Consider the following 72,089-nt stretch of genomic DNA (forward strand, 5'->3'; position numbering starts at 1 on the left):
GGACAATTCCTAAGCCAATGTCCCATGCCATAGCAATAATGGCACTCATCATTAACTTGCTTGAAGTTTTTTACTTTCTTTCCCTTCTTCTTGAACTTTTTGCCTTTTGAAGCAAGAACTTGATTGCTTGAGCTCCCACTAGTTTTGGCATCTTTATCTTCCAGAGACAAAGACCCTATAGATTGTATGAGGTAGTCTTTCTGAGACGGGCTCACACGAAATCTAGTAGTAGTAGGTGGTCTAGTAGAAGTGATGAAGTTAAGGTTTCCATCCGAACCTATCCCAAAATGAAGTTCTCTAGTAGTGTCGAAATCATTGTTGGAGCAAACGTCGTCAAAAACATTGTGGTATGACTCAATAGTTATTGGTGCGGTAGCGTTTGATGGATTCATTGTAATGAACTACAAATATGGAGGAAAAGGAAATATTAACATTTTGTCTTTTTAAATCATACTTGTAAATAAATTAACAAGATATGAACATTTATATAGTGACCTCTACCCAACTATTATAAATGATTCCAGATCCAAATTCATATTAATTTAGGGCACGGTGTGCCGAAATACCCTTTATTAACATAACTCGGTGGATTAACCTCTTAATCGATTCTACTTTTAGAACTCTTGGTCGATAAAATTTACATTAATATTTATCTCTAGCCCGAAACACATCCGGAAATCATCGTGAATACTTTCGTTGAGTACAACCCAAATTTCGAATAAATGTGTCCATAATCCAAACCCATATTAACTTAGGGCACGGTGTGCCGAAATACCCCTCATTAACATGAATTCGGTGGATAGAAATTTATCACCCACTTCCCCTACGTAACAAGGTTTGTACCCCGGTAGGGCCGAGTGCACTCCCTCGCGAAATAGGTTTTCATGGTTTCTATTATTTGGTAAGGCTATGTCTCAATTGATTGTTTTAGCGAGAGGTCATGTCAATTTATTATCTATCACGTTTTAAGTGAACTAAAGCGGTGAACTACGATAATTGTAATTGACACGGTCGATAAACTCGATGAAAGATGATGCATGTTTTAGTTTTGGCGATTTAGCGATGCATGCAACATATAAATAAAATGCAAAGCATAAAAATAAATCCTAGTATGGCCTTCCTAAAATAGAAAAATTATTTAACTATTACATATTCGGAAACCAACTCCATTGGTCCCTTGAACTTCTATTATGGCACGCATCTCGAGGTAACACCGTCTTTATGTATCGCCTTCTTGAAGAAATTCGTCTTTATGGAACTCCGGTAAAATAAAATTACATAATAAATTACATAATTTCCTATTATACATATGTAATTAAAATAAAAATAAATCTATTAAATTACAAAACGGTGATACGAGATCACAACCGAATCGATATTCCCATACATTTCGGGTAATATCAATTAAAAAACTAAGGCCATACTAAGTAAAATTACATAATTCAAAAATTACATAAAATAAAATTATGACAATCATAAATAAAATGCAGCATTATAATATGTATGAACATGCCCAATTTTATGCTAAATCGCCTTTAAGGAGCCAATATCGTATATTTTACGGTTTTTACGGATTTGCGTGATTCAACGTTTTTTATAATCACAAAAATTACATAAATTCATATTTATGCACAAGTTAATTACCCTAACCTCTTAGGACTCAAAATTAGTCTTCACTAATTACTTGACCATAATTAACTTATATTCTAAAATTGTTCATTAATGGACTTAAAATTATAATAAAATGCTATAAACTTCAAATAAATCACAAAAATTCCAAATAAATTCAAAATTCAAAATTTAAACTTATGAACATTCTGGAAAAATACCATGACACTCATAATTTTCAAAAACCTTAGGTTAAAATTTCGTAAAATTATCGGAAAAACTATGTTGCGGTTTATCGGATTTAACAATAAAAATCATCAAAACATGAGGAAAAATATATTCATCAACTTTTCAATTTTAGATCTGAAAAAGATAATAAAATGCAACATGTGACATTTTTCCTTAGTCATGGAGTATGTTTTAGCTATTATTCACAAATTAAGTCACTATTTATGCTATTTTTCATCAAAAATCCATAAATCATGCATAAAGATTTCAATATAGCCCATTATTTTACACACATCTTGTAAAATTATATGTGACAACATACTAAATTTCTATGACCAGATTCGAAATTTATCTTATATTAACCTATTTTTCATCTAAATCCGATTTTAAACATGAAAAATCCATTTTTCGAGCATAAAAACTCCAAAAATTATGAAAATTTACAGGTCATCTCAAAACAAGACATGTGATAACATATCCAAAAATCACTGGAAAATTCGAAGTTTAGCTAATTTTAGTCCGAAAATGACATTTTAATTATAAAATCACATTTTTAATGCCATTATATTTTAAGATGAACAATAAAAACCCATAAAATAACCAAAATATCCTAAAAATATTTTAGGACCAGAAACTTAACATGCATAAATTTATTTCGTGATATTTCATAATAACACAAATTTACAAGTTTTATATGTTAATCGTATAACTCGGAAAAACTATAACCGATTTGCATGCAAACAACCAAGGCTCTGATACCACTTGTTAGAAATATAGATCTCTTTACTAACATATTCATATATGTTTTTGTTAATTTAGTCATAAAATTAAATAGTGATCTTATGCATGCAAACAATAAACAAATTAAAGAAGAAATATTCATCCTTACATTTGGTTTTTCGAATCAAAGGGCACAAGAGAGTTCTCCTACTCTCTTGTTCTTGAGCTTTCCTTAATGGATGAACAAGGATTCAAGATGAGAATCCCTCCCAAGGATTTATACCCAAGATAAACTCTTAATAAAACTAATATTATTATTACTAGAATAATACTAATTTTGTATAAAAATTGACCCAAAATTATTTGGTTTCTCTATCAAAACCGGTTGAGAGAGAGGAAGAATAGAAGAAGATTTCATCTTTCTAAAACTTTTGTTTTAGATGCAAAAATGAGTGAATGAATAATCATTTTCCAAGAGTAGTCTATATGCCAAAAATAAGACAAAAACTCTTTGCATGGAGGGTGGAAAACCGGGTATGGGAGGGAGAGAGTGGCCAATGCATGCACAATGTGGTCTTCACAAGATTGTGTAGGTATGCATGGCTAGTATTAGGCTAACATCATTATGCTTACCACTAACTCAATCAACATAATATATATGTTAATACCACCCAATATTTCGGTCCAAATTGAGATAAAATGGATTCCATTTTATCTTTGTCAATTTGTCAATTTGTCACATGTTACATGTCATGTAAATTTGTTATGTATTTTTAACATATTAAAAATCAACGCATTAATAAAAATACGTCATATACAAAATCGACTTAGTAATTCACAATTACTTATACCAAAATATTTAACCAATTATAAATCACAATAAATTGTATTTATAATAATTCATTCAATTTCAATTGTTTCCTTAAACAATAATTTCATCTGAGTAATGAAACAATTCGATTACTTAGACCGTATCTTATTTAATCAGATTATAATGAGATACGTAAATTTTACTTCCAAAATCGTCCGTCAATTTTCAAGTAATTTAATTAACTCGTAACGTTATACGATCAAATAAATGATCAATTAAGAGTAATATCCTTTAGGTATGACCTAGGGGATCAACTGATCACCACCGTCGCACGACAGTAATGTCAAACTCTAGTCAGCCAATCATTACCGATATGTGTGGACCAGTTGACGTAAAAATACTTCCCAATTGTATTCTTTAAAATGAGACTTAAAAATGTGATCATCATGATCAACAGTTGTGATCGCATTATTGTCGGAGGACACAGATTCCAACAAAGCTAAGGAGATCAGAAAAATATAACCCGATTTGTAGTGACGTGGTAAGACAGCCACTGTCTTGAAAACTATATTCCGGTACGACCGTGCTGGCGATCGGGAATTTACCGATAGTTCCCCAAGGATTTACATTACTGCACTCAGGCATGCCCACTCGAGACTGAGAGCATTGGAACGATTAAATTATCTTTACCCAGAAATTATAGTAGAGAAAGAGAGAAGAGAGGAAGACGAGAGTGTTGTGTATTTTGTTGTGTAGAGGAGTGCTTCTTATATAGGAAGAACGAGATCAGTTAAGTAGCCAAAACCGTCTCCTAAAACTAGGCAGTCAAGGCTGGAAATGGGGAGAAAAAATCTCACCCACTAACAGCCGAATTTGGATAAGCACCTGGACACTTCTGTCCGGATCCGGGCCGGGCCGGGCTCGGGCATGGGGCGTGTGCGTGTGCGAGTTGAATTAAGCACTTCTTAACATTATCAACAAGTGAAATATAACTACTCAGGGCACACATCTAAACATAGTTCATCAACAAGCAAAACATAAGTCCTACAACCAAAATAGAAAGAGCTTGCCGAAACAAGTTCAATATAAAAACCATGTCCCCACCTGGGTTCACGCGTGGTGGTCTTACGCATTGTCTGTGTCGTCCAGATGTGGTGGCGACATGACTGTTCCCAGGTGAGGGCGTGGTAGTTGCACATTCTTATCTGGATCCAGACGTTGTGGCTCCACCTTTCCCCTTTCTTTTCTTTTAAAAAAAGTTGATTCGTTTTATGTCGACTTCGGTGTAAGTCGACTAGTTAAATCTTGTTTCAATTAGTAATTCGTCGTTTTGATTTAAAAAGTAAAAATCTATTCATTTTACGTCGATTAGTTTACCGTTGTTTGAGTTAGTAATTCGTCCGTTTTAATTTAAGAAAATTGTTCCGTTTTACATCCATCAGTTTAACGTTTTTGATTTGTAATTCATCGCTGTGATTAGCTTGTTAGTTATTCGATATTAGTTGTTAGTTTCGATTTGTCGATTGTTTAATTGAAATGTTTGGAGTGGAAGGGGTGGTTGAGTAGTTCATTAATATTGTCAGCGATTTGAATAATTTTTCTACAATAGTTAGTAATTGAGATATATATATAACACATTGGAAATAAACAAAAAAAATATAAAGATTTATTGTTTTCAAAATGGAGATAGTGGGAAAAAGAATGTGTCTTCCGGGAGTCGAACCCGGGTCTATTGCTTGGAAGGTAATTATCCTAACCGTTGGACTACAGACGCTTGGTGACAAACCTTTATTATTTTTAAAATTATCCAAATTCTATGCAGAGAGCCATAGACAAGGAAGTAATATCAAATACTCCGTATGTAGTTTTAAGTTTGTCTAGGATCTTATACGAATAGAAAATTGGTCAATTTTTTTTTTTTAGTTGTGTTTTAAATTATAAGGTTTGCACATTACAAACAAAATGAGATTTATACTCGTATTAAAGTATCCATATAATATCAGTCCCAATGATAATATATAATATATATTGATTAAAATCACGCTAAAATTATACTCCGTACCTTTCTAATTTGGTCATATATCCCAACTCTCAAGTCCTACACGACTACTGTTGGTGCAAAACAAAGCAGTAACAATGTAAAGCTTAGGAGATCAGAAAAATATAACCCGATTTGTAGTGACGTGGTAAGACAGCCACTACCTTGAAAACTATATTCCGGTACGACCGTGGTGGCGATCAGCAATTTACCGATAGTTCCCTAAGGATTTACACTACTGCACTCAGGCATGCCCACTCGAGACTGAGAGCATTGGAACGATTCAATTATCTTTACCCAGAAATTATAAAGGAGAAAGAGAGAAGAGAGGAGGACGAGAGTGTTGTGTATTTTATTGTGTAGAGGAGTGCTGGTTATGTAGGAAGAACATGATCAGTTAAGGAGCCAAAACCGTCTCCTAAAACTAGGCAGTCAAGGCTGGAAATGGGGAGAGAAAATCTTACCCACTAGCAACCGAATTTGGCTAAGCAGCTGGACACTTCAGTCCGGATACGGGCCAGGCCGAGCTCGGGCACGGCGCGCGCGCGTGTGCGAGCTGAATTAAGCACTTCTTAACATTATCAATAAGAGAAATATAACAACTAAGGCACACATCTAAACATAGTTCAACAACAAGCAAAACATAAGTCCAACAACCAAAATAGAAAGTGCTTGCCGAAACAAGTTCAATATAAAAACCATGTCCCCACCTGGGTTCACGCATGGTGGTCTTACGCATTGTCTGTGTCCAGATGTGGTGGCGACATGACTATTCCCAGGTGAGGGCATGGTAGTTGCACATTCTTATCTGGATCCAAACGTTGTGGCTCCACCTTTCCCCTTTCTTTTCTTGTAAAAAAAGTCGATTTGTTTTATGTCGACGTCGGTGTAAGCCGACTAGTTAAATGTGTTGGAATATGTGTCCTCCGACAATAATGCGATCACGACTGTTGATCATGATGATCACATGTTTAAGTCTCATTAAAATGAATACAATTGGGAAGTAATATTGTTATCACAACCGGTCAACATATATCGGTAATGATTGGGTGACTAGAGTTTGACATTACTTTGTCGTGTGACGGTGGTGATCGATTGACCCCTAGGTCATACCTAAAGGGCAACACTCTTAATTGATTATTTAATTAATCGTATAATGTTACGAGTTAATTAAATTACTTGAAAATTGACGGACGATTTTGGAAGTAAAATTTACGTATCATATTGAAATGTGATTAAATAAGATACGGTCTGAGTAATTGAATTGTATCATTACTCGGATGAAATAATTGTTTAATGTAACAATTAAATTGGATGAATTGTTATAAATACAATTAGTTGTAATTTATAAATGGTAAAATATTTTGGCACAAGTAATTATAAAATTACTAAGTCGATTTTTGTATGTGACGTATTTTTGATAATACGTTGATTTTTAATATGTTAAAAATACATAACAAATTTATGTCACATATGACATGTGACATATTGACAATTGACAAAAATAATATGGAATCCATATTATTGAGTGGGCCGAAAATTAGAGGGATTTAAGCTAATTATATGTTGTTTGTAATTAGTGGAAAACACAATGATTAAAAGCAAACCTAGCCATGCAAGCCTATTGTTCCTTGTGAAGAACAATTTCCCCATGCATTGGCTCCCCTAATGCCCTCCTCTTACACGGTTTTGAGAAGGCAAATGCCATCATTGTTTTTCCATAATTTTTCCTAATAATATACTTAGTGAAGTGTATTATTCATTAATCCAATCTATCATCCAAAATAGAGTTCTAGTGAGAAGAAAAATCCTCTCTTCTTCTCTCTTAAATACCGAAAATATTCAAAGTGTTAATAATATTTTTGGTTCAATTTTTCTACCTTGATTAATATTATACTAGTATTTGTAATATTAATTAAATTAAGAGAAGCCTTGGGTATAAAGCTTGGGGAGAGATCTTATACTTAGATCTTGTTCATCCATAAGGGAAAAGCTCAAGAATAAGAGAGAAAGGTGATCTCTCTTGTGCCCAATATAACCGAAATATTGAATGTAAGGACATGATTTCTCCTCTATTATATTATTTGTTTGCATGCATAAAATCCGTTTTAATTTTATGACAATTTATTTAGACATATATGAGTATGTTAAGAATGTATATGAATCTACATTTCCTTCAATTGGTATCAGAGCCACGGTTGTTTGCATGCAAATTGGTTAAAAGTTTTTCCGAGTTATAAGAATAACAAATAAAACTTGTAAAATTTGTGTTATTATGATATATCACGAAATTATTACATGCATGTTAATATTTCTGGTCCTAAAATGTTTTAGGATATTTTGGTTAATTTTTCGGATTTTTATTGTTCATAATTTACAATAATGGCATTTAAATGTGATTTTATGAGTAAAAATGTCATTTTTGGTCTAAAAATAGCTATACTTCGAATTTTAAGTTGATTTTTGGATATGTTGTCACATATATTATTTTGAGATAACCTGTAAATTTTCATAATTTTTGGACTTGTTATGCTCGAAAAATGAATTTTTCATTATTAAATTCGGATTTAAGTGAAAAATAGGTTAATATGAGTTAAATTTCGAATCTGGTCATAGAAAATTAATATGTTGTCACATGCAATTTTACAAGATGTGTGTAAAATAATTGGCTATAAAGAAGTCTTTGTGCATGATTTATGAATTTTTGAAGAAAAATAGCATAAATAGTGACATTATTAGTGGAAAATTAATAAAACATAATCTATGACTTAGGAAAAACGTGTAATGTTGCATTTTATTATCTTTTTCAGATCTAAAATTGAAAAGTTAATGAAAATAATTTTTCCATGTTTTTATGATTATTTTATTAAAAATCGATAAACCGCAACATTGTTTTTCCGGAAAAATTTCGAAATTTTTAACCTAAGATTTTGAACATTATGAGTGTCATGGAAATTTTCCAGGATGTTCATGAGTTTAAATTTTGAATTTTGAATTTATTTGAAATTTTGTGATTTATTTGAAGTTTAATAGCTTATTTTTGTAATTTTTGGTCCATTTATGAACATTTTTATAAAATATGGGTTAATTATGGTCAAATTATTAGTGAAGACTATATTTTGAGTCCTAAGAGGTTAGGGTAATTAACTTATGCATAAATATGAGTTTATGTATTTTTGTGATTATAAAATGTTGAAATCACGCAAATCCGTAAAAACCGAGTAATATACGATATTGGCTAATTAAAGGCGATTTAGCATAAAATTGAGCATGTTCATACATATTATAATGCTGCATTTTCTTTATGATTGTCATAATTTTAATTTATGTAATTTTTGAATTATGTAATTTTACTTAGTATGGCCTTAGATTTTAATTGGTATTTCCCGAAATGTATGGGAATATCGATTCGGTTGTAATTTTATTGTGATCTCGTGTCACCGTTTTGTAATTAATAGATTTATTTCATTTTAGTTACAAATGTATAATAGGGAATTATGTAATTTATTATGTAATTTTATTCATTCCGGAGTTCCAAAAGACGGATTTCTTCAAGAATGGCGATACATAAAGACGGTGTTACCTCGAGATGCGTGCCACAACCGAAGTTCAAGGGACCAATGGAGTTGGTTTCCGAATATGTAATAGTTAAATAGTTTTTCTATTTTAGGAAAGGCCATACTAGGATTTATTTATCTTTATGCTTGCATTTTATTTTATGTCACATGCATCGCTAAATCGCCATAACTAAACATGCATTATCTTTTATCGAGTTTATCGACCGTGTCAATTCAAATTATCGTAGTTCACCGCTTTAGTTCACTTAAAACGTGATAGATAATAAATTGGCATGACCTCTCGCTAAAACAATTAATTGAGACATAGCCTTACCAAATAGTAGAAACCATGAAAACCTATTTCGCGAGGGAGTGCACTCGGCTACCCCGGGGTACAAACCTTGTTACGTAGGGGAAGTGGGTGATGAATGTTTATCCACCGAATTCATGTTGATAAGGGATGTATCGGCTACCCCGTGCCCAAGTTGATGTGGGTTTGGATAATGGACACATTTATTCGAAATTTGGATTGAACTCAACAAAAGTTATTGATAAGGGTTGCATCGGCTACCCCGTGCCCTTGTTGATGTGTTTTGGGCTATAGATAAACATTAGAGTAATTTTATCGACCAAGAGTTCTAAAAGTAGAATCGATTAAAAGGTTAATCCACCGAGTTATATTGATAAAGGTTGCATCGGCTACCCCGTGCCTAAGTCGATATGAATTTGGGTCTTGGAATCATTTATCTAGTTGGGTAGAGGTCACTAGAAAAATGCATAAAACTTGTTTAAATCATACATTTTTACGAGTAACATTAAAACGACAATTGTTTTACTCCTTATATTTTGTTTTGTAGACCACTTCTTTTTCATAACAAATGGCAACATCAACACCAACTCCTAATGCTACACCTCTCGCTAGTTCATCTTGGCTCCGATCCTTTATGGATCGATGTAAACTTGAAAAGAATGGGTCAAATTTCTCCGAATGGGATGCCCAACTCAAATTAGCCGCCGAAGGTGACGACAAGCTTCGTTACCTTACCGAGGCCTCTCCACCCGAACCCTCCACTAGGTCCACCGCGACCACTAGGGAAGCCTATGAGACTTACCAAAAGGAGTCCGCCGGAATGAAAAATGTCTTAATATTTGCGATGGAGGCGGACCTCCAAAGGAGAGCCTTCAAAATGGGCAATGCTAATGAGATTTACTCCAAACTTGTGACCATGTTTTCACAAACTCCGCGGATCGTCCAATATGAGGCGGCCGCGGAATTCTTTGATCTCGACTTCAAAGAGGGCCAAAAGGTTAGCCCTCATGTGCTCAAACTCATGGAGCTTGTCGAGACCTTGAAAGTTCAAAAGGTTGAAATCCCCAAAGAACTCATCGTAGATAGGATTCTACACTCCTTGTCCAAAGTCAAGGCATATGTGCAATTCCGGGTGAATTTCAACATGCAAGACAAGGATGTGTCTCTTGAGGAGTTGCACAAGTTACTTGTGCAAGTCGAGAGGGACATGGGGTTAAATGTGAACCCTCCCAAGGATGTGCTTAACATAAGCACAAAGAGTAAGGGGAAGTTCAAGAAGAGTGGAAGAAAGGGTAAAAAGCAAGCTCCCACATTCACCAAAGCTAAAGTCTTGTGAAGCTAGCACCTCCAAAGTCAAGAAGGGTCCTCTTGATAAGTGCCATTATTGTAATGGCATGGGTCATTGGAAAAGAAATTGTTCCAAATACCTTGGTGATATCAAAGCTGGAAAGATCACTCCAGTAGGTAAATGACTAACCTTCTTTTATGTTTCTAAATTCAACTATGGTATTATGATGCAAAGTTGTGATAATGTATCTCCCTTTTTATTGTAAATAGGGCCTCCACCAAGCAAAGACAAGGGAAAAGAAAAACAAGCATGAGAAACCATGGAGAAGCTAAGGATAGCTTTTATGGAGCTTTGTTTTTCATTGTCTTATTTTAAGTTATGTTTTGAATTTTTAGAACTTTAAGTTTCCGTGTTTGACATGGAAAGGTATTTTGGATAATGGGTTGTATTTTGGATAAGGGTGACTTGGTTTGCAACCCAAGTCACCCGTTTTTATCATTTATCCTTTATGTTCTAAAATTTCATCTTTAAATGCTTGCGTTTTGAAACATAAGATTATTCACTTAAAGTGATCTAATAGACAAATATAATGACGGGTTTCATTATATGTCCACATGCTTAAGGCATGTGTATGATCATTTATAAAGTGATTTCGAGTCTATGAACTCTCTTAAAGGAATGTCAATCACCAAGTACACATATGAATTCAATAACAATTAGTCTACCTATAAGGTAGTTCTCCTTATAATTCAACATCATTAATTTGTGTCTCATATGCTATCTTTGAATGTTTAGTGTATTTATTCTAAAGATAGAGTGGGAGAAAAATGAGGACACAACACACAAGGCAAGATAAAATTGTTTACTTGTGTATATGATACGCAAGAGAGAATGATTTGAATAAAGGTATATCTATTTACATAGTATGCCGAAAAGATGAGATCTATGGTTTCAAGATAGTTCTATATGACTAAAGAGACCAAGTGTAGTAATCATAAAAGAATTTTCTCAAGATAACTACACGAGGAGACCAAAAGAAAGTTTTGGAAGGAAAATGACTAATGTTAAGTCTTAACAAGTTTTTGACTAAGTTTATGAAACATTTGACCAATAGTTTCAAACCTTGAGATTTACTTAAGAGCCTAAATGAATCATAGTAACATACTAGTTATGATCGAGTTGCAAGGATTGATATACCGATATCTTCAATGGCCAAAGTTTTAACCACGCAAATGTCATTGCTTAACCTCACTATGAAATGGTTAAACCTCCTTCCAAAAGGGTATTTGCGAAGGACGTATTCTAAATATTGTTTATATTTGAAAATGACATTACTACACATCATTATGACATGAGTGTGTTGGAGATTTAAAATCTCTTTCCGTAAGGTTAAGATGAGACCACTTCAAAATAGGCATTTTGAAGGGATATGATGGGAACATATATGGTTTTATCCTAATAACTTGGCAATGCAATTTATATTTCAATTCTTGATAAATTTCGATTGAGAAGTCAATTTCGAAATGTGTAGAATTGAGTGGGAGTTAAGAAATTCTCATGTGAAGACATGGAATTTAGTGGGAGCTATCATCCTTAAATGTTTACAACTCATCACTCATTAAAGAATGACGAGCTAATACCTTCTTTCATGAAGAAGCTTTTGAGTTTTCAATTCTGGATGAAAATGGACAATGATGAATCCAATTACATCAAGAGATGTTGGATTAGTATTAAGAGATACACATCATATCAACATTCACATAGGTTATTCATGTAGATGAAAATGGAATTACCATTAGCAGTCATGGTCGTTCATTGAACCTATGAACGGTTGATCTCATGATTATTAGTAACTAATGTTTCCGCCATTAGAATAATCATATACATGTCCAATTATGAATCATATGCATAAGAGCATGGTGATTGATTGGTAAGCCATAATAGAAACGTCATGAATTCTCAAGTAGAATCCGATGAGCGATTTCAGTGATTGATGGAATGTTCTATTGTGTGTCAAGAGGTTGCACATATTGTAGAAAATCCGAGCACATATGAGGATTTATGAGAAACCCAAATCTTTCAAGCCTAAAAGGAGAAATGAGAAGTTTATGGAAAGATGCTTGGTTGAATAAGAGGTTATTCAAGATAATCTTTCCTAGTTAAGCTAGGACTTGTGAAAAGTACTAAGCTAATAATCTTGTCAGCTGTTACAAGATTCTACAAAACAAATACCTAGTGCATTATGTGTGGATGAAATACTTGATCAGTACAAGTTGTATTATTCATCGCAAATTCGTTCGTTATGAGATGATCGATAAGAAAGTTCTTTCAAGTTAAAGAACAGAAACCAAGGTTGGGAACCTTGATGTGTACTTGGTAAGATTCATGCTATGAGAGAGAATATGAATGTGAAGGAAAAGTGTTTACACTTATGATATACATCACAAGGTTGTAATATGATATTGACTACCCGAGTGTGATGTCGACATTTGTCGTTTGAGTTATTATTATTAACTCACTTTGTACTTTGTTATATCCAAACGGGTTGTAGAGACAATTGAACCCCGTTAAAGTGAACATGGATTAACATTGTTTTTGCCCATAGTTACTTATATGAGGTGACGTCTCGAAGTGACTAGAGTGTGATGCGATTGATGGCAAGTTCAAGTGCCATAGAGTCATGTGAGATGACTAGTCGATCACATAGGCGATCATTTAGGAACATTTTGTCGGGCCTAATGACCGCTTATAGAGTTCTGGCAAATTTATATAGCCTGGTCGTGGCGAGAACTACTATAGTATTCAAAATGAGTCGATTCTTTTGACTAAAGGCTATTCACCTAAGATGGCACAGTTTCAGATTAACTTTGATTTGTGTTACTACGACCTTCGTAAATGGGGTCAAATGGGCATATTTTGGGTTATGATGGTGTGGCTAGTCGAAGGGAATGAGTGCGATAGGAATTGTCCACCCCTAGTCGGGGTTATAACAATATCTCGGGGCCACTCGAGGAGTAATGAATCGAAATGCGTGGCCACGCTCGGAAGGTATCCGAGTGGATAAATCCGGTCAATCGCTTAATCTCCAGATCGAGGAAACCACTCTCGATATGATCACTTGCAAGTACGACCGAAAGACACCTTGCATTGAGTGGGAGATAGTAATAGGACAAGAGAATTGGTGATGCACACTTGTCGAGGACAAGTGGGAGATTGTTGGAATATGTGTCCTCCGACAATAATGCGATCACGAATGTTGATCATGATGATCACATGTTTAAGTCTCATTAAAATGAATACAATTGGGAAGTAATATTGTTATCACAACTGGTCAACATATATCGGTAATGATTGGCTGACTAGAGTTTGACATTACTGTCGTGTGACGGTGGTGATCAGTTGACCCCCTAGGTCATACCTAAAGGGCAACACTCTTAATTGATTATTTAATTAATCGTATAATGTTACGAGTTAATTAAATTACTTGAAAATTGACGGACGATTTTGGAAGTAAAATTTACGTATCATATTGAAATGTGATTAAATAAGATACGATCCCGAGTAATTGAATTGTATCATTACTCGGATGAAATAATTGTTTAATGTAACAATTAAATTGGATGAATTGTTATAAATACAATCAGTTGTAATTTATAAATGGTAAAATATTTTGGCACAAGTAATTATAAAATTACTAAGTCGATTTTTGTACGTGACGTATTTTTGATAATACGTTGATTTTTAATATGTTAAAAATACATAACAAATTTATGTCACATATGACATGTGAAATATTGACAATTGACAAAAATAATATGGAATCCATATTATTGAGTGGGCCGAAAATTAGAGGGATTTAAGCTAATTATATGTTGTTTGTAATTAGTGGAAAACACAATGATTAAAAGCAAACCTAGCCATGCAAGCCTATTGTTCCTTGTGAAGAACAATTTCCCCATGCATTGGCTCCCCTAATGCCCTCCTCTTACACGGTTTTGAGAAGGCAAATGCCATCATTGTTTTTCCATAATTTTTCCTAATAATATACTTAGTGAAGTGTATTATTCATTAATCCAATCTATCATCCAAAATAGAGTTCTAGTGAGAAGAAAAATCCTCTCTTCTTCTCTCTTAAATACCGAAAATATTCAAAGTGTTAATAATATTTTTGGTTCAATTTTTCTACCTTGATTAATATTATACTAGTATTTGTAATATTAATTAAATTAAGAGAAGCCTTGGGTATAAAGCTTGGGGAGAGATCTTATACTTAGATCTTGTTCATCCATAAGGGAAAAGCTCAAGAACAAGAGAGAAAGGTGATCTCTCTTGTGCCCAATATAACCGAAATATTGAATGTAAGGACATGATTTCTCCTCTATTATATTATTTGTTTGCATGCATAAAATCCGTTTTAATTTTATGACAATTTATTTAGACATATATGAGTATGTTAAGAATGTATATGAATCTACATTTCCTTCAAAATGTTGTTTCAATTAGTAATTCGTCGTTTTGATTTAAAATAAAAATCTATTCATTTTACATGATTAGTTTACCGTTGTTTGAGTTAGTAGTAAGTCTATTTTAATTTTTGAAAACTGTTTCGTTTTAGATCCATCAGTTTAACGTTTTTGATTTGTAATTCATCGCTGTGATTAGCTTGTTAGTTATTCGATATTAGTTGTTAGTTTCGATTTGTCAATTGTTTAATTGAAATGTTTGGGGTGGAAGGGGTGGTTGAGTAGTTCATTAGTATTGTCAGCGATTTAAATAATTTTTCTACAATAGTTAGTAATTGAGATATAGATAACACATTGGAAATAAACAAAAAAATATGAAGATTTGTTGTTTTCAAAATGGAGACAGTGGGAAAAAGAATGCGTCTGCCAGGAGTCGAACCCGGGTCTATTGCTTGGAAGGCAATTATCCTAACCGTTGGACTACAGACGCTTGGTGACAAACTTTTATTATTTTTTTAATTATCCAAATTCTATGCAGAGAGCCCGAGACAAGGAAGTAATATCAAATACTCCCTATGTAGTTTTAAGTTTGTCTAGGATCTTATATATACGTTGTAATACTCCGTATTTATAAGTCTCTGGGTACTCTATCGAGTAGGCCTTACTCTGTCGAGTAAGGGTGAGTTGCGTTTTATAAAAGTTTCTGACCTGTTGGGTACTCGATCGAGTAACGTGGATACTCGATCGAGTAAGGGGGCACTCGATCGAGTACCTTAGCTACTCGATCGAGTAGCCGGTTTACGGGGAGTTATTTCTCGGGTTTTGTTAATTATGCGATTAAGGTATATAATCTTTTCCGTCATTGTTCTAAACACTTTTCTAAACCTAATTTACTGTCAATAGAGAAAGCAAAGTACGTTCATCACCTTAATCGCATTGTTAGCAAATCCCGGAGTTTGGAAGGTCGGATTTCATCGTTCGTTATACCGTTGAGTTCCTTGCGTCGAGGGTAAGACCTATGTACCGTTTTTATAGTATTTCTTTAAAGTTGGTTAAACCCTAATGTTGGGAATTGGGGGTTTTGTGGTGTTTTATGCTTGGTAGTAATTATGTGTATGTATGATAGGAGGAGGATTTGTAGAAGAGGCTTTTTGATACAGCTGTTGAGACCGTCTGATAGTTGTGCTTTCCAGGTAGGATTTCCTACTCAGTATTAGTCCCATAATGGGATGATTGTTGATGTGTTGAGTTTGATTATTTAGTATCGTAATTGTATTGTGGCGGTTGTGATTGTGATTGTGATTGTGATTGTGATTGTTGTCTTTGGTTCTCGAGATGCGTTCTCGGCTGAGTGGAGTCACTTGCGGGAGTGGCTTCACGCCCTAGTTTCGCCCTTCGTGGAACCCGCCACGGAAGGGGATGTGCACATTAATGAACAAGGAATTCGCTCAATATGAGGAGCGGGGATTTGGTGGGTACGGCTGCGGTCCCCCACTGGCAGGGCTGGTCCAGTGGACAATCGGTAATTGAGAATAATGGAACTGGTGTGATTGTGTGTGTGACGGTGTGAGATATCTGTTTATCGTATTGTTGATGTATATAGATTGTGTGATTAGTACTGACCCCGTGTTCTTGTTTGTAAAACCTGCGGTGATCCATTCGGGGATGGTGAGCAGTAATTGAGCAGGTTTGAGTTGAGTACTGGGATAGCTGGGATGTGCCACCGTCAGACGATAGAAGTCTTCCGCTGTAGTTTTACTAGTTTTATGACATTTCAGTTAATTCAGTAGACAGTTGGTTTTGAGAACATGTATCGTATTTTGGTATTTGGTTTCAGTTGTAACCTTTCACTAAACTTATATTATTTAAAGTTGTTTCGTTATTGTCTTATGATTATCATGCCTCGGGTAACCGAGATGGTAGCAGCCTTATACCTGAGTGGTCCTGGTAAGGCACTTGGAGTATGGGGGTGTTACATACGTATAGAAAATTGGTCAATTTTTATTTTTTTTAGTTGTGTTTTAAATTATAAGGTTTGCACATTAAAAATAAAATGAGATTTATACTCGTATTAATGTATCCATATAATATCAGTCCCAACGATAATATATAATATATATTGATTAAAATCACGCTAAAATTATACTCCGTACCTTTCTTATTTGGTCATATATCCCAACTCTCAAGTCCTACACCGCTACTGTTGGTGCAAAACAAAGCAGTAACAATGAAAAGCTAAGGAGATCAGAAAAATATAACCCGATTTGTAGTGACGTGGTAAGACAGCCACTGCCTTGAAAACTATATTCCGGTACGACCGTGGTGGCGATCATGAATTTACCGATAGTTCCCCAAGGATTTACATTACTGCACTCAGGCACGCCTACTCGAGACTGAGAGCATTAGAACGATTAAATTATCTTTACCCAGAAATTATAATAGAGAAAGAGAGAAGAGAGGAAGACGAGAGTGTTGTGTATTTTGTTGTGTAGAGGAGTGCTGCTTACATAGGAAGAACGAGATCAGTTAAGTAGCCAAAACCGTCTCCTTAAACTAGGCAGTCAAGGCTGGAAATGGGGAGAAATAATCTCACCCACTAACAACCGAATTTGGCTAAGCACCTGGACACTTAAGTCCGGATCCGGGCCGGGCCGGGCTCGGGCACGGTGCGTGTGCGTGTGCGAGCTGAATTAAGCACTTCTTATCATTATCAACAAGAGAAATATAACTACTCAGGGCACACATCTAAACATAGTTCAACAACAAGCAAAACATAAATCCCACAACCAAAATAGAAATAGCTTGCCGAAACAAGTTCAATATAAAAACCATGTCCCCACGTGGGTTCACGCGTGGTGGTCTTACGCATTGTCTGTGTCTAGATGTGGTGGCGACATGACTGTTCCCAGGTGAGGGCGTGGTAGTTCCACGTTCTTATCTGGATCCAGATGTTGGGGCTCCACCTTTCCCCTTTCTTTTCTTGTAAAAAAAGTCGATTCGTTTTATGTCGACTTTGGTGTAAGTCGACTAGTTAAATCTTTTTTCAATTAGTAATTCGTCGTTTTGATTTAAAAAGTAAAAATCAATTCATTTTACGTCGATTACTTTACCGTTGGTTGAGTTAGTAATTCGTCCATTTTAATTTTAGAAAATTGTTTCGTTTTACATCCATCAGTTTAACGTTTTTGATTTGTAATTCATCGCTGTGATTAGCTTGTTAGTTATTCGATATTAGTTGTTACTTTCGATTTGTCGATTGTTTAATTGAAATGATTGGAGTGGAAGGGGTGGTTGAGTAGTTCATTAATATTGTCAGCGATTTGAATAATTTTTCTACAATAGTTAGTAATTGAGACATAGATAACACATTGGAAATAAACAAAAAAATATGAAGATTTGCTGTTTTCAAAATGGAGATAGTGGGAAAAAGAATGTGTCTTCCGGGAGTCGAACCCGGGTCTATTGCTTGGAAGGCAATTATCCTAACCGTTGGACTACAGACGCTTGGTGACAAACTTTTATTATTTTTTTAATTATCCAAATTCTATGCAGAGAGCCAGAGACAAGGAAGGTATATCAAATACTCCGTATGTAGTTTTAAGTTTGTCTAGGATCTTATACGTATAGAAAATTGGTCAATTTTTTTTTTAGCTGTGTTTTAAATTATAAGGTTTGCACATTACAAACAAAATGAGATTTATACTCGTATTAAAGTATCCATATAATATCAGTCCCAATGATAATATATAATATATATTGATTTAAATCACGCTAAAATTATACTCCGTACCTTTCTAATTTGGTAATATATGCCAACTCTCAAGTCCTACACGGCTACTGTTGGTGCAAAACAAAGCAGTAACAATGTAAAGCTTAGGAGATAAGAAAAATATAACCCGATTTGTAGTGACGTGATATGACAGCCACTGCCTTGAAAACTATATTCCGGTACGACCGTGGTGGCGATCAACAATTTACCGATAGTTCCCCAAGGATTTACACTACTGCACTCAGTCATGCCCACTCGAGACTGAGAGCATTGGAACGATTAAATTATCTTTACCCAGAAATTATAAAGGAGAAAGAGAGAAAAGAGGAAGACGAGAGTGTTGTATATTTTGTTGTGTAGAGGATTGCTGATTATGTAGGAAGAACGGGATCAGGTAAGGACCCAAAACCGTCTCCTAAAACTAGGCAGTCAAGGCCGGAAATGGGGAGAGAAAATCTCACCCTCTAACAACCGAATTTGGCTAAGCAGCTGGACACTTCAGTCCGGATCCGGGCCGGGCCGATGTCGGGCACGGCGCGCGCGCGTGTGCGAGCTGAATTAAGCACTTCTTAACATTATCAATAAGAGAAATATAACTATTCAGGGCACACATCTAAACATAGTTCAACAACAAGCAAAACATAAGTCCAACAACCAAAATAGAAAGAGCTTGCCGAAACAAGTTCAATATAAAAACCATGTCCCCACCTGGGTTCTCGCATGGTGGTCTTATGCATTGTCTGTGTCCAGATGTGGTGGCGACATGACTGTTCCCAGGTGAAGGCGTGGTAGTTGCACGTTCTTATCTGGATCCATACGTTGTGGCTCCACCTTTCCACTTTCTTTTCTTGTAAAAAAAGTCGATTTGTTTAATGCCGACGTCGGTGTAAGCCGACTAGTTAAATGTTGTTTCAATTAGTAATTCGTCGTTTTGATTTAAAATAAAAATCTATTCATTTTACATGATTAGTTTACCGTTGTTTGAGTTAGTAGTAAGTCTATTTTAATTTTTGAAAACTGTTTCGTTTTAGATCCATCAGTTTAACGTTTTTGATTTGTAATTCATCGCTGTGATTAGCTTGTTAGTTATTCGATATTAGTTGTTAGTTTCGATTTGTCAATTGTTTAATTGAAATGTTTGGGGTGGAAGGGGTGGTTGAGTAGTTCATTAGTATTGTCAGCGATTTAAATAATTTTTCTACAATAGTTAGTAATTGAGATAAAGATAACACATTGGAAATAAACAAATAAATATGAAGATTTGTTGTTTTCAAAATGGAGACAGTGGGAAAAAGAATGCGTCTGCCGGGAGTCGAACCCGGGTCTATTGCTTGGAAGGCAATTATCCTAACCGTTGGACTACAGACGCTTGGTGACAAACTTTTATTATTTTTTTAATTATCCAAATTCTATGCAGAGAGCCCGAGACAAGGAAGTTATATCAAATACTCCCTATGTAGTTTTAAGTTTGTCTAGGATCTTATATATACGTTGTAATACTCCGTAGTTATAAGTCTCTGGGTACTCTATCGAGTAGGCCTTACTCTGTCGAGTAAGGGTGAGTTGCGTTTTATAAAAGTTTCTGACCTGTTGGGTACTCGATCGAGTAACGTGGATACTCGATCGAGTACGGGGGCACTCGATCGAGTACCTTAGCTACTCGACCGAGTAGCCGGTTTACGGGGAGTTATTTCTCGGGTTTTGTTAATTATGCGATTAAGGTATATAATCTTTTCCGTCATTGTTCTAAACACTTTTCAAAACCTAATTTACTGTTAATAGAGAAAGCAAAGTACGTTCATCACCTTAATCGCATTGTTAGCAAATCCGGGGTTTGGAAGGTCGGATTTCATCGTTCGTTATACCGTTGAGTTCCTTGCGTCGAGGGTAAGACCTATGTACCGTTTTTATAGTATTTCTTTAAAGTTGGTTAAACCCTAATGTTGGGAATTGGGGGTTTTGTGGTGTTTTATGCTTGGTAGTAATTATGTGTATGTATGATAGGAGGAGGATTTGTAGAAGAGGCTTTTGATACAGCTGTTGAGACCGTCTGATAGTTGTGCTTTCCAGGTAGGATTTCCTACTCAGTATTAGTCCCATAATGGGATGATTGTTGATGTGTTGAGTTTGATTGTTTAGTATCGTAATTGTATTGTGGCGGTTGTGATTGTGATTGTGATTGTGATTGTTGTCTCTGGTTCTCGAGATGCGTTCTCGGCTGAGTGGAGTCACTTGCGGGAGTGGCTTCACGCCCTAGTTTCGCCCTTCGTGGAACCCGCCACGGAAGGGGATGTGCACATTAATGAACAAGGAATTCGCTCAATATGAGGAGCGGGGATTTGGTGGGTATGGCTGCGGTCCCCCACTGGCAGGGCTGGTCCAGTGGACAGTCGGTGATTGAGAATAATGGAACTGGTGTGATTGTGTGTGTGACGGTGTGAGATATCTGTTTATCGTATTGTTGATGTATATAGATTGTGTGATTAGTACTGACCCCGTGTTGTTGTTTGTAAAACCTGCGGTGATCCATTCGGGGATGGTGAGCAGTAATTGAGCAGGTTTGAGTTGAGTACTGGGATAGCTGGGATGTGCCACCGTCTGACGATAGAAGTCTTCCGCTGTAGTTTTACTAGTTTTATGACATTTCAGTTAATTCAGTAGACAGTTGGTTTTGAGAACATATATCATATTTTGGTATTTGGTTTCAGTTGTAACCTTTCACTAAACTTATATTATTTAAAGTTGTTTCGTTATTGTCTTATGATTATCATGCCTCGGGTAACCGAGATGGTAGCAGCCTTATACCTGAGTGGTCCTGGTAAGGCACTTGGAATATGGGGGTGTTACATACGTATAGAAAATTGGTCAATTTTTATTTTTTTTAGTTGTGTTTTAAATTATAAGGTTTGCACATTACAAATAAAATGAGATTTATACTCGTATTAATGTATCCATATAATATCAGTCCCAACGATAATATATAATATATATTGATTAAAATCAGGCTAAAATTATACTCCGTACCTTTCTTATTTGGTCATATATCCCAACTCTCAAGTCCTACACCGCTACTGTTGGTGCAAAACAAAGCAGTAACAATGTAAAGCTTAGGAGATCAGAAAAATATAACCCGATTTGTAGTGACGTGGTAAGACAGCCACTGCCTTGAAAACTATATTCCGGTACGACCGTGGTGGCGATCATGAATTTACCGATAGTTCCCCAAGGATTTACATTACTGCACTCAGGCACGCCCACTCGAGACTGAGAGCATTAGAACGATTCAATTATCTTTACCCAGAAATTATAATAGAGAAAGAGAGAAGAGAGGAAGACGAGAGTGTTATGTATTTTGTTGTGTAGAGGAGTGCTGCTTACATAGGAAGAACGAGATCAGTTAAGTAGCCAAAACCGTCTCCTTAAACTAGGCAGTCAAGACTGGAAATGGGGAGAAATAATCTCACCCACTAACAGCCGAATTTGGCTAAGCACCTGGACACTTCAGTCCGGATCCGGGCCGGGCCGGGCTCGGGCACGGTGCGTGTGCGTGTGCGAGCTGAATTAAGCACTTCTTATCATTATCAACAAGAGAAATATAACTACTCAGGGCACACATCTAAACATAGTTCAACAACAAGCAAAACATAAATCCCACAACCAAAATAGAAATAGCTTGCCGAAACAAGTTCAATATAAAAACCATGTCCTCACGTGGGTTCACGCGTGGTGGTCTTACGCATTGTCTGTGTCCAGATGTGGTGGCGACATGACTGTTCCCAGGTGAGGGCGTGGTAGTTGCGCGTTCTTATCTGGATCCAGACGTTGGGGCTCCACCTTTCCCCATTCTTTTCTTATAAAAAAAGTCGATTCGTTTTATGTCGACTTTGGTGTAAGTCGACTAGTTAAATCTTTTTTCAATTAGTAATTCGTCGTTTTGATTTAAAAAGTAAAAATCAATTCATTTTACGTCGATTACTTTACCGTTGGTTGAGTTAGTAATTCGTCCATTTTAATTTTAGAAAATTGTTTCGTTTTACATCCATCAGTTTAACGTTTTTGATTTGTAATTCATCGCTGTGATTAGCTTGTTAGTTATTCGATATTAGTTGTTACTTTCGATTTGTCGATTGTTTAATTGAAATGTTTGGAGTGGAAGGGGTGGTTGAGTAGTTCATTAATATTGTCAGCGATTTGAATAATTTTTCTACAATAGTTAGTAATTGAGACATAGATAACACATTGGAAATAAACAAAAAAATATGTAGATTTGCTGTTTTCAAAATGGAGATAGTGGGAAAAAGAATGCGTCTTCCGGGAGTCGAACCCGGGTCTATTGCTTGGAAGGCAATTATCCTAACCGTTGGACTACAGACGCTTGGTGACAAACTTTTATTAATTTTTTAATTATCCAAATTCTATGCAGAGAGCCAGAGACAAGGAAGGTATATCAAATACTCCGTATGTAGTTTTAAGTTTGTCTAGGATCTTATACGTATAGAAAATTGGTCAATTTTTTTTTTTTAGTTGTGTTTTAAATTATAAGGTTTGCACATTACAAACAAAATGAGATTTATACTCGTATTAAAGTATCCATATAATATCAGTCCCAATGATAATATATAATATATATTGATTAAAATCACGCTAAAATTATACTCCGTACCTTTCTAATTTGGTAATATATGCCAACTCTCAAGTCCTACACGGCTACTGTTGGTGCAAAACAAAGCAGTAACAATGTAAAGCTTAGGAGGTCAGAAAAATATAACCCGATTTGTAGTGACGCGATAAGACAGCCACTGCCGTGAAAACTATATTCCGGTACGACCGTGGTGGCGATCAGCAATTTACCGATAGTTCCCCAAGGATTTACACTACTGCACTTAGTCATGCCCACTCGAGACTGAGAGCATTGGAACGATTAAATTATCTTTACCCAGAAATTATAAAGGAGAAAGAGATAAAAGAGGAAGACGAGAGTGTTGTGTATTTTGTTGTGTAGAGGATTGCTGATTATGTAGGAAGAATGGGATCAGGTAAGGACCCAAAACCGTCTCCTAAAACTAGGCAGTCAAGGCCGGAAATGGGGAGAGAAAATCTCCCCCACTAACAACCGAATTTGGCTAAGCAGCTGGACACTTCAGTCCGGATCCGGGCCGGGCCGATGTCGGGCACGGCGCGCGCGCGTGTGCGAGCTGAATTAAGCACTTCTTAACATTATCAATAAGAGAAATATAGCTATTCAGGGCACACATCTAAACATAGTTCAACAACAAGCAAAACATAAGTCCAACAACCAAAATAGAAAGAGCTTGCCGAAACAAGTTCAATATAAAAACCATGTCCCCACCTGGGTTCTCGTATGGTGGTCTTATGCATTGTCTGTGTCCAGATGTGGTGGCGACATGACAGTTCCCAGGTGAGGGCGTGGTAGTTGCACGTTCTTATGTGGATCCAGACGTTGTGGCTCCACCTTTCCCCTTTCTTTTCTTGTAAAAAAAGTTGATTCGTTTTATGTCGACTACGGTGTAAGTCGACTAGTTAAATCTTGTTTCAATTAGTAATTCGTCGTTTTGATTTAAAAAGTAAAAATCTATTCATTTTACGTCGATTACTTTACCGTTGGTTGAGTTAGTAATTCGTCCATTTTAATTTTAGAAAATTGTTTCGTTTTACATCCATCAGTTTAACGTTTTTTATTTGTAATTCATCGCTGTGATTAGCTTGTTAGTTATTCGATATTAGTTGGTACTTTCGATTTGTCGATTATTTAATTGAAATGTTTGGAGTGGAAGGGGTGGTTGAGTAGTTCATTAATATTGTCAGCGATTTGAATAATTTTTCTACAATAGTTAGTAATTGAGATATAGATAACACATTGGAAATAAACAAAAAAATATGAAGATTTGCTGTTTTCAAAATGGAGAGAGTGGGAAAAAGAATACGTCTTCCGGGAGTCGAACCCGGGTCTACTGCTTGGAAGGCAATTATCCTAACCGTTGGACTACAGACGCTTGGTGACAAACTTTTATTATTTTTTTAATTATCCAAATTCTATGCAGAGAGCCAGAGACAAGGAAGGTATATCAAATACTCCGTATGTAGTATTAAGTTTGTCTAGGATCTTATACGTATAGAAAATTGGTCAATTTTTTTTAGTTGTGTTTTAAATTATAAGGTTTGCACATTACAAATAAAATGAGATTTATACTCGTATTAAAGTATCCATATAATATCAGTCCCAATGATAATATATAATATATATTGATTAAAATCACGCTAAAATTATACTCCGTACCTTTCTAATTTGGTCATATATCCCAACTCTCAAGTCCTACACGGCTACTGTTGGTGCAAAACAAAGCAGTAACAATGTAAAGCTTAGGAGATCAGAAAAATATGACCCGATTTGTAGTGACGTGGTATGACAGCCACTGCCTTGAAAACTATATTGCGGTACGACCGTGGTGGCGATCAGCAATTTACCGATAGTTCCAAAATGATTTACACTACTGCACTCAGGCACGCCCACTCGAGACTGAGAGCATTGGAACGATTGAATTATCTTTACCCAGAAATTATAAAGGAGAAAGAGAGAAGCGAGGAAGACGAGAGTGTTGAGTATTTTGTTGTGTAGAGGAGTGCTGATTATGTAGAAAGAACGGGATCAGTTAAGGAGCCAAAACCGTCTCCTAACACTAGGCAGTCAAGGCCGGAAATGGGGAGAGAAAATCTCACCCACTAACAACCGAATTTGGCTAAGCAGCTGGACACTTCAGTCCGGATCCGGACCGGGTCGATGTCGGGCACGGCGCGCGCGCGTGTGCGAGCTGAATTAAGCACTTCTTAACATTATCAATAAGAGAAATATAACTAATCAGGGCACACATCTAAACATAGTTCAACAACAAGCAAAACATAAGTCTAACAACCAAAATAGAAAGAGCTTGCCGAAACAAGTTCAATATAAAGACCATGTCCCCACCTGGGTTCTCGCATGGTGGTCTTACGCATTGTCTGTGTCCAGATGTGGTGGCGACATGACTGTTCCCAGTTGAGGGCGTGGTAGTTGCACGTTCTTATCTGGATCCAGACGTTGTGGCTCCACCTTTCCCCTTTCTTTTCTTGTAAAAAAAGTCGATTCGTTTTATGTCGACTTCGGTGTAAGTCGACTATTTAAATTTTGTTTCAATTAGTAATTCGTCGTTTTGATTTAAAAAGTAAAAATCTATTCATTTTACGTGGATTAGTTTACCGTTGTTTGAGTTAGTAATTCGTCCATTTTAATTTTTGAAAACTGTTTCGTTTTACATCCATCATTTTAAAGTTTTTGATTTGTAATTCATCGTTGTGATTAGCTTGTTAGTTATTCGATATTAGTTGTTGTAGATACCTCATTTCTGCACCTCCCGCAAGCCACCCGGTGATGATTGGGCCGCATGTTTGGTATACGGAACGATTTGTGACAGTTCGTAAGTTTATCGTCAAGTGGTCGCTCAAACGCTTGTGTCTACCTCTTAATTGTCATCTACGTGCCGATACGGTCGTTTTGGCAGTAATTAGAGTACATTTGGAGTCCGGGTCAAAAAACCGTCTTTATTTTCTAAAACCGAGTCAGAATGTTCTGGAATGTTCCGGATATTTCTATTCCATATTTTCCAATCTTTTGATCTTTGGTAAAATATCTCCCGTAATATTCACACAAAATATTAAGGAAACGAGATGAATCCGCTATTCCATAATAGAAACGCGGAAATCTTTCTTCCGCAGGAGGAAACCACTGAGGAAAGGACGCAGCAGGTGCTGTGCCTCTTCCGAGGGACGCAGTGCCTACGGCGCCTCTTCCTCAGTCCTTTTCTGCGTATTTTCCGTTTCTTTTCCAGATTCACTTCAAAGTTTCTCCGAAAACCCTACTTCCTCCGTGTGATTAGTATAAATAGAGACCTTCGGTCTCACATATTTCTCACACGAGTGTCCGCCCTTCTCTTCTCCCTTTGCATTCTAGACCACGTTCTTAGTTTTTGGCGTCTACGTGCTTGAACTTTCGACCACGTAAGCTCGGATCCTTCTGAGTACCAACCTCGTTTGCATGACTGACCAATTTGACCAACTCCACATCAATCAACTTTAATCAATCTTGTTCGTTTTCCTCCTAGAGGGCACTTTCGTCGTACATTCGAGTCGAGCATCACTAAATGTTAACTTAGTTCATCTCGTTTCGTCAAACATGTAAGTCTGAGGGTGTAAATCTTTCTTTTATTATTGTTATTTATTTTTGTAATCATTAATGTAAGATTTATGTCGAAACCCTTTTCACGGATTATCAGAAGACAACCGTCGAGAAAGGACGCAACAACTGCTGCGCCTCTTCGAAGGGACGCAGTACCTGCTGCACCTCTTCGTGAGGCTACCGCAGTTCCTGCTTCCTTTCTTCTATCTTCGTCTTTTGATAATTCGATTGTTTTTTGTTTTGTTATTAATTGTTCGTCGTTTCATTAACATAATAATTCGAGTATAACAATATTAACATGTAAATAATTCATTGTTGATTAATTCATCTTTCAAAATCCCGACTTAAATCCCAAGTAATTCATATTTGCGGGTTTTCGTCATTAAAGTAAATTCGAGTTTTAGAAATTCGATTTCCCATATTGAATCTCTGGAATTCATATTTGATATACTTGTATCTGTTATTCATCCGTCACCATCATTAATTCATCATTAGTAATCTGTTTAGCCTAATTAATTTAATTAGCTTGTTAATTTGTAAATAACCTTGTAAATCTTATATAATTCGTTCTAATCGGTTTCATCCATGTTTTATCGTTTTTATGACCTCATTCACTTGTAAATAATTTATTAATCACTTTCATCCGAGTCAATACCATTAATCAACCATTAAATTCACCAATAAACATTAACGAGATGCGGTTCCGGCTTCACAGCCAGAACTCAACCCAGGAACAGACGCAGCGACTGCTGCTGTAACACCCCCATATACCGAGGAGCCTTAACCAGACCTTCCTTATCATATAAAGGCATTATCATCTCGGTTGCCCGAGTTAAGTAATCATCAAAAGTCGATAAAAGAACAATTATAGTTATATTACAAGTGTTACTACCAACTAACAAAATAAAGGTACAACTCGTCAGCTACACATTATCTCTATCAGAACTCGTGACGACACACACCCCCGCCAGACTCCAAATATCGCCCACATCAACACTGCTAAGACCGATCAAGCTCACCATAAGGGATCACTTCAGACACATAAACAAACAAGACAACCACACAAGGCCAGTAACTGAGACAAGACACAACACAAACCAACAACAATCGTCAACACAACACAAACACAACCAATCACACACAATCATACCTACTCCAATCAATCTCCATCACCGACTGTCCACTAGACCAGCCCTGCCAGTGGGGGACCGCAGCCGTTCCCACCTAAGCCCCGCTCATCATACCGAGCGATAACCCTGTCCCATTAATGTGCACATCCCCTCCCGTGGTGGGTTCCACGGAGGGTGAAACTAGGGCGTGAAGCCACTCCCGCAAGTGACTCCACTCAGCCGAGGATGCACCTCGAGAACCACAGACAAACAATCACAGACAGCTGCAATACAACAACAACTTACATCCAGCATACACCAACCAACTACCATGGATACTCAACTATACGATCACAACAACAATACAACATCACACAACTACCGACACTCTAGACATTCAACAGAAATTGAGTAGGCAAACCTACCTTTAAGCGACTACGACGATTCCATGTCCATACACGCAATACCCAGCAAACAAGAAACACCTATACACATAATATAACCATCTATCACTACCATTCTAACCCTAACTGAAAACCAAAGATACGGATGATGATGATGACATACCTACATGAGGAAACCTGGCAAAGGACCGCTACCCGACTCAAGCTATGTAATCCTAAGGCACAAGGACCTTCAAAGGCTCCCATGGAAGGCATATGGTGAAGGGAAGAGGAAGGAACGACATCTAGGTTTAGAAGAAAAAGGCGGAAATTATTTGCGGTTTTGGGAAAACACGATTATAAACCCTCGCTGAAAAGACGCTACTCGATCGAGTAACTAACATACTCGATCGAGTGGCCCCTACTCGATCGAGTATCCAAGCTACTCGATCGAGTAGCCTCTACTCTATCGGGTACCACCCACAACTCGAGACACAAAGTAACTATGGCACATAATCCTAAGCACCATTACCGCTCCCAAGGTCTGTCAACGCTGGTCAACGGGTCCCTAAAAGGGGCGGGTATTACAGTCTTCTCCCCTTAAAAAGAACTTCGTCCCCAAGTTCAACTCACCTATCCCAAAGCACAAGATACGGAAACAAGGCGACATCACTACTTCTCCAACATAGGTCACTACTCCCCAGAAATACTATCTCCCATGTCATCATCATCAACTGTCTAACACTCCATCTAGATCGACTCCTACACTCTACCACTTGAAATACCAACCTCAAAACATGAACCATCACAACCAACGACTACACTGCTGCTCACAACCCTTAGCTACACACTACGAGATTACCCTTTCGCTAGTACACAACCATCAACACAAAACATGTCACATTAACACCACTACGTTACCCAACGATACGATTCTATTCAAACGCATGACATCATAACTATCTCTCTTATGACTGCCTTTTGATAGCACCTCATTCAACCTTCACTTCAACATACAAATTACTCGACGAACAATGAAAATACTCATAGCTTCGTACTAGGAATGTAATAGAAATAATAGAAAACATTATAAACAAGCAACAAAATAATTGCAATATCGACGTTTTTATTTTGCGACATTACTCTTCCCCTCTAAAAGGAACTTCGTCCCCGAAGTTCACCACCGAATTATTACTCACATTACTTAAAGCTTACCTCTTGTCATAAAACCAACACATACAATGCCTTATGGACATTACTCATTAATCACACAAACATTAATTCATAAAATCATTTGCTACTTTACTCGAATAATTAGCCACAGTTATAAAGCATGTATATATCAATTGTATATATATACGGGAAATACACAACTCCGGTGAAATATAACTAGTAGACATTGAGGATGTAAAATGAATGCAATAAGAATCAACTACTACTTGCACTATTCGTTACGGATCTGCGTTCAAAATCCAAACACGACTTCCAACATATCAATTTAACGATCCAAACATGTTACTAATCATAAACAACCATATTAAACATCAAAACATGCAATGATATAACCATTAAAACAATTTTGATTAACGAAATATTCCTGTAACAGTGCCACTCGATCGAGTATATAGGGTACTCAATCGAGCTGGCCCTACTCGATCGAGTGTCTTAAATACTCGATCGAGTAGCCTCAAATTAGAATACTCCATCCCCGTCACACCTGCAACTACTCGATCGAGTAAGGGGCACTCGGTCGAGTGGCCACGGGTCAAGATCCTCGAAATCTTCCTGTCATAACACAATATATATATATATATATATATATATATATATATATATATATATATATATATATATATATATATATATATATATATAGAATGTCACATAAACGTGAGTCGGGATGACAACCCGACCCCCAGAATCCTGCAAACAAATCTAATCTAAGCAAATACAGCCTTATGGCCATCCATACAAACCAAATGTAAGAAGTACGAACTGGAAAAAGACTATTACCATCCAACAACCAAAACCATAAACAAAGAGAAAGAAAAGGAGTATCACTCCTGCTGCTGCTGCTCCTCCATCATCTCATCCCCAGCTCCATCCCCTCCCGAGGTGCCTGCTTCTGATGTCCCAAGACCCGCGTCGACCCCCGCTCCCGCTCCTGGACTCTCATACCATGGGGTCAAACCGCCAAAAGCAAAGGACTGTGGTGTCCCCCATGCTGCCATGTCCACCCCATAGGAGTGGAAAACCTCACTGTAGTCCCCAACCCCGCTCCACCACACTGGGTGTGGTCCCTCGGTCCCAATACCCTGAGCATATGCTATCTCATACATGTTCCGGAGCGTCAAGGTAGAGGACACTCTCTCTGCCAAGTAACTCGAACGTGTCTCCGGGGTATCAAGGTAGGGGTAACAAGGAAATGGGTACTGAGGCGGTGCTGCTGGCTGTGGCTGGGTCTCAGCCGTCCTCTCCCTCACACGACGTGGTCCCCTCCCTAGCCTGGGCCTATCCTCCGCCGCTCTCACCTTCTCCCCCTTCCTCGGCTCGGGCATAACTTGAAGGATCGTGCCGTCAATGAGGTACGTTTGACGCTGCCGAGGTACATCATCATCCTCCTCTTCGTCGGAGTCAACAGCTACCACCACTGGGTCTAACGGCTCTGTCGGTGGGAGGTGCTCAGGGGCCGGTAACCTCATCCAGCTCATACCCCACACCCTCCAAGCTAGGCTACCATCCGGCAAGGTTCTCAACCATTTCAGGTCGAGGTAGTAATCTCTGTCCATGGTAGGCACTGGAGTGGCTAGAGGGACGTACTCAGAAGAAGCCTTAAAGGAGGTTAGCGTTTCAGCTAACCGAGTGGCCAAAGCACCACAACTCAAGTACCGAGTGGTAGAAGAAGCCATCAAAGCAAGGCTGGCACAGACCATGGCAGGAGCATTAAATACCACCTTCTCTGTCCGCTCCGGGTTAAGATAAGCCATCAAAAGCAATAACTCGTGAGAGTTTAACTTACTCATGTCAGGCCTCTCATAAAGAAGATTGGATATGGAACGAAGGAAGATCCTCAAAGTGACATGCTGCACATCATTAATCAACATATTGCTGGCGGTGGGAGCTGACTTCCCAGTGAGGCAAGGCATAAGGCGGCAAACCCCGCACTCAGCTGGAATCCCGCGGATGGATCCCTTGGGAGGCTTAGCCAAACCAAGGTGAGAAGCAAAGAGGTCCATGGTTAACACAAAACTCGTATTCATAAGACGGAATGGGACAGTCTACTCATTCGGCTCTTATTTAAACGAGCTCATGAACTCCAAAGTCAGGAAGGCATAGGAATGTTTCCTTAAACGATATAGCTCCGTGAACCCCAAGGTCTCAAAGATGTGACGGACATCCGCCTCAATCCCCAGGTCATCTAGAAGTGTGGTGTCCACACAACGGGTGGGTCTCATCTTCCGGGCCTGCAAAGGTACAAACCTCTCCCTCTGCTTGTAGTCCACAAAGACTACTGAAGGGTACTCCGGTACAGATGGTACTACTGGTCCACTACCCTCCCCAATTTCGGGCTGAGAAGCCCTTCCCCTCTTACTTTGACGGGTTCCTAGGTTTAGTCTCGGCATCTGTTTCAGCATACAGTTTAAACATACTTACATAGGCACTTAAAACATGTAATGTGCACAAATTAAGCATTGGACAAATCATCTATGTACACACTATCACCAACAATTTCCCAATTTATACATAGAATTTCAATTTATTGTATCTCAGACGGTCTCTACAGCTGTGAAAAGTTTAGCATAGTTAACATGAATTACTCGACTACTACAACTGTCATCACATGGCTTAATTACAACTCCATATATACTTGAAAACATGTGAAACATTCATGTATGCTCCTAAAAGGGAAACTAAGTGTACACCATTACCGACAATCAAACATTATGAGTAGACTTCACAATTCTAGTAATCAGACGGTCTCTTCAGCTGTAACAATTTTGACATATTTAGCATGAATTAACATTACTACCACTACTTCCATGGTTTTACCCTTCAACATACATTCATATTCAACACAAAATCTCATTCATTGGAAACGAATTTCGATTTGGGACATTTTTAAGACGGAGTTTTAAGGCAAATTTTAAGGTGAAAATCACAAAATTCGACTTCCCACATGATATATGCAACATATACTACTCGATTTCATCATTCAACATGTAAAAGACACCCAAAAATCAAGTTGATTTCACAAACCCTAGAAAATTCGTCCCCAAATTTTGCATTTTCTATTCAATTTTAGCACAATAAACAACAACAATCATAAAAGGGAAGCATGTGAATCATATTACAACAATTACAAGCAACTTTTCTTCCATATAAACCGAAATTTCAGATTATTCCACCATCCCAATTAATTCTAAGTGATGAAAACATGAAATTAGGAAAGAAATTCATACCTTGATCAAATAGGAAGTGCAAGAGCAAATCAAAGCAAAGAAAACTACCCAAATTAATCACAACAAACACAAGATACAAGAGCTTTAGAGAGGTTTAAGAGGTTAGGGTTTGCAAAAGAAGAAGAAGAAATAGGAAGAATGAGGAAGAATAAGGGTTTTATGAAACCCGCGACAGCCCCTGTACTGTAGCTTACTCGATCGAGTGCCCTCTACTCGATCGAGTAGGCGCTATTTCATCGAGTAACCGTAGGAAATTCCTACATCTCGACGTATTAGCTTCCTAACTAGATCGACCGAGGTCTACTCGGTCTAGTAAGCACTCGCACTCGGTCAAGTAAGATTGAGTACACGGTCAGAATTACAAAGTTAACTGAAAGTTCCTGCAAAACAATATCACGTGTCGACTCCAAACCAAGTTCGGAAGTCGTCACTGGTTATCGCACTCATTCATATATTACCGTTTCTAACCAAATATATCATACAGTCTTATCAAATAAAATTCACATCGCATTATTCTATCATGAACTTCTCGTAACACGATTTACCGGCTACCGAGTCATCCATGCATGCAACTATCTCATTATATCATGTCTAAACTTGTTTTACTACTTTATTAACAAATTTATACTCACTCTACTTGAAGCACATAATTAACGATAAATTTCCATGTATTGTCCAAGTGTATTAGCAACATATTCATGCTTCAACATAAAAAAAATTATTCTACACAAATTAATCACCACACAAGCGGAAACTTTCAACCATTAAACATTGCATATACTCATTACTATTTTTGATAATTCTCATTATAACTCAACACTTCTTTAGCTATCATTATCATGGCTACTGTAAGACTTATAAACTAGTATAGACTAACAACCTGAAACAGACACCAGCAGTATCACATTTCATATCACAGCACACATCTCTACTCTTTTCACACACTTCTATCATATAAAACCTTCTACGTTTCTCATTATCATCACATACGCACCTTACTCCACCACAAATTCACCATACACGATTTTAACGTAACTATTGTACCGATATTAACTTCAGCAAAGACTTAACCACAAACAATTCTCACATAAACACCATACACGTTAAGCACATACTTACTGACTCCATATCCCCATACCCGGTGACTGGCTTAAGCACAATGGGGCCAAGATCTTGAAATGAGGGCGCCTACTCACCCAAAATCTAGCATCAGCTGGGGCTCCCATTACACATACACCAGGTTCATTTTATTAGACTCACTACGTTCATTAGGTTCATTTGTTACAGGTTCCAAAATCGCCGCTGTGATACCACTTTGTAACACCCCCATATACCGAGGAGCCTTAACCAGACCTTCCTTAGCATATAAAGGCATTACCATCTCGGTTGCCCGAGGTAAGTAATCATCAAAAGTCGATAAAAGAACAATTATAGTTATATTACAAGTGTTACAACCAACTAACAAAATAAAGGTACAACTCGTCAGCTACACATTATCTCTATCAGAACTCGTGACGACACACCCCCTCGCCAGACTCCAAAATCACCACATCAACACCTGCTAAGACTGACTGCTCACCATATGGGATCACGGCAGACACATAAACAAACAAGACAACCACACAAGGTCAGTAACTGAGACAAGACACAACACAAACCAACCACAATCGTCAACACAACACAAACACAACCAATCACACACAATCATAACCACTCCAATCAATCTCCGTCACCGACTGTCCACTGGACCAGCCCTGCCAGTGGGGGACTGCAACCGTTCCCACCTAAGCCCCACTCATCATACCGAGTGATAACCCTGTCCCATTAATGTGCACATCCCCTCCCGTGGTGGGTTCCACGGAGGGCGAAACTAGGGCGTGAAGCCACTCCCGCAAGTGACTCCACTCAGCCGAGGACGCACCTCGAGAACCACAAACAAACAATCACAGACAACTGCAATACAACAACAACCGACATCCAGCATACACCAACCAACTACCATGGATACTCAACTATACGGTCACAACAACAATACAACATCACACAACTACCGACACTCTAGTCATTCAACAGAAACTGAGTAGGCGAACCTACCTTTAAGCGACTACGACGATTCCATGTCCATACACGCAATACCCAGCAAACAAGCAACACCTATACACACAATATAACCATCTATCACTACCATTCTAACCCTAACTAAAAAACAAAGGTACGGATGATGATGACGACATACCTACATGAGGAAACCTGGAAAAGGACCGCTACCCGACTCAAGCTATGCACTCCTAAGGCACATGGACCTTCAAAGGCTCCCATGGAAGGCATATGGTGAAGGGAAGAGGAAGGAACGACATCTAGGTTTAGAAGAAAGAGGCGGAAATGATTTGCGGCTTTGGGAAAACACGATTATAAACCCTCGCTGAAAAGACGCTACTCGATCGAGTAACTAACATACTCGATCGAGTGGCCCCTACTCGATCGAGTATCCAAGCTACTCGATCGAGTAGCCTCTACTCTATCGAGTACCACCCACAACTCAAGACACAAAGTAACTATGGCACGTAATCCTAAGCACCATTACCGTTCCCAAGGTCGGTCAACGCTGGTCAACGGGTCCCTAAAAGGGGCGGGTATTACAGCTGCACCTCTTCTAAAGGACGCAGCTCTGCTGCGCCTGTTCCCGGTTGATTTCTATCCCTGAAATCCCGTTTCGGCCTTGACATAGCTATTAATTACGTATTAATTTACCATTATCCGTATTATCACCCATAATTTCTGTTCGTTAATTTATTTATTCTTTCTTTTCTAAAACCATCCGTTTTAAATGTATTTTCGACATAAATCGTTAAATCCGATGTAATTATTGTAATGTTCCTTTATTGTATTTTTATTGTATTTCTTTCATCGTATTGTTTGTATACTTTCACATGCAATTAACCTAAATTCCTACTTCGACTCAATTGTATGTTAAATCACGTGTTAACCGACTTAGTTAATTCTCACATGCTAGGATTAATTTATTGGATGTTGCATTGCATGCATATAACCGTCAATATATCGAGTATAGAAAATTTCCCTAATCATTAGTAGAGTCCGCTATCTAGGCGGGCGGGATTAGGTGTTCGATCAAAAGAGCTTCATAATACGTACCCTCACCCCTTACTCCAGATCTCTGTGAACATCCGTGTTCATTGGCATCCATGAGAGTTATTCTAGACATAGAATGCTAAGGGTAACGAGTGCTTAGTGTTCATGTCATTACTTTGTGTCTTGACATGAGACGAGGTATTCGAACGGTTTCCAATTTTCCACAATAAATTGGTGGCGACTCCACAAATGCAAATAAACCAAAGAGAGAAAAGCTTTCTTCGCTTTTTCGCCACCGTGGGCCCGCGTCCACAGTTTGTCGACTCCGTTGAGGATAATACACTTACGTGTAGCTAAAAGGGTGAAATTTGAACAAGGTTAGGGAATAGTTTGTACAAGACAATTGTCGGTTTTCATAACTCGGTCTTCCTAGATCGTTTCATTCGGCCTTCCTTGGCCCAACCCAACCCATTCGACCAATCGTCCTGTCTATACGGTCCTAATTCTTATTTGGGCCTAAGGATGGATAGCGATTGACGTCATCCGTACCATGGTACTTACTCTTGTTTGTATTAAGGACTTTCACTACTTGAGGAAATGGACTAGGAATCGACCTTACTCTTGTTTGGTACGAGCCTCTCCACAGACCTTGGATTTGATTGTTCGGTATGGCAACCCACCCTTTAAACCAAAACACTTCTAAATGCACTCAGCATCCCGTTATAATTCTTGTATAATGTTTGTACCATATGTGATCACCATTTCTAAACAAAACCATGACGATTTTTGTAAAATCAAAATCCTTTTGAAAAAAATGTAAAGATTCCGAAACTTAAGCCTAATATTAGCGCAAAACCAGTCGAAACTCTGTCCAATTGTCAAGTCAAAATTCGGGCCTCAAAACCCATTTCAAAACCTCACTTCGAGTCCACTCCTACTACTACACTAAAGTTGACTAGGACCAACATTTTCAAACTTCGTCATTTCCTCAAAACTCACTTGAGACAAGTGGCACACTCCCACTTCACGAGTCAAAACGTTTCTTTTCGAGTAAGTGTGCTAGAATGGTCGATCGTGTTTTGATTCGTCGTCGATCTCTTATTCAGTTTCCAAGATGCCTGAAACAAGCGACGTGAACTTCAACAAACTCCAGAATGGTAATGATCAAATCCTAGCCGCGCTAGCTCATCTCCAACTCACTCAAGACCAAGTGTACGATCGCCTTGACACAATCGAAGGCCGAATATATGCCGTGGAAACGAGGATGCCTCTTCGAGAAAGTTAAGTGTCTGATGAATTTGTGAATAACTTCGGGGACGAAAACCCTCCCATAGGTATGAATATAGCTGAGAAACGACTCCAATACTTGGAAGAACAATTGATTTATCTCAAAGGGGATGACATTTATAGGGAAAATAATCGCAAATATGAAGCCGTGAGTTCCAAGTTGCCAACCAACTTCAACATGACAGGTATCCCTAAATTCAAGGGGCATGAAAACCCTTTTAACAATATCCGTGCTTTCAAGGATTACATGTCTATCAAAGACATTAAACCCGAGATGTTCTTAAGGATCTTTCCTTCATCTCTTGACACCATCCCAAAACAATGGTTCTATTATCTAGAACATAAGAAGATCGCTACCTGGGATGATGTCGTAATTGAGTTTGCCAAACAATACGAGGATAATGCTGAAATCCAAGTCAAAATGTGCACTTTAGAGGTTCTTACCCAAAATGACAAAGAAGGTTTCACCGACTTTCTAAGTAGGTGGAGGAAGACTAGTACTCAATTTGTTGAACGTCCAGATGAAGCTACCCTCGTGGAGAAATTCGTGGACAACCTAAAGCCCATCTATGCAAATTATTTGAGGTACCAAAACATTAAGACCTTCGAAGATCTGACCGTACTAGGAACAAGGATCGAGGATGACATCCGCAAAGGGCTTTTGTCCAAAACGGTAGGTCGTGGATATCAAGGCTCAACAAGTCGTTCTTACGGCTCTACTAGCAAAACTGATGAAGGTAACCTTCTCGAGCCATCTAAGAAGAGTACCCCACCAAGGAAATTCACAAATCTTGGGGACACATATTCCAATGCTCTAAAAAGGTTGATGAAACTGGGTAAACATCAACCCATAGGCCCTACACCCGAACCGGAAAAGAAATCCAAATTCTGGGATGAGAATTCGTACTGCGAATACCATAGAGGCAAGGGACATGATACAGAGAAATGCTACAAATTGAAAAATGTGCTTCAAGACATGATTGAAGACGGTCGCCTACCAATACCGCCAGGAGGTAAGCCTAACAACACTCAGAATCCTCTTGGAATTCTAGTGATTACAAGTGAAGAATCTAGCATAGATTGTTCACACCTCATTTCTCCAGTCAAAGATGAAATTCATGCAATAGAGAATGAAGGGAACTACTCTACCATTTCTCCAACCATCACCGATTTCATTGCATGGGCAAAAAGTGTGAATAGGCAAGTCATGGAACTAGAAAGTGCAGTAGCAACACTACGTGATCCCAACGCCACACCTAAAGAACGTACACCACTGGTCTTCTCTCAAAACACTACAATGCAAGAAGTAGTAGCCATGGTTGATGAACTAGTCGACCAAATTATCCAATTGGAAGCCGAAATCATAAGAATGAGGGAACTTGCTGCCATCAATGGGATATGGGCCGATGATGATGAAAATGAGTATCTCACTGAACACTACCTAGTCAAAATCAGTGAGCAAATAGTCCAAAATTGTGAAGATCAAGATGTAGACCACCTTACTCGTTCGGGACGCCCATACCAAAACACTTCTCAAAATGATCCCATAGCGAACGGTCCAACCAATGTGGTCACACCAAATGCTAATGAAGATAACTCTACTGACCATTTGCTAAAGCAACTACAGAAGACAAAGGCTGATCTTTCAGTCTGGCAACTAGTGGCAAGCTCATTCCCACATCGCCAAGCCTTACTGCAAGCCTTGGCCAAACTAAATGTGGCACATAACTCCACACCCGACGACGTGGTCAACTTGGTCTTCCAAGAATCACCAAAGCTAAGTAATCCTATTACTTTCTCGGATGAAGATTTGCCACTCTTTGGTGCTAGTCATAACTCGACTCTTTATATCACTGTCATTTGCCTAAAGAAGAATGTGCCAATGACTTTGGTAGATGATGGCTCCGCAGTCAATGTCATACCCTTGAAAACGGCATACAAATTGGGCATGAAAGAGTCGGATTGGACTCCTACCAACCAAGGTGTTCGCGCATATGATGGTACACGACGAAAGGTAATAGGACTTGCTAATCTAACCATAGCCACAGGGCCAATTGAGTGAAAGGTTAACTTCCAAATAGTAAACATTGAGGCATCCTTTAACATACTTCTGGGAAGACCCCGGATTCACGCTTCCAAAGCGGTAAGATCCACCCTCCACCAGGAAATCAAAATCCCACTAAATGGTAAGGTGGTGACGATCACTTCGTCACCCATCAAGGTAATAATCGAAAAGAAGTCAAGTAATCAAGTCCTTGCGGATCCAGTACATGAACTTGGGGGCTTCCATAGCATATGCATCATAGAAAGCGAGTTGGCACCTTTGTACTTCAATCCCTACTCTAATTTAGTGGTCAACCACATACTCAAAACCCAGGGATATTTCCCGGGAATGCCTTTGAATCCTATCCGAAGGAACACTTTTGCACCCTACAAAGAGGGCAACTGACAAAGAATACCCCTTATACTAGGATACAAACCCACTAAAGAGGAAGTTCTGGAGATGCTCGCTCAAGTTCAAAACCGTAAAAACGTGGGAATCCAAATGCGACCCTACCTCCCTACCTTAAATGGATACTTCGTTAGGGAAGGAAGTTAAGATATCTTTCACGGATTTCCCGAGCCTTGGCACTATCTCGAAAAGAAGCTAGCCAGAATCGAGATCTTTCACGATTGCTACTTCATTCCTCTAGAAATGGTTCCTACCGCCAAGACTCGTCAAGCACCTTGCTTAGACGAATAAGCTGTTAGTCTACTATTTGGAGAAGATCGATTTTTGTCAGAGCCGCGCAGGATAAGATTATTACCATGATACTTCAAGACGATCACTTCAACCCTACCGCGTTAATCACAGAAACCAACGCCAATCCGCAGAAAGGATGGAGAAAGTCGATCAAGTGGACAAATAATCAAGGAAGACTCTTCAAGTGATATGAACATTATATGCGCACATTTAGTCCCCTAATTAAACCCATTTTGCATACTATTATAACATTTTATGACCATTTTATCCGTAAAATACTTTCTATTTTGCTTTCCTATTGCATTGGACATGTTTTTTAGGAAAGGAGAAAATAAGGCGGAAATTCCCGTCTTTCGTGCATACTTGGAAGCTTATTGATGATATTAGATGGACTAGTATGAAGAGGAGGCAAGAATTAAAGACTAATCCGATAAGAATAAGAAGTAATCGAAGAGAAGGATCCTGAAGCAGAATCCGAGCGGCCAAAAAGACAAGACGCCCGTCCAAGAAGCATAATCCGAGCGTCCAAGCCTTCGAGACACTCGGATTCCCTTGCTAAAATCCGAGCGGATTTGCCCAAAGACGCTCGTCCACCTCTGCAACAATCCGAGCGGATTCCCCTCCGGGACAAGCGGATCGTGGCGTCTTCAGCCGAGATGCTCATCTCTCCGAAAAGACTAGCAATTCCCTGCTTAGAACTCACAAATGTAATTACTAATTAGCCTTAGTTAACCTAATGAAGCTCTACTATATATACCCCACTTGTAAAAAATCAAGGCATGGAGTTTTAGATTAGATCAAGTTCCCATATTAGAAATTCTTCTTAGATTAGGAGTAGGTTAGAATAAATTACTCTTTAATCTTTCCACAAATTACACATTAACTTTCCTTAATTATTGTTCAAGTTTGTCACTTTTGGGTAATTGAAGATTATTGGGTTATTATTGGAGGATTGACAACTCTTCATCAATCAATCGAGTTCTCTTCTTTTATTCTTTGCTTTATTATTTGGATCATCTCAAGTTTGGTATAATTCCTTTACTCCTTACTCTTTATTGTTTATTTCCTCATTCTCTTATCATGTTTACACTTGTTGTGATGATTGACACCATTAATGACATGTTTACCATGATAATAAGTGAGTAGTCTCTTAGCTAGGATTAGTGGATAATTAAGGGAAAGCAACATGGGATTGATTCATGCTTAATCTAATATGTTTTCACAATTAAATTGCTTGCTTGTTGTGATGTCAACTTTATGCACATGTTATGTTTGATGAAATGCTAAGCCTATGAATCATTGCATTTACAACCATCTCTTATTTATTCAACTTGACTTGTAAGATATAAACCAACTCGAGTCTTGTTAGACCATGCATAGAAGTTGATTAGGAGGAAAGTAAGTCGACTTGTAAGTGTTGTACAATCTAATCGATTCGGCTCCGGGACCCAACTCTTCCTAAGGACCGTAAGACATAAACCAACTCGGTTCCTTTATAACATTAATTGCTTGCAATTTTGTAAACATGTTTGTATGATCAACACCATGAATCCCCTATGACCCCATAATATCCTATAACTTTTAATCATTTGTTTACATCCTTCCTTTTATTGCTTGTTTTATTTTATTGCTTGCATTAGTCAAGAATACAACTACAAACCCAAACAAATTGTGACACTAGCATAAATTGAGATAGATAGACTTAGAACCCAAAGCACACCGTCCCATGGATCGACCTCGACTTACCACTAACTAGTTGTTTGTTGAGTATTATAAATGTGTTTGATTGGATGTGTGACGACCAACTCTTGTCCTATCAAATTGGCGCCGTTGCCGGGGATGGTGCAATGCGATTAAGTTCTTACTTGTTTGTCTATTTTTATTTGTGCTTTAACCTTGAGGAACTTGTTCCTCAAGGTCGTTTTTACCATTTTCTTGTAGTTTTCATGTTGTAGTTGTATCTTTATCTTGGCTATGATGATGACTCAAGACATGTGTTATGAAGTTTGTGGTGGATCTTTTGAGTATGACTATGGGTATGGGGAGTTTGAGGAGCAAGTCAACACAAACCTACCTTACTATTTGTACAATGAAAATCCTAACCACCACCCCAATTTTTCCCACAAAAATCACCACATCCAATATCCACAACAACCACCCACTCAATACCCACTTCATAATGGATTTCAATTGCCACAATACAACCACTTTCACACTTACCCACAACAAGAAAATGAACCCATTCAAAATGTGATTCTTCAAATGATGGGAGATCAACAAAACTTCTTCAAACAAATTCTAGAGGAAAGCCAAAGAAGGGACAATGTTCTTCAAGGTATTGTTGCCCAAGGTGAGTAATTAGAGATTCAAATTTCCCAAATGAAAGAATCCCAAGCAATCACTCCTCACCACTTCTTGGACATTGATCATGAATGTGAATTTGAAGTAGTAACCTTTGATATGGAAAATGAGAAATGGGAAGAGCCAACCTCCTTGAGCTCTTGTGAGTATGAAAGTGTTGTGTTTTATGAGGAAGATTTGAGGTTGAGTAAGCTAAATACTCTTAGCCTTTGTGAATATGAGGGTGTGTCATTTGATGCGAACATTGAGATGTTGGAGAAAGAATTGCATGAAGCGCCCACTTACGATTCATATGAAGATAGCAATCATGATGAGGCCGTACAAAGGGCCTATGAAGAATACGTGCCTCACAAGAACCGAGAGGGATGGACTTGTAATATCACCTTGTTTGAGGAGCCTATCCTTGAGACATTTGAGATATCCTATCATGAAGATGAATGTCCTTTCCCTATCTCCCATGAAGACTACTTGACACCTACCATGGAGCCAATGATTGTTGAAGAGGATATGGTGGACCTTCTTCAAAAGGTCAAAGCATCATACAAAAGCTACTTGGTGGAAAAGCTCAAAGAGAAACTTGCACGTGAGGCTACTTGTGGAAATTTGGCACCCACAATGACAACTTCTAAGGAACTCGATCATCAAAGCCATAACAATTCTCCTTCCACCTTGGAAGGATTGAAAAATCAAAATGCTATTACCATCATCAAAATTGGAAAAGAAGGTGGTGAGTTAAAGTCTCCGGACGATTATGAACCATACCTCTTACCACATAATGACAAGAATCATGGGCTAATTGGTTTGAAGCATCGTGAATATCCAAGTGCCAAGAAGAGGAAGAAAACAAGAATGAATGACAAATTCCTTTGGCCAAGCTTCGTCTTGAAGTTAAGAAAACCATACTTGTGCTTATTTGGCGCTTGTTCCCAAGCTTTCGATCTTCTATTAAGAGCCTTGAGCTCTATGGACAAGAACTTCTACAATTTGAACTAGTTTGGTGGAGTCCTATCTCAAACCACCATTTGTAAGATATTTCTTGAAATCTTACTTTGTATGATATTGTACATTTTTGCATTTTTATTTAATTTCTTGCATGAGAGTAGTGAGAGAGAGTTTTCTTACATTTTTATTGAGTACAATTTCAGAAAAAGATAAGGAGGAACAACAAATTGGTGCAAGGGTATGATTATGCAAAGAAAAGAAAGAAAAGGAAGAGAAACAGCAAAAAGACGCTCGTCCCGAGGGCTGGACGCTCGTCCAAGGCCTTCATCAGAGTACTTTTCAGCGCTGTCACGAAATCCGAGCGGATTGGGACAAAGACGCTCGTCTATAGGGAAGACGCTTGGATTCTCCTCGGGACGATCGTCCTGAAAGGCACCTGAAGAAAAGATTTGGAACTGTACCAAAATCCGAGCGGATTTTTGAGAAACCGCTCGTCCAAAGTCAGACGCTCGTCTAAAACAGAAGACGCTCGTCTTCTGCCTACTTCAGAAAATGCAAAGTTGCTGTCACGAAATCCGAGCATATTTTCTGGAAGACGCTCGGATTTTGCAGAGGCAAGACGCTCGTCCCGCGATGAAGCCGCTCGGATTCTGGTGTTTTTCTCGAATTATCCGCCCAGGCCCCACCCGTGTCCGCTCGTCTTCCCCCTTTTTCTATAAAAACACCCCCTCTCTCCCTCATTTCCTCACCTTATCTAACCCTAAATCACTCATCTCCATCCCCAAAAACACTCCCCTCACAACAAAAGCCAACAAAACCCCATTTCCCCCTAATTCAAGATGATGAATCTCAAGGGCAAGGCTAAGAAACTTGTTGAATCCGCCGGTAGGAAACGCAATGGTTCATCCTCTTCATCCCCACAAGAAATGATGCCGCCAAGGAACTTCCGCCCCATCATGAGAGGAGGGATAGAGCAACTTGAGTACTTCCAGGAGGTACTCTTCACCTCCGATGCCCACCGCAAGAAGTTTGTCGAGTTGCTAGGTAAGAACTATGAACCCACTCAGTTTATCGATACTAAGGTGTTAGAAATCCTTAGGATAAGGTACCACACCGAGATGTTCTTTGATAGCTTATGGATTGGAAAACGTTTCCATGCCCATGAGGAGACGTACCTTAGTCTCACCCTGGAATTTTTGAGTAGCCTCCGTATTGTCACGAACACTCGAACCAATGTGAGCATGGAGTTTAGGTTGTGCAACCTAGACCATAGCCTTACACTTGATCAATTTGCTCACATTTTCGGTCTTGTTGTACCAACCGACTATACCGATAAACCCGCCGATTTCGATGTGGACCTACTTTGGAAGGCTATTTCTGGGAGGGATTTTATCCACCAAAAGCAATGTTATACCTTTGGTATCCAACACCCGGTGATTCGGATCACCGAACGTTTTGTAGCCGGCACCATCAATGGGAGGTATGAACAAGATAGGTGCACTCTCATTGATTTGACAATCCTTGAGTCCTATCTAAATGTTCAGGGGACGAGGCGATACAACTTCAATACCCCCCTTGAGATGCTTACAAGGTTTTACGACTTTTCTCAAGGGAGCACCCAACTCAAGACCTTCGTGATGGGAGGTCTAATTACTATTTTGGCTAACTTCCTTTGCCCTGGGTTCAACTCCCGTGGGACTTATGCTCCTCTTGAGGGGAGTACTTTGATCGATGATGATGCCGTCTTCAACCACCACCGGTGGTGTGCCTACACTCAAGGCGGGAGTGTAGAATGGTTCACAAAAGTGCACCTCCATTATTCTTTCGGGGTGGAATAAACCGGGCACCGACCCAAGATTGAGCCCGTATTCACCTAGGCCGAGCTACCTTCTTGATATCCAAATCATTGGGAATCTCCCTCAAAGGGAAGAAGCACCCCGCCAACCGCAAATACCTCGTGGGATACCGGCACGACCTATTCCCCCACCTTCCTATGTGCCTATCCCACCATACCCTACTCCTTATTCACAATTCCGGCCGGAAATCCCTGATACCCCGGGTATTAATGACTTGATGAACCTTATGAATAGAGTTGACCTCGGGGTACATGAAGGGACGGTCGAAAACTACTTGGCCCTTTATCCCCAGTACTATCAAATGGCACAACAAGGGTATATTGACCCTAATGGCCCTCGGCCCTCTTGGGCCCAACCACACCTTTTGTTCCCTAATCAAGGGGACCAAGCCTGGAATCTTGGTGGCCAAGGTGGAGGACATTCGGACCAAGGAGGAGGGTATGACCAAGGAGGAAGCTCTCACCGGTATGGCTACCCCCAACATGAGGATGATGACGAGTGAAGGAGGCCTACCTCATCACCTCCATTTGTATGATACTTTTCTCTCCCCCTCTCTTTTGTATATACATTGCATTTAGTTTAGCTTTCACTTGCATTTGTATTATATTTCATATTGCATTTACATTAGTTAGTTCATATAGTATAATTTGCATTGTATTATATCTCACATGTCTCATATAGTTAGTTGCATTCATACATAGTCACTAATGACCAATCCTATTCTTTTCTACACTAGAAATAGTGTTTAAATCGGTTTGGGGAGGTTTGATCATAGGTGACCATAGTTTACTAGAAAACATGCATCATCTAATATAGTTTAGATTGCATTCATTTGTTATATATGTCATATAGAATTGCATTTAGTTAGAGCATGCATTCATTCATATCATATCATTGCATTTGTACTTTAATTTCCATAAAATTAAAAAACCAAAAACATGTATGTCTTTTTCTTTCCTACTCCTACATGTACATTGAGGACAATGTCCAAAATAAAGTGGGGGATGGGAATTTATATTCCAAAAATACATAAAAATTGAAAATTTTTGAAAAATCCCAAAAATATGTTCTTTAATTCCATAAAATCAAAAACCATAAAAATTTGAAAATTTCAAAAACCAAAAACAAGTTCATTTCCTTTGTAGTGTAGTCTTGTATATATTGTGTTTGTTCATCCTTTTTCACATTGATCGACTATGCCACATCCAAGACATGAGGATATTGAAGACCGCATGGTATGATCTTTCCAATCTCCTTTTTCCTTTTTATGTTAATGACTATGTGGCTTTATTTTGATTGATGCGGTATAAACAATGTGAATTTAGGACTTGCATTTAGATTATTTGGCATATTAGTTGGTAGAATCATATGCATTAGGATGTATATATGTTAGTTGCATCATGGCATGTAGTTTGCATGTTTGAAACATTTTGTGAAACCGTCTACTTGGGAAGTTTGACAAGTGTATATAGGCCCTAGTAGATGCTTTTTCTTCTTAAGACTTTGCTTGTTAGAATACTTGTAAAACACCCTAGGATGTGTCATGCTAGTATCCTTTGACCTATGGATTAAGGCCTAGTCAAGAGTACCTTGTGGTGTGATAACTCCTTGGCTACCGTTTATTCCAAGGTGACCCTTGAAACCATGCAACCATCATCCATCCATGTTCTACCATATATTTTTGTCATCAAAGGGAATGGGCACAAAAAGACATTGTTCAAAAATTTGAGTTCAAGAAAAGAAAAGAAAAAGTTTGCAATTGCATCAAAAGAAAGAGGAGTAACAAAAATAAAAACTCCTATGCTTCAAATATAAGGCACCCTCGTTACTAATTGGGGTGACTTTGAAAATGTTAAAAAAGAAAATGCAAAAAGTTGTCAAGTATTGAAATGCCAAACATCAAAAGAAATGGCGAAAGAAAGTGTTCTCAAATGTTATATGCCACAAGAAATTGGGGGGGAAAACAACAACAAAAGCAAACTCCCAAATGAAACTCAAATACTATCGATCCCTTTATCCATCATATCCATTTTTGTGCATGGTAGAGAGGGGACGACCCTTCTTCTTGTCTAGGCAAGAAGGGGAATTCCGCGATCCTCCAGTGTTTCTAACGCCATAGGGAGTCTATTCTTGACAAAAGCATTTAATGATTGAGGACAAAGGTACCCTAGCTTGACACAATTTGGAGGTGATTTATTGGTATCCTTCTAGGCTTAGTAGTTTGAAGAAACCATATCTATGAAGGAGTGTGTACCCTTGAATTGCTTCTCCTTTAGATAATTTCCGCCACTTAGATGAGGAAAGTGGCTATTCTTTTGTAGATGCATCTATTACTTGAATTTGTGTGCTTTAATGATTGGATGTGTCGCCATTTTGACAAGACCCACCTTGCCTTGCAAGAAGGCATCCTACCTCATGGTTGTCTTGTTGTGAGTTAAAAGGGCGGAGTGAGACCCGCTAATTGTCTCACATCGGCTATATTAGTAGGTTAGTTTGAATAAAGGTCTAGTTTTTGTCACCTATTTACTCGGGACGAGTAAAGGTTCGGTTTGAGGATATTTGATGTGAACATTATATGCGCACATTTAGTCCCCTAATTGAACCCATTTTGCATACTATTATAACATTTTATGACCATTTTATCCGTCAAATACTTTCTATTTTGCTTTCCTATTGCATTGGACGGAGATTCCCGTCTTTCGTGCATACTTGGAAGCTTATTGATGATATTATATGGACTAGTATGAAGAGGAGACAAGAATTAAAGAGTAATCCCATAAGAATAAGAAGTAATCGAAGAGAAGGATCCTGAAGCAGAATCCGAGCGGCCAAAAAGACAAGACGCCCGTCCAAGACGCATAATCCGAGCGTCCAAGCCTTCGAGACGCTCGGATTCCCTTGCTACAATCCGAGCGGATTTGCCCAAAGACGCTCGTCCACCTCTACAACAATCCGAGCGGATTCCCCTCCTGGACAAGCGGATCGTGGCGTCTTCAGCCGAGATGCTCATCTCTCCGAAATACTAGCAATTCCCTGCTTAGAAATCACAAATGTAAATACTAATTTAGCCTTAGTTAACCTAATGACGCTCTACTATATATACCCCACTTGTAAATAATCAAGGCATGAAGTTTTAGATTAGATCAAGTTCCCATATTAGAAATTCCTCTTAGATTAGGAGTAGATAAGAATAAATTACTCTTTAATCTTTCCACAAATTACACATTAACTTTCCTTAATTATTGTCCAAGTTTGTCATTTTTGGGTAATTCAAGATTATTGGGTTATTATTGGAGGATTGACAACTCTTCATCAATCAATCGAGTTCTCTTCATTTATTCTTTGCTTTATTATTTGGATCATCTCAAGTTTGGTATAATTCGTTTACTCTTTACTCTTTATTGTTTATTTCCTCATTCTCTTATCATGTTTACACTTGTTGTGATGATTGACACCATTAATGACATGTTTACCATGATAATAAGTGAGTAGTCTCTTAGCTAGGATTAGTGGGTAATTATGGGAAAGCAACATGGGATTGATTCATGCTTAATCTAATATGTTTTCACAATTAAATTGCTTGCTTGTTGTGATGTCAACTTTATGCACATGTTATGTTTGATGAAATGATAAGCCTATGAATCCTTGTCTTTACAACCATCTCTTATTTATTCAACTTGACTTGTAAGATATAAACCAACTCAAGTCTTGTTAGACCATGTATAGAAGTTGATTAGGAGGAAAATAAGTCGACTTGTAGGTGTTGTACAATCTAATCGATTCGGCTCCGGGACCCAACTCTTCCTAAGGACCGTAAGACATAAACCAACTCCGTTCCTTTACAACATTAATTGATTGCAATTTTGTAAACATGTTTGTATGATCAACACCATGAATCCCCTATGACCCCATGATATCCTAGCACTTTTAATCATTTATTTACATCCTTCCTTTTATTGCTTGTTTTAGTTTATTGCTTGCATTAGTCTAGAATACAACTACAAACCCAAACAAATTGTGACACTAGCATAAATTGAGATAGATAGACTTAGAACCCAAAGCACACCGTCCCATGGATCGACCTCGACTTACCACTAACTAGTTGTTTGTTGAGTATTATAAATGTGTTTGATTGGATGTGTGACGACCAACTCTTGTCCTATCATCAAGCTCACCACTGGAGAAGGAGAGATGTTCAAAAGAGAACCAGAAGACGATGAATTTGAGTCAGAGTCAGAGTCGGAGTCAGAGTCGGAGTCTAGAGAAGTTCCTAGAGAATCTCCTCCTGTCGTCATCCCCACTCCCCATGTTTCTCATAGCTTAGTGTCAAGTAGTAACAGTAGTTCGGGAAATGTCCCAACGGCTGTCCCTTTACCGCCACTGACTACGGATCATATGGCTTCTTTGTTTCAACTTTTCTCAAATTTTAATATGAATAAATCAGGTTCTGCTTACTCTTCGTGTTATCTTGATTGCAATTCTGTTTACGATGATACTGAGGATGACCCAGACCCAGACTCGATCGAAATACCTCCCTATATAGCCAAAGAAATACTACAAGAGGGGGAAGGGGGACCAGTAATAGAAAACACTAAACCCATCAATGTAGGAACTGAACTAGAACCCCAAGAACTTAGGATAGGGACGACCTTGAGCCCTACCGAAAGAGCCAATTTCATAGACCTCCTACACGAGTTCAAAGACGTTTTTGCTTGGTCCTACAAAGACATGCCAGGGATCGACAGGGACATCGCAGAGCATGGAATCCCAATCAAACCAGGTTTCAAACCCGTGAAACAGAAGCTTCGTCGAATGAGGACAGAATGGGCTCTCAAAATCAAAGAAGAAGTCGATAAACAATTCAAAGCCGGGTTCATCAAAGTTTCCGAGTACTCAGACTGGGTGGCTAACATAGTACCCGTACCCAAAAAGGATGGGAGAATCCATGTTTGTGTTGATTTTAGAGACTTAAACAAAGCGAGTCCCAGGGATGACTTTCCTCTACCACATATCGACATATTGGTGGATAATATAGCAGACCACGCGTTACTATCCTTCATGGATGGATACACAGGATATAACCAGATCAAGATGGCCATAGAAGACATGCATAAGACTGCCTTCGTCGTTCAATGGGCAACCTATTGCTACACCGTAACTACGCTCTTACATGACATGATGCACAAAGAAGTTGAGGTATACGTAGATGACATGATTGTCAAGTCCAAGGAAAGAGAGGGGCACATTGTGAACCTTTGCAAATTATTCTCAAGGCTACGGAAGTACAACATGAGGCTCAATCGTCAGAAATGCGCATTCTGAGTAACATCTGGTAAACTCCTGGATACGTCGTTAGCCAACGAGGAATAGAAATAGACCCTTCTAAGATCAAAGCTCTAATCGAAATGCCGCAACCTCAAACGGAAAACGAAGTTAGAGGATTCCTAGGCAAGGTGCAATATATAAGTCGATTCATATCGAAACTCACCATGATCTGCGAACCTATCTTCAAGAAGTTAAAGAAAACAAATCACACCATGTGGGATGATGATTGTCAAAAGGCTTTCGACCGAATCAAGGAAATACTAGCCAAACCACCAGTGCTCATGCCACCTCAACGAGATCAACCTCTTGGTTTATATCTCACGGTAACTGAAACGGCCATGGGCGCCATGCTAGCTCAAACCGTAGGAAAAGAAGAAAGAGCTATCTACTCCCTTAGTAAGAAGTTCTTGGAGTATGAGTGCAAATACACGTCACTCGAGAAGACATGCCTCGCTCTTGTATGGGCAACAACGAAGCTACGCCATTACATGCTTAGCTACTCCGTCAAAATATACTCCAAAATGGATCCTGTCAAATACCTCTTCGAGAAACCCGTTCTCAATGGACGCCTAGAAAGATGGACTTTGATGCCCTCAGAGTTCGATCTCAAGTATGTACCTTTGAAAGTTATAAAGGGGCGCGCCATTGCCGAATTCTTCGCAGAAATTCCTATTAATGATACACAAACGATAGACACCTGGTCGTTTCCGGATAAGGATATACTCCAAACCGATGTAGACTCCTGGGACCTCTATTTTGATAGAGCATCGAACTTAAGAGGATTTGGAATAGGAGTGTTTCTCATTTCTCCTGAAGGCGAGCATACACCAATCTCTGTCAAACTCGACTTCGAGGTGACAAATAACGCTGCAGAATACGAAGCTTGTCTCATTGGATTGCAAGCACCAGTAGGTTTAGGTATAAAGAATCTTCGAGTGCATGGGGATTCATCTTTGATCATCAACCAAATTACGGGATCTTGGAAAATCCGAAGTGAAAGCTTAGCGCCTTATCAAGCCAGAATAGACCAAGTTGCTCAATTCTTCGATCAAGTAACCTACCTACACCTACCTCGAGAGGAGAATCAATTTGCAGATGCTCTTGAAAAACTTGCATCTCTGATTAATATGCCGGATAACATGGTAGAAATGCCTGTATTTATCGAACGACGGTCAGAGCCAGCTTATGTGCACCAAATCACCGATGAAGAGGAAATCACAGAGGAACCTTGGTTCCAAGTGATCCTCAACTTCAAACTCAATGGCACCTACCACCAGATATGGACAAAAGGGGACAACGCGTTATCCGCTTACTAACTTCCCAATACGTTCTCATGTAAGGAGAGTTATACAAAAGAACACCTCTTGGTGTAATCCTACGCTGTCACACCTCTTGGTGTAATCCTACGCTGTCTTGATCATTCACAGGCATAGAAAGTGATGGAAGAAGTCCATGATGGAGAATGCGGCCCTCACATGAGTGGACCCATGATGGCAAAGAAAATCACACGTTTGGGGTATTATTGGACCACGATGGAATCCGATTGCATCAAATATGTAAGACATTGCCATAATTGCCAAATATTCAGGAATGTGCAACATGTCCCTCCTTCATTGCTCTACACAATGACATCTCCTTGGCCATTTTCTGCTTGGGGAATTGACATCATCGGCAAGATCACTCTAGCCGGAACAGGAGGTCACTGTTTCATCCTAGTAGCAATCGATTATTTCACCAAGTGGGTAGAAGTGGCTTCCTATACCAGTCTTACAGCCAAGAACGTGGCAAAGTTCATACAAACTAATATCATATGTCGATATGGTTGCCCACATAAGATCATCAGTGACAATGGATCACATTTCCAAGCTGAGACTGAGCAATTGCTAGCCAAGTACAAAATTAAGCATCACCACTCCTCGCCATATAGACCACAAACCAATGGCGCGGTAGAGGCGGCAAACAAAAACGTTGTCAAGGTTCTCAAGAAAATGATTGACAACTATAGAGAATGGCCAAGCAAGATACACTTTGCTTTATGGGGATACCGTACATCTGTTAGGACGCCCACTGGGGCCACCCCTTTCTATTTGACCTACGGCATGGAAGCTGTACAACCAGTCGAGCTAGAAATACCATCCTTGCGTATTTTACTCGAAAGCCAAATCCCAGAAGCTGATTGGAAGAGGGATAGATATGAATAAGTCATCCTCCTGGATGAACGAAGGTTACGTGCATTACATAATGTGCAAACATACCAAGCATGTATCAAACGAGCCTTCAACAATAGGGTTAAGCCAAGGAATATAAAAGAAGGAGACTTGGTCCTCAAATCAATTAGAGCTCTTTTACCTGTCGATCCATGAGGAAAATTCAAACCCAATTGGGCCGGGCCATTTCTAGTCAAGTCCATACTTCCAGGGGGTGCGGTTAGGATCACAGACTTAGATGGGAACGAATTTGCCAACCCGACAAACCTCGACCAACTGAAACGTTACTATGCCTAGAATAGGAGCAAAAACGCCCCTCGCGTAACCTCACGTGTCATTCTTGTGGCACGAAATAAAAGGCCCCTGGCCAAGCTGAAATAAGCTAATGTCATCTTGCTCTTGCATTTTGACAATTTGTCATCCTCATGTCATCAAATAAACTGGAATGCATTTTAGGAGTAAGTAAATCTCATGCTAATTTTCTAACTTCATTACAAGCTCTTGCTTAGAACAATTATTCTTTTATTTACTTGAACTACGCGCAGGGGTTTGATTTCATTTTTTTAAATGAATACGTAGGCAATCCTTCACAGGATACAACCCCTTAATTATTTTAAATGTAAATAGAAGGACATTTGCAAGTGCATTTGGAATTCGACAAGAATAATAATAGAAAATCATAACGGTTTCATAACCAATCAACCTCTTTTATTTCATTTCTTTAATAATAATATGCCACATAATATAAAAAATAAAAATAGGCTAGGATTCTAAAAACCCACCTTCTTATTACAATAATAATAATAAATAATTTTAAAGACTCGGCTATTCTTCCAATTTCCCTTTGCCTTTGTCATTTTTATCATATTTCTTGTCCCGACCTCGAGCCGGACGCTCTTGCGCCACTTCCGACCTAATCACCAATGGTCTCTCTCGTGGTCTAGCCTTGCCATTCTTGTCAACCACCATCTCGACGGCAGGAGAAGTCTTCGGTTTCTTCGAAGGATGAACAACTCGAAACCCGGCTTCTTCCTCTCCCTCGGTCAGATGTTTCTCTTTCTCCTTTTCTACCTCATGAACCTTGTAGTCAACAGGTTCGCGTTTCCTCAGCCTCTCGTGCTCCTCCGGAGTAGTGGCTTTCCTCCACCGCAGATAGGAATCCGACACCCATAGAGCACTAACAGAAGAGTTCAAGAACAAAATATTTCTTTGAGCCCATTTGATGGCCCATTCTCTTCGACTCTCAGTAGTAAGCACCACGGCAGTCTGCGGGACAGTGTCAAGCTTCGGAATCATCTGCTTCAACCCAACCTGCCTCATCAACCTCTCCGGGAAGATGAATATCATAAACTCCAAGCCAGGGATGCGCACGGACCGGGTAGGATCCAAGGATGATACTCCAGTGACAGATTTAAGATGCCACCATGGTACGATCCATCTAATCAGGGGACCATCCTCGCTCTTCATCTTGTTTTCCCAATAGTTGCACACTCGAGTGAAGTCCACCATGTAGAGCCTGGTCCTCATTGCAATTGAGCGAGCATGATAAGCAGGAACATTAACTGGGGGCTCGATCAATCGAAGACGCTCCATAAGCCAAACCTACCACAAGCAGGAATTACAAAAAAAAAAAAAAAGAAACGAAAAAAAGGTGAAAAAAAAAACGAACAAAAAAAAAAAGAAAAAAAAGAAAAGAGAAAAAATTCTTTTACCTGCAATATTATGGGACTCCCCAAATAAGGAAGGTCGCGGTTGGCTTTCCTGTTATCTAACCCCAATAGGATCTCTCCTAAACACAGGCAAGTTGGGCTCCTGCACAGCTCCATTTGCTCAATCAAGCTCAAATAACGAGGGTCGCCTCTCAAATCCTCATCAACATGCCCTTGAAGGACATATACATGTAGTAGGCAAAACCCGAATGCCCTTCGCCTGGCAACATAAGAGATAGTGGGATCTGCCCTATTGATGAATCGATCGATGAAATCCAACATTCGCACTCTTTTAGAGGTCACAAGACGGTCCACATCAGCTCTTGCCAACCCAAGCAAGTCCCTAAACTTGTTCTTATACCCTTAAGAAGTGGAGGGAATAGCAGGCAAATGTTCCGGGTCCCAACCACCAATCGCAGCAATTTCTTCGGGAAATGGGCAAATGTCGCCTCCAGGGAAGGCAAATACGTGATAATTCGGGTCCCAATAATCAAGAAAATCATTTAGGAACGGTTTGACCACCTTGATCAACTTCAAACTCAAAAGTGATCCAAAGTTATAGGCACCCATGTCGTGTTTCTCCACATTAGAGAACTCATTTGTCCATTCTTTTAGACGAATTTCGAGAGTATTCATGATGTAGGCTTATTTTGAGAGCTTTATGTAATAAGACGAAGGAAAGACGGAAGAATTATGTGAATAAAACCTCCCTCGACGTCTCTATTTATACTAAAAGATGTTTCCTAAAATCCGTCAGGACGGATACACTGGGGAACACGCGCAGCACCTGCTGCGCCTCTTCAAAGGGACGCAGCTCTTGCTGCGCCTCTTCCTCAGCCTTCTTTATGTGATTTTCCGCGTTGGATCTTTCCTAATTCCTCAAATAATAATGTCCTATTCATAACGGGTTATTATTTTGGTAAATTCGTCAAATTGCCATGTTTCGTGTTTCCTAATTCCACGGGCACGCATTTTGAGGCGATATCGACATTTTCGTCATCTTAGCACACTTATACATTTTTTTTTTTTTTAATTTTCTTTTGGGGAATCATTTCACCAATTTAATTCATTCATTTTCAAACTTATACATTTCTTTTTTTAATTTTCTTTCTGGGGAATCATTTCACTCTCGTTCCACATTATATTTCAAACTTATATGTGTCTATTTTTTCTTTTTTTAGGGGGTAACCCTCCCTACCGTTCGGTCATTTCCGGCAAATTTTTTGCATTTCCGAGTCGTTATTTTGCGCTAATTTAGACCATGTGTACAAATGTATGTTCTATGTGATTTCTGTGTAAATTTCGGCAGCATGACGGCGCAAACCGTCATCTACCAAACCTGTTCAAAGCTAACCTGCAGGTACAAACAAAGCAACACAGCAGCAAAGGCACTCAGGCCATCATATATACAATCAAGAGGGGATGTGTACGCCAAACTGGGGGCTCGAGCCCCAAAACAAAGTCTGAATGTCCAAAATGTGGGTCCTAAAAATGTATAAAATACAGCAAAAAAAAAAACAACAAGCGAACTACTGCTGGTCGCCGTCTAGCTCAGCAACTCTCGCCTCGAGAGTAGCAACCTCGGCGTCGCGGACCTCGAGCTCCCTCAGCAGGCGAGCTGTCTCCTCCCAGGACTGGGCAAGCTCTCGCTCCAGCTCACGCTCCCTCTGCAAACAACAAGAATTGGCTCATGTCAATCATTTCAAACATAAGGAAAGTTAGTAAAATCGAAAATGAAGTAAACGGAAGGTTCATACCTGACGTCCTTGGCCGCCATCAAGTGCCTCGACGGTAGTATCCCGCAGCCGATTGGCTACCCTCCATAAAGCCACGAACCGGGAAGGCGCAATCTGCATTTCAAAAGGAGAGATTCTTAACGATTGGACAAACTCAAGCAAATGTGTTCTTACGCAAAATTATACAGGTTAGGAGACTCACCCTCCGAATCAAATGCTGCCACTCGTCCAAGCCAGCATCTCTCACCGCCGCATCAAAGTTGTGCAGCTCGGAGATCGTCGTCATCCCCGTCGCGTCGGTGTACTCAAGGGTCTCCGGGTACTCTGGGGCTCGATGCCCGCCGCCTCGACCTCCTGCAAAGTCAAATATTCCATTAACCGATGATCATTCATCGTGTTCTCAAATTGATCAAAAATAAGAGTAAAACACTTACCACGACCGGCCAATACGCCAACCTTCCGTAGAAGAACACCGAGTAGTCCTCGCCTGGAAGAAGGAGGGCGTCACCACCAATGCATGCCAGGTCAGCCTCCCTCTCACCTCAAAAGGCTCCCTAAACATCGTCCGAGGAGGGTCGATGGGAACCGTCAAGACATCCCGAGAGAACTGACGAGCCAAACGCTCGCCCAAGTACCACGCAGGAGCCATCGACGTCCTCAGCAGCAACCGGCTCGAGCTCCTATGTCGAAGGACCTCAGTCATAAAGGGAGGAGCGCCAACGTAGTCCGCCCAAGGCCTGGGCACCCACTAAGAAAAGCAAACGAAGGGTCATTCTTATGATCAGTTCTAAAAATAAAGAAGAAAGACAAACAAATGCAATGTGAAGTACTCACGCCGTCCAACTGAAAAGCGTTCACCTCCCGTCGACAGATGTCGTGGAAGAAACGCCGGCTCCTCGTACGGCACATCACCCAATCCCTCACAACGGGATAGGCTCTCTCCACCGGCTCTGTCCTCTTGGGCGCGAGGCCCGGAAAGTAGGAGTACACCCACGCCTGTAAAACAAGATAATCAACAACGATCTTTCGTGGTTCGATAAGAAAAGGAAATGATCTTTCATGAAATGAAAAGGAGGTTCATACCTCCAACTGTTGTCCAGGGCCAACAGGAGCAGGAGAAGTCCCCTTCTCCATCAACTCCGGACGAACCATGGCCCTCATAAAGCGAATGAGGACCGCAAAACCAGCAGTGACCTAGTCCCAACGGCCTAGGTCGCTCAGGTCAGAAAGAAATGGAAGGAGCTTCGTCGATAGCCTTTCACCCTTGTCTCCGAGGTAGATCGAAGATAGGAACCACTAGAGCCACAAACGGACTCTCTGCTCTGCAGTGCAGGGAGGATGAGCCGTCTCCCTCCCCTCGATCACATCCGACGCCGGGGTCTTCCTCGCAAAATAGTCCCTGACCTAAGAACTAGGCACCAATCCAGGCACCGCAGCAGCCTTCGGCATCATATTCCAGCTGATCAATCTCCTAGCCTCAGCCGAGTCTACCCTCATGGCTGTCTCCGGCCACTCCACCACCTCAGTCCCACATGTTAAACAAGAAATCATGCCGTAATCCTCCAAAGTGACCGCCACCTCACCAAAAGGCATGTGAAAGGTGGAGGTCGTGTCCCATAACCGGTCCAAGAAAGCTCGAACGAGACTGAGGTTAGCCCGAAGCTTCCTCCTCGTGATATCCCTCCAAGCCTGCACCAAAGCACTGAACGCTCCCCGCTCGATGATGGCTCGCTCCTCAGCCGACAGCCTCTCGTAGCATCCCATCGCTGTCGTGTAGCCCGAGAACGAACTGATGTTCCCGGCCTCATATTTGGATTCGAACCAAAAGTTATCTTTAGCTTGAATGATGAAGAAAAGGAATAACAAAAAGAAATGAAAGAGGATGAATGAAGAGTGATGAATTCGATTTACCAAGCTCTTCACCGTTCTATAGGACAGGTGACCCCCTGCAGCCCAAATTAGGTGCCTACTGTCCTAAGTCTCAGCCCACGCAGGTGCTCCCCTCAGCTGGCGACCACCCCGTCCAACGTTGGCCCGTCTCGGGGCCTCCTCCTCCTCAACAACCTCCTCCTCAAGGACCTCGTCCTCAACAGCCATCACCGCGGCAGTAAAAGCCTGCTCTAACACCTCCTCAAGCGAAGGAGAAGGGTCAATAGCAGTATCCACATCCATGGGAGCTCTCCCTGATGTAGAAGCCTCATCACCTACAAAATTAAAGTGAATTTAGGCCGCGACAAGTGACGACAAGCCTTAATTAGGGGATTTTCGAGTTTTCGGAGCTCTGAAATCGCTCTTTTCTCGCCATCTTTGGACATTTTCCCACAAACCCGTCCACTCATGTGGTAATTTGGGTCAAGTCAAGCCTAAGTTGAAGCCTAGTCATGGGTTCGAGTCGGAATTTCGACAGCATTTCGTTATAACGGCGATTATGCCCTAGGAAATGTCCTGAAAAATCCGTCACAAATCAAAATTCCGAGATGATAGGAAGTTTACCCATCATACAAGGATTCCAAATATCAAGTTTCATCACAAATGGGCAATCCTAAGGCTATTTTCGAAGCGATTTACGGTTTAGTTGTGAAACCGTCTCAATTTCACTCAAATGCCCAAAACTCAACGAAAATTCAAAACAAATACATGGTTATGATCCTTATATTACCAATTAGCCATTTAGAAGGTCAATTTTGCAAGGCAGGGGAAAAGCCCCAAATTTTCGACATAATTAGGGTTGAAAACCCTGATTTTGTCGGTCCAATTTGATTAATTACAGAAGATTAATGCAAGATTAATACACATACCTCGATTAGACATGGCAAATGCGAGTTTTTGATCAAATTTTGACGAAAATTGGTTTGAATTTGAGAGAGAAATTAGAGAATTATGTTTCGAAATTATGAAACATAAACCCCTGTTTCATCGGGTTTTTACCCAGAAAATGCCACGTCCAGGAAAAGACGCAGCAGGTGCTGCGCCTCTTCCAAGGGACGCAGCTCTTGCTGCGCCTCTTCCTCAGTTTCCCTTCATACGAATTTTCGAAGATTCGTTATAAGTTCGTTATTTTGTGGGCCCATATTTGGTGCGCCTCTTCCTCGATGTCATATCGCGTATTTGGTCCGTCTGACATTTATTCTTCACCCGGACCCGTATTCCCAAGCCAACAACAAACTGTCGCCATATTTTTTGCCAAGACCTAGCTTGTCACAACGAGCAGTTCTTCTTTGACAAGTGTTTCGACATGCCTTTATTATGTTCCCCAGCGAGAGTACACGGATAGACATTCGCTCTCGAGACATGGAGATCAGCTCCCAATTATGTTCCCCCAGCGAGAGTTCACGGACAGGCAATCGTCCCTCTCGAGACATGGAGATCAACATCGACCCCGAGCTCTTTCGAAGTTTGTTTGAAGCCGACCCAAGCAAATTTCTCCCAGTAGTTCCTGACTATGTCCTGCTGCCTCCTCCCAATATCACATTTTGTTTCCCCTGGAGTTTCAAGGAATTTCAGGTATGGTCTCTTCTTATGGCTGGCGAGGCTCCTCATGTAGTCTAATGGACTTTAAACGACCCTCCCCGATAGTCGACAAACTCTAAAATGTTCCCGATGACAGGTCCTTGGCTCAGACCCCTTGAGCCGCCTCGCGTCGCCATAGTCGTGAGGTTGTAATCTTCGATTGATCTGATGGCTATACTTTGACTTTCGTCTTGTCCAAGCCTCAATCAAAGTGGGGGCTCTGTAGATACCTCATTTCTGCACCTCCCGCAAACCACCCGGTGATGATTGGGCCGCATGTTTGGTATACGGAACGATTTGTGATAGTTCGTAAGTTTATCGTCAAGTGGTCTCTCAAACACTTGTGTCTACCTCTTAATTGTCATCTACGTGCCGATACGGTCGTTTTGGCAGTAATTAGAGTACATTTGGAGTCCGGGTCAAAAAACCGTCTTCATTTTCTAAAACCGAGTCAGAATGTTCTGGAATATTCCGGATATTTCTATTCCATATTTTCCAATCTTTTGATCTTTGGTAAAATATCTCCCGTAATATTCACACAAAATATCAAGGAAACGAGATTAATCCGCTATTCCATAATAGAAACGCGGAAATCTTTCTTCCGCGGGAGGAAACAACTGAGGAAAGGACGTAACAGGTGCTACGCCTCTTCCAAGGGACGCAGTGCCTGCTGCGCCTCTTCCTCAGTCCTTTTCTGCATATTTTCCGTATCTTTTCGAGATTCACTTCCAAAGTTTCTTCGAAAACCCTACTTTCTCCGTGTGATTAGTATAAATAGAGACCTTCGGTCTCACATATTTCTCACGCGAGTGTCCGCCCTTCTATTCTCCCTTTGCATTCTAGACCATGTTCTTACTTATTGGCGTCTACGTGGTTGAACTTTCGACCACGTAAGCTCAGATCCTTCTGAGTACCAGCCTCGTTTACATGACTGACCAATTTGACCAACTCCACGTCAATCAACTTTAATCAATCTTGTTCGTTTTCCTCCTAGAGGGCACTTTCATCGTACATTCGAGTCGAGCATCACTAAACGTTAACTTAGTTCATCTCATTTCGTCAAAAATGTAAGTCTGAGGGTGTAAATCCTTCTTTTATTATTGTTATTTATTTTTGTAATCATTAATGTAAGATTTATGTCGAAGATATCCTTAAAACCGATTTGTAAAACCATATTTTAAAACCCTTTTCACGGATTATCAGAAGACAACCGTGGAGAAAGGACGCAGCAACTGCTGCGCCTCTTCGAAGGGACGCAGTACCTGCTGCGCCTCTTCATGAGGCTGCCGCAGTTCCTGCTTCCTTTCTTCTTCCTTCGTCCTTTGATAATTCGATTGTTTTTTGTTTTGTTATTAATTGTTCGTCGTTTCATTAACATAATAATTCGAGTATAACAATATTAACATGTAAATAATTCATTGTTTATTAATTCATCTTTCAAAATCCCGACTTAAATCCCAAGTAATTCATATTTGCGGGTTTTCGTCATTAAAGTCAATTCGGGTTTTAGAGATTCGATTAATCCATATTGAATCTCTGGAATTCATCTTTGATATACTTGTATCTGTTATTCATCCGTGACCATCATTAATTCATCATTAGTAATCTGTTTAGCCTAATTAATTTAATTAGTTTGTTAATTTGTAAATAACCTTGTAAATCTTATATAATTCGTTCTAATCGGTTTCATCCATGTTTTATCGTTTTTATGACCTCATTCACATGTAAATAATTTTTTAATCACTTTCATCCGAGTCAATACCATTAATCAACCATTAAATTCACCAATAAACATTAACGAGATGCGGTTCCGGCTTCACAGCTAGAACTCAACCCAGGAACAGACGCAGCGACTGCTGCGCCTCTTCCAAAGGACGCAGCTCTGCTGCGCCTGTTCCCGGTTGATTTCTGTCCCTGAAATCCCGTTTCTGCCTTGACATAGCTATTAATTACGTATTAATTTACTATTATCCGTATTATCACCCTTAATTTCTGTTCGTTAATTTAGTTATTCTTTCTTTTCTAAAACCATCCGTTTTAAATGTATTTTCGACATAAATCGTTAAATCCGATGTAATTATTGTAATTTTCCTTTATTGTATTTTTATTGTATTTCTTTTGTCATATTGTTTCTATGCTTTCACATGCAATTAACCTAAATTCCTACTTCGACTCAATTATATTTAAATCATGTGTTAACCGACTTAGTTAATTCTCACATGCTAGGATTAATTTATTGGATGTTGCATTGCATGCATATAACCATCAATATATCGAGTATAGACAATTTCCCTAATCATTAGTAGAGGCCGCTATCGAGGCTGGCGGGATTAGGTGTTCGATCAAAAGAGCTTCCTAATACGTACCCTCACCCCTGACTCCAGATCTCTGTGAACATCCGTGTTCATTGGCATCCACGAGAGTCATTCAAGACATAGAATGCTAAGGGTAACGAGTGCTTAGTGTTCATGTCATTACTTTGTGTCTTGACATGACACGAGGTATTCAAACGGTTTTCAATTTTCCACAATAAATTGGTGGCGACTCCACTAATGCAAATAAACCAAAGAGAGAAAAGCTTGCTTCGCTTTTTCGCCCCCGTGGGCCCGCGTCCATAGTTGTTAGTTTCGATTTGTCGATTGTTTAATTGAAATGTTTGGAGTGGAAGAGGTGGTTGAGTAGTTCATTAATATTGTCAGCGATTTGAATAATTTTTCTACAATAGTTAGTAATTGAGATATAGATAACACATTGGAAATAAACAAAAAAATATGAAGATTTGTTGTTTTCAAAATTGAGATAGTGGGAAAAAGAACGCGTCTGCCGGGAGTCGAACCCGGGTCTATTGCATGGAAGGCAATTATCCTAATCGTTGGACTACAGACGCTTGGTGACAAACCTTTATTATTTTTATAATTATCCAAATTATATGCAGAGAGCCAGAGACAAGGAAGTAATATCAAATACTGCTTATGTAGTTTTAAGTTTGTCTAGGATCTTATACGTATAGAAAATTGGTCAATTTTTTTTTTAGTTGTGTTTTAACTTATAAAGTTTGCACATTACAAACAAAATGAGATTTATACTCGTATTAAAGTATCCATATAATATCACTCCCAATGATAATATATAATATATATTGATTAAAATCACGCTAAAATTATACTCCGTACCTTTCTAATTTGGTCATATATCCCAACTCTCAAGTCCTACACGGCTACTGTTGGTGCAAAACAAAGCAGTAACAATGTAAATCTTAGGACATCAGAAAAATATAACCCGATTTGTAGTGACGTGGTAAGACAGTCACTGCCTTGAAAACTATATTCCGGTACGACCGTGGTGGGGATCAACAATTTACCGATAGTTCCCAAAGGATTTACACTACTGCACTCAGGCATGCCCACTCGAGACAGTGAGCATTGGAACGATTAAATTATCTTTACCCCGAAATTATAATAGAGAAAGAGAGAAGAGAGGAAGACGAGAGTGTTGTGTATTTTGTTGTGTAGAGGAGTGCTGCTTATTTAGGAAGAACGGGATCAGTTAAGGAGCCAAAACCGTCTCCTAAAACTATGCAGTCAAGGCTGGAAATGGGGAGATAAAATCTCACCCACTAACAGCCGAATTTGGCTAAGCACCTAGACACTTCAGTCCGGATCCGGGCCGGGCCGGGCCAGGCTCGGGCACGGCGCGTGCGCGTGTGCGAGCTGAATTAAGCACTTCTTAACATTATCAACAAGACAAATATAACTACTCAGGGCAGACATGTAAACATAGTTCAACAACAAGCAAAACATAAGTCCCACAACCAAAATGGAAAGAGCTTGCCGAAACAAGTTCAATATAAAAACCATGTCCCCATCTGGGTTCACGCGTGGTGGTCTTACGCATTGTCTGTGTCCAGAAGTGGTGGCGACATGACTGTTCCCAGGTAAGGGCGTGGTAGTTGCACGTTCTTATCTGGATCCAGACGATGTGGCTCCACCTTTCCCCTTTCTTTTCTTGTAAAAAAAGTCGATTCGTTTTATGTCGACGTCGGTGTAAGTCGACAAGTTAAATCTTGTGTTAATTAGTAATTCGTCGTTTTGATTTAAAAAATAAAAATCTATTCATTTTACGTCGATTAGTTTACCGTTGTTTGAGTTTGTAATTCTTCCATTTTAATTTTAGAAAATTGTTTCGTTTTACATCCATCAGTTTAACGTTTTTGATTTGTAATTCATCGTTGTGATTAGCTTGTTAGTTATTCGATATTAGTTGTTAGTTTCGATTTGTCGATTATTTATTGAAATGTTTGGGTGGAAGGGGTGGTTGAGTAGTTCATTAGTATTGTCAGCGATTTGAATAATTTTTCTACAATAGTTAGTAATTGAGATATAGATAACACATTTGAAATAAACAAAAAAAATATGAAGATTTGTTGTTTTCAAAATGGAGATAGTGGGAAAAAGAATGCGTTTGCCGGGAGTCGAACCCGAGTCTATTGCTTGGAAGGCAATTATCCTAACCGTTGGACTACAGATGCTTGGTGACTAACTTTTATTATTTTTTTAATTATCCAAATTCTATGCAGAGAGCCAGAGACAAGGAAGTAATATCAAATACTCTGCATGTAGTTTTAAGTTTGTCTAGGATCTTATACGTTTAGAAAATTGGTCAATTTTTATTTTTTTTAGTTGTGTTTTAAATTATAAGGTTTGCACATTACAAACAAAATGAGATTTATACTCGTATTAAAGTATCCATATAATATCAGTTCCAATGATAATATATAATATATATTGATTAAAATCACGCTAAAATTATACTCCGTACCTTTCTAATTTGGTCATATATCACAACTCTCAAGTCCTACACGGCTACTGTTGGTGCAAAACAAAGCAGTAACAATATAAAGCAAAGGAGATCAGAAAAATATAACCCGATTTGTAGTGACGTGGTATGACAGCCACTGCCTTGAAAACTATATTCCGGTACGACCGTGGTGGCGATCAGTAATTTACCGATAGTTCCCCAAGGATTTACACTACTTCATTCAGGCACGCCCACTCGAGACTGAGAGCATTGGAACGATTAAATTATCTTTACTTATAATAGAGAAAGAGAGAAGAAAGGAAGACGAGAGTATTGTGTATTTTGTTGTGTAGAGGAGTGCTGCTTATATAGGAAGAACGGGATCAGTTAAGGAGCCAAAACCGTCTCCTACATCTAGGCAGTCAAGGATGGAAATATGGAGAGAAAATCTCACCCACTAACAGCCGAATTTGGCTAAGCACCTGGACACTTTAGTCTGGATCCGGGCTCGGGCAAGGCGTGCGCGCGTGTGCGAGCTGAATTAAGCACTTATTAACATTATCAACAAGAGAAATATAACTACTCAGGGCACACATCTAAACATAGTTCAACAACAAGCAAAACATAAGTCCCACAACAAAAATAGAAAGAGCTTGCCGAAACAAGTTCAATATAAAAACCATGTCCCCACTTGGGTTCACGCGTGGTGGTCTTACGCATTGTCTGTGTCCAGATGTGGTGGCGACATAACTGTTCCCAGGTGAGAGCGTGGTAGTTGCACGTTCTTATCTGGATCCAGACGTTGTGGCTCCACCTTTCCCCTTTCTTTTCTTGTAAAAAAAAGTCGATTCGTTTTATGTCGACGTCGGTGTAAGTCGACTAGTTAAATCTTGTTTTAATTAGTAATTCGTCGTTTTGATTTAAAAAATAAAAATCTATTCATTTTACGTCGATTAGTTTACCGTTGTTTGAGTTTGTAATTCTTCCATTTTAATTTTAGAAAATTGTTTCGTTTTACATCCATCAGTTTAACGTTTTTGATTTGTAATTCATCGTTGTGATTAGCTTGTTAGTTATTCGATATTAGTTGTTAGTTTCGATTTGTCGATTATTTAATTGAAATGTTTGGGGTGGAAGGGGTGGTTGAGTAGTTCATTAGTATTGTCAGCGATTTGAATAATTTTTCTACAATAGTTAGTAATTGAGATATAGATAACACATTTGAAATAAACAAAAAAAATATGAAGATTTGTTGTTTTCAAAATGAAGATAGTGGGAAAAAGAATGCGTTTGCCGGGAGTCGAACCCGAGTATAATGCTTGGAAGGCAATTATCCTAACCGTTGGACTACAGATGCTTGGTGACTAACTTTTATTATTTTTTTAATTATCCAAATTCTATGCAGAGAACCAGAGACAAGGAAGTAATATCAAATACTCCGCATGTAGTTTTAAGTTTGTCTAGGATCTTATACGTTTAGAAAATTGGTCAATTTTTATTTTTTTTAGTTGTGTTTTAAATTATAAGGTTTGCACATTACAAACAAAATGAGATTTATACTCGTATTAAAGTATCCATATAATATCAGTTCCAATGATAATATATAATATATATTGATTAAAATCACGTTAAAATTATATTCCGTACCTTTTTAATTTGGTCATATATCACAACTCTCAAGTCCTACACGGCTACTGTTGGTACAAAACAAAGCAGTAACAATGTAAAGCTAAGGAGATCAGAAAAATATAACCCGATATGTAGTGACGTGATATGACAGCCACTGCCTTGAAAACTATATTCCGGTACGACCGTGGTGGCGATCAGTAATTTACCGATAGTTCCCCAAGGATTTACACTACTCCATTCAGGCACGCCCACTCGAGACTGAGAGCATTGGAACGATTAAATTATCTTTACTTATAATAGAGAAAGAGAGAAGAAAGGAAGACGAGAGTATTGTGTATTTTGTTGTGTAGAGGAGTGCTGCTTATATAGGAAGAACGGGATCAGTTAAGGAGCCAAAACCGTCTCCTACATCTACGCAGTCAAGGATGGAAATATGGAGAGAAAATCTCACCCACTAACAGCCGAATTTGGCTAAGCACCTGGACACTTTAGTGTGGATCCGGGCTCGGGCAAGGCGTGCGCGCGTGTGCGAGCTGAATTAAGCACTTATTAACATTATCAACAAGAGAAATATAACTACTCAGGGCACACATCTAAACATAGTTCAACAACAAGCAAAACATAAGTCCCACAACAAAAATAGAAAGAGCTTGCCGAAACAAGTTCAATATAAAAACCATGTCCCCACTTGGGTTCACGCGTGGTGGTCTTACGCATTGTCTGTGTCCAGATGTGGTGGCGACATAACTGTTCCCAGGTGAGAGCGTGGTAGTTGCACGTTCTTATCTGGATCCAGACGTTGTGGCTCAACCTTTCCCCTTTCTTTTCTTGTAAAAAAAGTCGATTCGTTTTATGTCGATGTCGGTGTAAGTCGACTAGTTAAAGCTTGTTTCAATTAGTAATTCGTCGTTTTGATTTAAAAAATAAAAATCTATTCATTTTACGTCGATTAGCTTACCGTTGTTTGAGTTAGTAATTCGTCCATTTTAATTTTAGAAAATTGTTTCGTTTTACATCCATCAGTTTAACGTTATTTATTTGTAATTCATCGCTGTGATTAGCTTGTTAGTTATTCGATATTAGTTGTTAGTTTCGATTTGTCGATTGTTTAATTGAAATGTTTGGGGTGGAAAGGGTGGTTGAGTAGTTCATTAGTATTGTCAGCGATTTGAATAATTTTTCTACAATAGTTAGTAATTGAGATATAGATAACACATTGGAAATAAACAAAAAAATATGAAGATTTGTTGTTTTCAAAATGGAGATAGTGCGAAAAAGAATGCGTCTGCCGGGAGTCGAACCCGGGTCTATTGCTTGGAAGGCAATTATCCTAACAGTTGGACTACAGACGCTTGGTGACAAACTTTTATAATTTTTTAATTATCCAAATTCTATGCAGAGAGCCAGAGACGAGGAAGTAATATCAAATACTCCGTATGTAGTTTTAAGTTTGTCTAGGATCTTATACGTATAGAAAATTGGTCAATTTTTATATTTTTTAGTTGTGTTTTAAATTATAAGGTTTGCACATTATAAACAAAATGAGATTTATACTCGTATTAAAGTATCCATATAATATCAGTCCCAATGATAATATATAATATATATTGATTAAAATCATGCTAAAATTATACTCCGTACCTTTCTAATTTGGTCATATATCCCAACTCTCAAGTCCTACACGGCTACTGTTGGTGCAAAACAAAGCAGTAACAATGTAAAGCTAAGGAGATCAGAAAAATATAGCCCGATTTGTAGTGACGTGGTATGATAGCCAATGCCTTGAAAACTATATTCTGGTACGACCGTGGTGGCGATCAGCAATTTACCGATAGTTCCCCAAGGATTTACACTACTGGACTCAGGCACGCCCACTCAAGACTGAGAGCATTGGAACGATTAAATTATCTTTACCCAGAAATTATAATAGAGAAAGAGAGAAGAGAGGAAGACGAGAGTGTTGTGTATTTTGTTGTGTAGAGGAGTGCTGCTTATATAGGAAGAACGAGATCAGTTAAGGAGCCAAAACCGTCTCCTAAAACTAGGCAGTCAAGGCTGGAAATATGGAGAAAAAATCTCACCCACTAACAACCGAATTTGGCTAAGCAGTTGGATGCTTCAGTCCGGATCCGGGCCGGGCCGGGCTCGGCGCGTATGTGCGAGCTGAATTAAGCACCTCGCAAAGCCTCTACAATAGGCTTCCTTGACCCACTAGTGATAGTGTAAGGTAAGAGGAGATATAAAACACATAAAACTCCCTTTTCCTCACTAATGTGGGACAATTTGGACAAAATAGAAAAGGCTCATGAAGCCCCTATTTCCAACAGCTACACATGGGTGGGATTAGGATTAAAATGGAAAACTGTCTTTGAAATCTAATTATTAATGTCTTTTCTTAAAATCTTAGAAATAATAGGGAATATATCAGCATCATAACGTCTATCATAGATAAAGTGTACTCTCTTCGCCTCGGTCATTTATTTGTCTATTCCATTTAGGAGTGTTTCAGTTATTTATTTGCATTTTTATTTTAGGAATGCCTTTAATAGGCAATTGAATGTACACACTCTATTTTGTCCACTTGTCATCTAATAATTGTCTCCCTCTTCTTTCTTTGATCTTTGTGCAAAAATCAAAGGCAAAAAAATAACCAGTAGGGAGTATTTTTCTGATCATGTAATTACGTCGCTTCGGTGAATCACTTGAGCCCTGTTACATTTAATCCCTAAATAGGCCGGAATGGTGGGGAAGGAGGCCCTCCCTACTTCATAGAAAGGGGGGGATCGCCGGAAAGAAAGTTCTCAGTTCAGGTTCCGCCCCAAATAGAGCGCAAAGCCAACGAGACTTTGGTCTTTCAGTTATAGCCAACGAGACGGACGTATCACCTGGCGTTAGGAGTCCTGGAAGACATCCGCTTACTTGCCTCTTTTTTTTTCATTTCTTATCCTTTAGTTTTATTCCTAAAAGTCGTTTAATGTGTATGCTCATGGTCTTGCTTGCAAGGCTATGATTAGTTAGGGTACTAATGCGTGTCCTAAATATGATGTTTTACACCCTATTTTACACGCATTTCAGAGCTCAATTATGTAGTTTATGCTACTATTTTCCCTATTTCCGTCTACTTTCGTGTTTTTGTGTAATATTGCAAAAACGCGAAGAATCCAGCGGAAAATGAGCCAAATCCGTCCCCGAGTACTTGGCATAATATTTGACATGAAGTTTTTACTCAAGAAACGAACTTGATGCGCGTTTCGAGGCCTGAAAGACAAATTTACGAGAAGATGGCAGAAGCATAACTCCAGTAGAGGCAGTCGATCGACTGGCAACAGTGGTCGATCGACTAGAGGATTGAACAGTGCAGAGATCAGAATGCTATAGCATTGATTGCAGAGGAGACCTCAGTCTATCGACTGACATACTCGTTCGATCGACCAAGGAAGCTGAATCTTAAGTATCAAGTCAGAAGCTACTGTTCACATCGTGCTTAGGTCGATCGACCACGAACCTTATGGTCGATCGACCGCTATTTTAATCTGACGCAAATTTGGAAAACGAGAAAGCCCAATGTAATTAGGTTTTAGGAATAAAAGTTACATAAGACTATCTATATAACGTAACCTGAGGTTTCAGAAGAGAGGAGATCGAATTAATTAGGGTTCAATACACACAAGTTGAATTTTGGGATTATTTCATTAGGTTAGATTAGTTTTCATCAATAAAGTTTTCTTTTCGCATTGGGTTTTGGTCTTTTCTCTTCAATTCTTCTTTACGGTACTCCTCTGTTCCTTTGTTCAATTTCGTTGCTTTAATTCTTCCGTAGTTTAGAATTGCTAGTTTAGATTTCCCAAAGCCAAATTCTCGTTTCATGTTAGTTATTTATTTAGTTAATTCAATTATGAATTCAATTGCTTTATTTGTTAATTTTATTGTTGTTATTATCACCATCATGAGTAGCTAAATCGTACGTGCTAAGATGTAGGGGATCTGTAGGTTAGACGGTTTCGACAATAGGTAACCTGTTATCGGGCTCTGGTCAATCGACCGCCTTGCATGGTCAATCGACTGCCACGTGTTAGATTAGCTTCGACTTAATTAATTTATTTGCTATATTTGACGAATCGAGTAGATTAGCTTCGACTAGATCGAAAGATAGGAGAGGGAAATAGACTACTTAATTAAGACGACTAAATTAATAAGATCGAGAGATAAGTTAATTTAGGCTTTAAGTATCATTAATCAAGAATGGAAGTTAGTATTAGTGAGACTTAGGGACCCGTAGCTTAGGCCGAAAGGTTATTACCTGTTAAATTGGACCGAGAGGATTTTTTTTTATTTTCCCGTCTAACATGCTTAAATCAGTTTACTTAGAGTTACCGCCGTCGAAACTACACTGAACCGACTATCTTAGCTCTTTTTCAATATTTGATTTCATCTATTTTCTTTAAATTGCTCATTTATTTGCTTTAGTTTAGTTTAAATTTCATTTAGTTTGCCTTTTAGATACAGTTCAGATCAAAACACCTCCCTTTTAATTGTTACCTTAGACTAAAATTAGACAAATATTAATTGCATCGCCTCTCTGTGGTTCGACTCTGACTGCCACTAGCTATAATAGTAGTTAGATTTTATAAATTTATCTTTGATACTCTATGACGGTATCAAATTTTGGCGCCGTTGCCGGGGAGGCAATTGTTTAATTTTTAGTTGTTTCTATTTTAGTATTTTTCTTGGTTTAAGGGACACCTGTTCCTTAAACCGTTCTTATATTCTACTTGTAGTTTCCTCTTATGCGCAGATCACAAGGTGGTGAATTACGACCGTTAGATCCTGAGATCGAGAGGACTTTGCGTGAGTTGAGACGATCATCTAGAGTATTACCGACAGAGGAAGAGCTGAGTACTCTGTCCAGTTATTACGAGAACGAGTTATTTGAGGAGGATCCACCTTCGTCTCCTATTTCTACTTCTTCAGCTGAGACCGTTATATCTCCAGATATGGCTAAAGAAGCAAGTATAGCCAGTCACTCCGAGCCAAAAGCTGAGAATCTCTATAAGGGATTCGCGTTGCCAGCTGGGACGGATAGAAAATTCGAAGCGAAACCGTCCTACATTAACTTGGTTGAGAGAAACCAATTTAGGGGAGCTGCAAATGAAGATGCAGCTAAACATATGGAGATATTAATTGACTACTATTGTTCCATACCCCCACCAGCAGGTGTGACCCAGGACCAGATAAAAGAGACGATGTTCATATTCTCGCTCCGTGATGCTGCTAGGGAGTGGTACCGAGATCTGGATCGACCTACTAATGGGATTACTGATTGGAATTCGATGGCCCTAGCATTTTATAAAAAAATATTTCTCTACATCGAAGACCAATGCGATTAGAGCTCAGATCACAAGCTTTAAACAGGGTTCTGACGATGATTTTCATGAGGCATGGGTCCGTTTCAAGAGACTGGTGCGATCTATTCCGCACCATGGGTTCGAGCAATGGTTCTTGTGTAATCAATTCTATAATGGGCTTTATGATGATCAGAGGGCTATCCTGGATGCTGCAGCTAATGGCAGGTTCCAGGAGAATAGTGGAGAGACTAAGGGGTGGAAGATTATTGAAGATATGGCCACCCATAAAGCTGAGCATGGGAATTCTAGAGGAAATCAGAGAAGAGTAGCTGAATCTCCTACTACAGCTGCAATAGAGGCCCTTACTGCGAGATTTGACAAGCTAGATTTTGGGGGATCCTAAAAAGGTGGGATATACAAAGTTAATGCAGTTTCAGATGGTCCCTTTACATGTAAAAGATGTGGAGGAGAGGGACATGTTTCAGAGTTTTGTACTAGTTCGAATGAAACATGTGCTGCCTTTCAACACTTTTGGCAGATTGGTACTTATCCCGATCCCTCTAATGTCCACCCCAATT

At 39.1% G+C, this 72,089-nt stretch overlaps 7 non-coding genes across 7 annotated transcripts; all 7 read right to left on the reverse strand.

Annotated features, from left to right (window-relative positions):
- Positions 1 to 15,441: 15,441 nt before the first annotated feature.
- On the reverse strand, positions 15,442 to 15,513 carry TRNAG-UCC (transfer RNA glycine (anticodon UCC)). Its single transcript has one exon. It is a non-coding gene; the product is annotated as a tRNA-Gly (tRNA).
- Positions 15,514 to 18,455: 2,942 nt separating this feature from the next.
- On the reverse strand, positions 18,456 to 18,527 carry TRNAG-UCC (transfer RNA glycine (anticodon UCC)). Its single transcript has one exon. It is a non-coding gene; the product is annotated as a tRNA-Gly (tRNA).
- A 1,562-nt stretch (positions 18,528 to 20,089) lies between these two features.
- Positions 20,090 to 20,161, reverse strand: TRNAG-UCC (transfer RNA glycine (anticodon UCC)). Its single transcript has one exon. It is a non-coding gene; the product is annotated as a tRNA-Gly (tRNA).
- A 2,934-nt stretch (positions 20,162 to 23,095) lies between these two features.
- Positions 23,096 to 23,167, reverse strand: TRNAG-UCC (transfer RNA glycine (anticodon UCC)). The gene has a single exon. It is a non-coding gene; the product is annotated as a tRNA-Gly (tRNA).
- A 1,567-nt stretch (positions 23,168 to 24,734) lies between these two features.
- On the reverse strand, positions 24,735 to 24,806 carry TRNAG-UCC (transfer RNA glycine (anticodon UCC)). Its single transcript has one exon. It is a non-coding gene; the product is annotated as a tRNA-Gly (tRNA).
- A 37,749-nt stretch (positions 24,807 to 62,555) lies between these two features.
- TRNAG-UCC (transfer RNA glycine (anticodon UCC)) lies at positions 62,556 to 62,627 on the reverse strand. The gene has a single exon. It is a non-coding gene; the product is annotated as a tRNA-Gly (tRNA).
- A 4,819-nt stretch (positions 62,628 to 67,446) lies between these two features.
- TRNAG-UCC (transfer RNA glycine (anticodon UCC)) lies at positions 67,447 to 67,518 on the reverse strand. The gene has a single exon. It is a non-coding gene; the product is annotated as a tRNA-Gly (tRNA).
- Positions 67,519 to 72,089: the final 4,571 nt, after the last annotated feature.

Source organism: Silene latifolia, chromosome 1, assembly GCF_048544455.1.
Source record: "Silene latifolia isolate original U9 population chromosome 1, ASM4854445v1, whole genome shotgun sequence".
NCBI classification, from domain to species: Eukaryota; Viridiplantae; Streptophyta; class Magnoliopsida; order Caryophyllales; family Caryophyllaceae; genus Silene; species Silene latifolia.